Raw genomic sequence first — 72089 nt, 5'->3', positions numbered from 1 at the left:
ACAATAAAATATGGCCAGTTGGGATTTTTGTGGTATTTCCAAGGTTTTTGATTGGTGTAGATCACATTAAACTCTCAGAAAAACTTAACTTCTATGAAACTGATGGTTTTAATAGCAACTAGTTTCAATCATACAGAACGAAAACGTTGTGCTGCACATTTGAAATAAAGTTGGAAGAAGAGAAAATTTTACTGACTGGGGAGAAATCACAGAGGGTGTCCCATAGGGTTCAATTTAGGGTCCACTCTTATTCCTTATACTAGCTGTTACCTGTGGCAGCACTCACATATCACTTGTTTCGCTATGATGAGTGATGGTGAGTAAGTAACATCAGGTACCCCCACGTGTTTGCACGTTGGGGTAAGCATAGCTTGTGACGTACTCCTTGTTCCTTGCACGTCCATGCATCGTGCTACTGAAGTAGCTGTACGTTATACAACGTGTACAATATCCAACAAATAGTGTTGAGTTATGGATTAAGCACAATGAAGATTGTATAAGCCTTGGCTTCATTGCTTTTAATCGTATCGTGTAACAGATAACAACCAATAACGGCATTTTCATAAATATAAAGTTCAAATTCGCGTAATATTCTTTAAATCAGCAAGTATCTTCCACTGCATACTTTCTAAAGCAGCCTATGTTCGTCCTCAGGGTTCAAGCTATCTCCTTAGCAAATTTCATCGAAATCGGTTCGTCGGGTTAGTAACAATAAATCTAAGTGTCATGCATAATGTAGCAGTTTTTCACGCATTTGAATGTTTATGACGTCATATATCGTGAACTATGTGTCATACAGTGAAATAATTTCCAGGTACATTCAGCGGTATATGTGAACACTGTCTCCAAAATGTGTTGTGAATATAGTTAGAAGTAAAAAGTAATAAATTAAAACGCCATACCTGATGCGAAAATGAACAGCGAAAATGTAGTAGGCGATAAACGTTTTTCTTTTCATAATTTTGCGCAGGGTATCAGCGAGAAAATGTTTCGTAAAGGTCTGAAATTATGGATAAAGTTTGTTTCAAACACTAAGTGCTCTCGTTCTTAAATATTGGATGAATAAAATCTGGAATAAGCTGTACTTTTTACAGACGATACTAGAGATACAATAAATCTCATTTGAGAGAAAGCAACAGAAGAAATTGTTAATTGTGCTTTTCAAAGAATTATTAAGTGTTCTCAGAGAATCGATTCTCTCTTAATTCTGAGAAAACGCGCTGTATTCACTCATTTACAACAAATAAAGACACAGTAAAAATTGACGTAACACACGAACAGCAGTCAGTAAACGGGATAAAATGTATTAGGTTTTTGGGTGTAAATACTGATGAAAACGTGAACTGGAAACAAGGGAAGTTTTTTCCACTCAATAATATCTTACGGGATAGTTTTTTGGGGCAACTTATCATTTAGAAACAAAGTACTGTTTGCACAGAAGGGAGCAGTAAGAATAATATGTGGTGGTTGTAGGGTTATCTTTATGTTCATAACCCACAGTTCTGTAAACATTTCTTCTTTGTGGATTCTATTTTTCTTTGAAAACAAATGACATTTTGAAGCGCACAGTGTAAAGGGTCTAGATATTAGTTGTTTTGTTTGAGTGTGTGACTTTTATCTTGTAACAAATGGAAATTGCCAAATAATATTTTCAAATTCAAAATATTGTGTTCTGTGCTTAACTGTACAACAGGACGAACAGTTATGACCTCGACGTGATAAATATGGGGGCAGATAGAGAGAACAGAAATCTCCCAAACAGTGATACGAAAAAGTTAGTGTAAAACTTCCTCCGTTCTGGAACGAAAAGCCTGATACATGGATTTGTCGGCCTGAGGCACAATTGACAATGTCTGGAATACAGAATAAAGCAACAAAATTCAATTACTTGTTAGCACAGTTAGAGCCCTGATTTATCGAAAATGTACGAGATCTCAACAAATATTCATTAGCTAAAGAAAAGCTGCTAATGACTTTCAAGGAAAGTGAAGAATGTGAAATTAAGCACCCAGTCAGTGAATTAGAAACTGGTAATTCGAAACCCAGTGAACTGCATCAGACAAAATTTTAAAGACTCTCTGGCTAGACAACCACCCCCTGTAGTGTCCGAAATATTTCAATAGTTTCCGAAGAAAATGTGGACAAACTAGCGGAAATGACTGACCGGACGATGGTAATACGAAACATTCAGGAGCTTCAGTCAGCTTCAACGGAAATGTCCGCTGTGGCATGTGATTCTTCCGTTTCAGTGAAAGATCTTCTGGTAAAGATCGAAAAAGTTGTAACTGACTTCTGAAAAATCCAGCACTAGCGAGTGTCAGCATCGTTTGCAACGACGTTCTCGTAGGAGAGGCTGCAGCAAGCCGAAATACAGCAGCTGAGGAAAGCACTCCCACTTTCATTTGCATTACGGCTCAAACTGCAGACCTGAGAAGTGTGTCGAACCATGAGAACGGAAAAGTGAGGGAAACTCCAGTCGACAGACACAATAGCGGCGTAGTGTTCTGTCGCAACGATTATGCCAGGCCGCCAATATCGATTGTTTGTTAGAGATAAAACTTCAGGGCTACGTTTCCTGGTTGACAGCGGTGCTGATGTTTCCGTTACACCAGCATGCCCAAGGTTAAAGAGGCAGACTACAAACTTCATGCTGCGAAAGGATCTGAGATTAATACTTACGGATCAAAGCTATTGAATCTCTTTTTAGGTTTAAAACGCAGTTTTGAGTGGTATTTCACTGTAGCCGATACAGCAAAAGGTATAATTGATGCAGACTTTCTTCGTCAGTCTGGCTTATTAATAGACCTGAAAGAAACAGTAATACCCAGTTATATGTGGGTGCTCTACAGTGCAGTGCCTTTATTCCGTTATTCCATTCCGTGCTAACTTCAAATGCTCCGAACTATTTAAAAAAATTCCTGAAATGACAAAACACATGAGTTTAAACGATATATTGCAACCGCCATTGTTCTCAAAAGCCCTCAGGTTAGATCCACATTAACTAAATTTGGCTAAATAAGAATTCCAGTTTCTAGTAAATCATAAAACAACACAGCGGAAAAGTCGAATGGCCAGTGTCTGCATGGTGGAGCCTACCAGCATCTTAAGGACGGGACCCTTCCTGTCCGCTATCCAGTTAATCGCATAAATTGTGTACACTGCATCATTGTGGTTCAAAAAACATTCTCTAAATTCGATCTCCTCAAAGCATATTACCAGATCCCGCTAGCTGAAAGTGATAAGGAAAAGAGTGCTGCGATCACCCCCTTTGGACTTCATGAATTCAATTTCATGCCTCAGGAATGTACCCAGTACCTTTCAGGGTTTTATAATCAAGTAATAAGAGAACCATATTTCTGTTTTGCACATTTATATGATATATTAACAGTTCTAGCTCTCCACAAGAACGCACTCGACATTCAACTATCCTGTTTGAACTGTTGGCCGAAGTGGCCGTGCGGTTCTAGACGCTGCAGTCTGGAACAACGAGACCGCTACGGTCGCAGGTTCGAATCCTGCCTCGGGCATGGATGTGTGTGATGTCCTTAGGTTAGTTAGATTTAACTAGTTCTAAGTTCTAGGGGACTAATGACCTCAGAAATTCCCATAGTGCTCAGAGCCATTTGTTTGAACGATTGAATAATTTTGGTTTAAGAATTAATGTTGTAAAAATCTGTGTTTGGGGTTCAAGAAATTAACTTTTTAAATCATGCAATTACCCCAGAAGGTACCAAACTAGACCCAAAACGAGTACAAGTCATAATGAATTTCAGACCTCCAGGAACTGTACCAAAATTACGTCGTTTCCTTGGCTCACTGAGTATTTACTGACGGCATTTGGAACACGCCGCAGAACATAACCTGTTCTAAATGATGAGGCCTTACTTGAAGAGAGCCGAGAGAAGCAACAAAAGAAGCATTCACTGCACAGAAGATGCAATAAGACAGTTCTAGAAGAGCAAAATAGACCTTGCAAATGCAGCCCTTTTAACATTCTCGAATATAAACAATGAACTTGCATTATTCGTAGATGCTTCCGATTTCTTATCCATTACAATGTTGTAACAGAAAGAAAAACGAATATGGAAATCAGTTGGCTTGTACTCCAAAATTTTCTCTCCATTCCAGAAGAAATATTCAGCATACGATAGTGAACCTCTCAGCATGTATACGGCAATGATTTATTTCAAATACTTCCTTGAAGGACGTTCGTTGGCAGTGTATACTGATCACGCTCCTTTGACGCACGCTTTTAAACAACAAGACGATAAGGCAACCCCTACGTAACTGCGTCACCTACAGTTCCTATCACAACAATTACGACAGATTTAAGATACATAGGTTACAGAACTTTAAGCAGTAAAATCCAGATGTTAAAATGGGTAAAACTGATGAACACACAGACCAATGAAAACTCGTTAAGCCACTGTATCTCTATTTATTGAAGTCCTTGTAGATTCGCACAAGCGAGGATTTTAGCTGTTGTTATCCTTGGTTTAAAATTCTCTGGAAAGATATCAGACACATTTCTGGAAAAGAAAATACAGTGGCTGAGAACCTACCCAGCCTGGAAAATTAGTACCAGTTGATTAACCGAAGATAGCAGATGCTCAAGTGAATGATGAACAACTCGAGAAACTTAGCTCTGGTATTCATACTTTATTGAAGTTTAAACAGCAGGAAACCCCTGGTGGACGATTATTATAATAATATGAACCAACAAGGAACATTCGTCCTTGTATGCCTCAATAATTCAGTTTTTTAGCATTACACACTCTGGAATTAAGTCGTCTTTGAGTGACTAGAAATACTAAATTTCTTACTGCGCAGTTTCCGGGCACAGATGTACGATTTAAGGGACTTAACTGCTAAGGTCATCAGTCCCTAAGCTTACACACTACGTAACCTAAATTATCCTAAGGACAAACTCACACACCCATGCCCGAGGGAGGACTCGAACCTCCGCCGGGACCAACCTCATAGTCTGTGACTGCAGCGTTTGAGACCGCTCGGCTAGTCCCGCGCGGCCAGGAACAAAAAGTTTTGATAATTTGCACCATAACATCAAATGCCTGACAGGTGGCAAAACAAGTTTCAAATCTGGTTTAAAACCGTTTCTCTCGAACAACTCCTCCCATTACTGTTGGCCCGTTAAAAAAATCTAGTTTTTAAGTGTAGTTGCATGAGTAGGGCTAAAGAATATGTTCATTAACGTCAATACTAAAAGATTCATTCAAATGACCTGTGGAACACGTAAGGAACTAAACCTTTCTAAAGTCCTCGCAGTACATCTACACAAGGAATTTCTCTCCTACAGGGCGAACAAAGGCATTACTAGCCACCAAAGATAAGTAGAAGGTGAAACGCCTAAGGGAGTGGTTGAAGTGCAGCCACGTCCGCTCTCGACCTCCGCGTAAGTATTGGCGCCTCTGGAGCAGCCGGCGGGTGGTGGGAGGAGACATTCCAGAGAGGGCTGCGTGCCGGCCTTGTCAGCAGAGTGGTGGGCGCCTGGAGCACGGGGCAGGGGCTCTGGAATCCAGCCCTCTCTGCGCTCCGCCGAGGTCACCTGCCGACACACAGGAATGCCCAGCTGCCGCCTCCAGCCGATCGGTCAGTCACGCACCACAGGAATCAGACGCCTGGAAGCAACAGCGGCAACGCTGAGCTCCAGTAAGTAGAGCGGCCAAGGTTTCACGGCAAATATACGGTACTTTCCTGCTGGTAACGCTCCCATAACGCTAGGAGCACAGTTTCGTCCTACCATAGTCGCAATCACATGGCTAGATCGGCTTCGGTACAGCTACTCCTATCCTGCAATGACGTAAATTTTATATTACTACGAGGAGCGTACCCTGCATGCGCATTGGCCAAAATTCCACGGGAGTAGTGAAACATGTAGCGGCACACTGCAACTTGAAGTGTTCCTTGTCCTCTCTCTCCAATAACTGAGATTATTTATTATTATCGTTAATTCCCCATTAAGGAGAGCGTTAAAACACAATCAGTAATCACAATGACAATATGGTACATAAATAGGTGCATTTCAAATTCATGGCACTTTTTTCTGTCTCTTTCTTTTCTCTTCCCAAAAACCACTCATAAATTCACTGTGTTTCTTCTTCCTCTCTTCTGTCCACTTCTTTCCTGCTTTCTTCTCTTTTGGTGTTCCTTCGAATTTCTGTTTGTTGATTTTTTCTCTGTATTTTCCTCTGTTTGATATTCTTCTGCGGAGAGTTTAGATTTTTAAGGTCTTCCATGGTTTCCTTTACCCAGTTAGTTTTCACCTTATTCGTCACCACTATGTTAAAAATCTTCTTGGTCAGCCTATTTTCATTCATCCTATGAATGTGTCCATAGAATTTTGCCCTTCTTTTTATGATATTGTCTGTAATTGTCTCTGCCTGTTTGTACAATTCCTTTGTTGGTCTCTTTATCCACATCCCCTGTCTCTGAACTGGCCCATAGATCTTTCTCAGAATTTTCCTCTCTTGCTTTTCCATTTCCTTGATTTTAGTTCTTCCTCTGATTACTGTTGTTTCTGAGGCATACAAGCCCTCAGGTAAGGCTACTGTTTTGTAATGTCTTAATTTTGCATTGGTGGAAATATTTCTTTTATTGTAATGGTTCCATGTAAGTCTGTATGCTTTTTGTAGTTTTGTAGCCCTTTCTTCATTGGCTGTTGAATTTAGTCCTGTTTTCTGTATAATCTCTCCCAGGTATTTGAAACTTTCTACTTCTGTTATTTTTCCGTACTTTGTTATCAATGGACTTCTGTCTGCAGATTTTGTGTCCACGTAGTGTGTTTTTTCATATGATATTTGTAGTCCTGTTCTGGCTGCGATTTCATGCAATATCTCTAGGGCTTCTCTGGCTTCTTTTCTGTCATTTGTAATGATGGCTATATCGTCGGCAAAGGCCAGACATTTTATGTTGACGGTTCTATTTTTCTCTCTCCCCATCTTTACCCCATTGACTCCTTTGTCCCACGTTCTGATTATTTTCTCTAAAACAGCGTTAAATAAAATGGGTGACAGGCCATCTCCCTGTCTCACTCCTGTCTTGATTTCGAAAGATGCTGAGATCTCGCCCATGAACTTCACTTTTGACTTTGTATTTGTTAATGTTTCCTGAATTAGTTTTCTGGTCTTATTGTCTACCTTCATTTTTTCTAGTATATTAAAAACTGTTTCTCTGTATATGGAATCGTAAGCCTTCTTGAAATCAACAAATGTTACTGTGGTGTTTCTGTACTTTCTCGTTGTTAATAATGTTCTCAGATATCAGATCTGCTCACTGCATAACTGAGATATTTTATTAAAATTTTTTTCAGGAGGTCGCGATCTAAAAGAGCAATAGCTGCAAAAAAAATTGTGTATGAGTTAAGTATCGCGACTGGAAATAGGAAGCTGCACCGACGACAGACAGAAAAATTAATCTTTCTAAATAGTGCGCTGGACGTTCAGCATAGTTAGAAGGGAGCATGATTTTATTCGATAGTTAATAGTTGTTTATAGTATTTGTAGACTTAGGGAAAGCTTTTGACAAAGTTAAGCAGAATAGCCTCTTTGAAACTCTGAAGATAGCAGAGGTAAAATACAAGAAGTGAAGGTCTATTTATATCTTGTACACAAACCAGACGGCAGTTATAAGTCGAGTGACATAAAAGGAAGACAAAGGTCGAGAAGGGAGTGAGGCAAAATAGTAGCCTCTGCACGACGTTATTCAATCTGTACATTTAGCACACAGTTAAGGAAACCAAAGCAAAGAGTTTGGAGTAGGAATTCAAGTACAAAGAGAAAAATAAAAACGATGAAGCCTGCCGAAGACATTGTAATTCTGTCAGACACACCAAAGGACTTGGAAGAGCAGTTGAACGAACTGGGCAGTATCTTGAAGGGAGGATATAAGGTGAACATCAACAAATGTAAAACAAGAATAATGCAGTGTAGTCGAATCAAATCAGGCTATGATGAGGGCATTAGATGGAAAAACGGGAAAATGGAAATGGTAATATGGGGTCAGTGGCCGGGAGTTTCCAGGCAGAAAGTTCGGCCGCTAAGTGCAAGTCTTATTGAGTGCGACGCCACATTGGGCGCTTTGCGCGTCTAAAGTGGGGATGAAACGATGATGAGAACAGAACAACACCCCGTCCCTGAGCGGAGAAAATCTCCCTCCCCAGCCGGGAATCGAATCCGGTCCCCCGTGCGTGGCACTCCAACGCGCTGATCGTTTTTTTTATTATTTTTATTATTATTTGTATTCGATATAGTTCGTTGCGTTTGGTCTGGGCGGACGTCACAGGACATTTGTTCAAGTTGATCGTTGATTCCTTGACTCAGTGTTTTTATTGCAGAGAACACGCAGCCCTCTGACCGACCGTTCAGCTAATGGGGTGGACATAAGGCATTAGATTAGGAGACAAGACACTTAAATTAGTAGATGAGTTTTGCAGTTTGGGGAGAAAAATAGAGAGGATATAAAATGTAGACTGGGAATCGCCAGAAACGCATTTCTGAAGAAGAGAAATCTGCCAACATCGAATATAGATTTAAGTGTTGGGACGTCTTTTCTGGAAGTGTTTGCATGGAGTATATGTATGGAAGTGAAATATGGACGATAAACAGTTTAGACAAGTTGAGAATAGATGCTTTTGAAATATGGTGCTACAGCAAGAGGATGAAGATTAGTGGTGTTGGTCATATACCTAATAAGGAAGTAGTGAATTGAACTGGGGAGAAAAGAAATTTGTGGAACAACCTCACTAGAAGAAGGGATCGCTTGAGAGGACACATTCTGATATATCAAGGGCTCAACAATTTGGTATTGGAGAGAAGTAGGGGGAGGGGGGGGGGGGAGTTTGGGTAAAAATCGTAGAGGGAGAGCAACAGATGAATACAGTAAGCAGATTCAGAAGGATGTAGGCTCCAGTGGTTATTCAGAAGTGAAGGGGCTTGCACAGGATGGAGACATCAAACTAGTCTTTTGGCATCGGTTTAACAAAACGAACTCAAGAAAGTGGAAATGATGCTTTGTAATGACGAATAAATAACGAAAGAACACGTAACGTGTTCGGTCGCTATATCACTGAACAATCTGATCTCAGTCTTTTTCGCGCGGCCACTGGAGCAATAATAATACATAAAAACGGTATTTACAAGACAGGAATCATGAAAGGTAAACTGCTTTGAAATAAGTACAATAAATTAAGAATAAAATCGTATCTATTTCATCCCAGTAACAGGAATTGCCACTGACGTGGTGTATCGTTCAAGGTCACATCTTGTAGGGGTCTGTCTAAGCAGTTGGACATTCTGGCTACTGCTTCACAACATATTTATTTGCTCATGAAGTTCAAAAGGAACAATGATACATATAATTACAATACCAGAACGAAAAATGAAATTCATTGCTCCACGTTAAGGTTGCCTTTAACACCAAAAGGGGCGCACAACAACACAACAAAAATTTTGGTCAGTTTCCCGGGTATATGCACTGCCTGACAGACAGCAAAGTAAAATTTCATACAGATATCTTTCATTAGGAACGTGGATGCACTCAACGACTATGATATGACCATCAAAATGATGACGCACAGCAATCAGTCATCCTTTCCTTCGAGGTTTTATTAAGCAAATCTAGATTTCTGATAGTGCCTAGCCGTTATCAGTGCACTGTTTCATAGTATTAATGCATGACCTAGTACATCATTCCCCCGTTTCTTCGGGCTTCTGTCACAGTTCGTCCAAGACGACTGTATAATCAAAGACATCGTACAATAGTCTTCAACGAACTGTGACAGAAGCCCAAAGATCTGGGGACTGACGTACTATGACCTGCATTGCTACTATGAAATAGTGCATTGTTAACGACTAGGCACTAGCTGAAATCTAGATTTGCTTAACAAAACATGAAAGGAAAAGATGACTGATTACTGTGCTCCATCATTTTGAAAGTAAAATTTCAAAACAAATTGAAAAAGTTTGTCCTTGACAACTCCTTCTACTGCGTAGAAGAATTTCTATTATTATAATGTGTAAAAGGAAATGGGAGGAATTACTATACACATTTGTATGTAAAAAGAGAGAACTTATAAATGTTCAGCTTGTAACCATATTCACAAATTAATTTGCGATGTGAATATAAAATGACTCGTCCCACATTATTACGATCTATCCTGCAAAATGATCCGTGGAACATGAAACTAATTAACTAAGTAAAAAGTGCAAATAAAAATGAATAGATGCATTTCTCTGGTAAAAAAAATCATTCTATGTCTTTTAGAAGCGTGGCTGAATATATTACGATCTTTGGTTATGATACAATTAATTAATCACTTCGGTTTTACAATTCAGATTGTTTTATAAAAAGAAAATATACACTGTATCGAGATAAAACTACGAATTTCTTGTACAAGGGTGAAAACCTTAAATTTGTAATAACAAATCGAAATTTCGCGCCATTATCCTGTAAGTTGGTAAGCGTGCTACAAACAGCTTGCAGAATGGCCTATATATGCAGATGCACACATACCGTCGCAGTATCAGTATAAAGATGGCTTGCCCCACTTGCTACTTGCACCAGGGAAGAACAGCGTTCTGTTATTCTGTTTTTGCGTAGTGAAGGTGTGAAATCTATTGAAATTCAACGACGAATGAAGGTTCAGTACGGTGATGCACGTTTGTCACAGCAGCAAGTCTACGAATGGAGTTGGAAGTTCGCAAATGGTGTGACTTCAGTGGAAGATGCTCCTCGTCCAGGTCAGGCACAACGAATTGTGACTCCACAGAACATTGCAGCAGTTGAAGCCACAGTGAAGAAAAACCGCCGAGTGACACTGAATGACATTGCAGCACGTTTACAGATTAGTCATGGATCAGCACACCACATTGTGCATGATGTGCTCCAGTTTCACAAAGTGTCTGCAAGATGGATGCCACGGTAGCTGACTCCTGAAATGAGAGAACGACGTGTTGATACTTGTGATGGCTTCCTTGGAAGAATCGTTACTGGGAACGAAACGTGGGTTCACTTCCACCAACCGGGAACGAAGAGAGTGAGCAAGGAATGGCTGCATCCCTCATCACCAAAACCAAAGGACCACTCAAAGACGCAATGGAGGAAAGAAGTTCTGTTCTGATGAAGAGGTATGCCACGCGGTGCATGAGTTTTTGCGCAGACTACCAAAAGAATTTTTTTCTAAAGGAATTTATGCACTTTGTAAGCGCTGCAGGACTTGCATTGAGCGTGGGGGAGGTTATGCTGAAAAGTGATACAACTTTGTACCACTTCTGCACAATAAATAATATTAAAAAAATATTTAAGCTTTTCATTTGACTCACCCTCGTAAATAGGCGAATGGACGATTCCAGGATTCAGACCGATTAAATAGGTAATGTTATAAACTACATCAGCGTACATCATATGTTTCACAGTTACCGGTGTCTCCCTGCGACGTGACTGTTCACAGTTAAGCCCTTTCTCACACAGGTCGTGCTCCTCATCATGAATCAGATTCCGTCATGGTTGCTGCACCCTCTGAAACGATCTCCTACATCTCACGCAACTTGCTCTTCGTCGTGATCTGCGACCTTAGCGCTCTCCAGTGGCAGTTCCCAGTTGCATCTGGATCGTAAATCACACAGTTTCTTTTCGAAAATGCACGCAAGTGAAATAGTTGCGTTAACTCTGTTAACGATTGTCGAAGAACAGCGGAGAAAATCGACAATAAGCTTCTGGACTCGTTGATGACTTTGTAAGGTGTCAGGGAAATCCAACACCTTCCATGAAAACCCTGACATCATAAGCAAATCCAGTAGTATGTCATATTACTCCGAATAAATCGTGACATTAAATTAACCAAAGTAATACGAGTAACGAGTGAGCAAATGGAATACCACAGACTAACACAAGAATGCCTAAATGCATGTCGTACCTTCCCACCGTGAGACCGACGCAGTTTCGAGGGGAGAAACGAGAACAGAAGCCGAGAGCAGAACCGTGTTAAGCTAGAAGGACCTACGATAAGAGACGGACTGGACACCCACGTCGCCAGCTAACCACTAGTGCCACACAACCCGCACATTTTAGCGTGAGACTGTTTCGCATCTCTGTTACGTCAAGGACCACCCCCCAGCCCATGTTAAAAGCAAGAGCCCTCCAGAAAAACAGTATAGATCTTACGATAACACAAAAAAGGGCCACTACCAACCGCAAGTTTTAGCGTGAGCCTTTTCGAGTGTCTGTTACATTAGGACCACTCCCCAGCCCATGTTAAAAGATAGAGCCCTCCAGAAGAACAGTATAGATCTTACGATAACGCTAAAAGGACCACACCAGCTGCAGGTTTTAGCGTGAGACTTTTTAGCGTCTCTGTTACATTACAAACTTTAAAAACATTGCCCCACCACGAAAAGTATAACGTTTCTCATTGGATAGACAGAATTTTTGTAGGCGGAGCTTAAGGTTAACATTGAGACCCTGATTGGTCAGATGAAAACACAGCCAGATAGTTTTTTTAAACCAACTTCGGTAAATCGTAGTAAGGAGAAGTTAGGAGAGAGTTGCTTCCGAGATGCCGAGGTGAGCGGAGCTGTGCTGCCCGCCGCTGCCCAGACGGTGCCTAAACACCGACAAGGTAATGAACGCACGCGTTGCCGCATTTTTGAGCGCATAAGGCGTCACTCAGAACTGCAGAAGTCTCATCTGTTACACCCCCTTTTTGGGTAATATTAGTGTCGATCGTAAATTAAAGCTCATGGTGTTCACATTTGCCACTTGAAGTAAAAATCTGAAACGCGATGATTTCTCTGTTATATAATTATTGAGAAGCCACATCAGCCACTGTAATTTACGACAAGTTAGATAAGTTATTAAAGATAATTGAGGGTCATTGTAGACCATTTTGATAGTTTTCTCTTTTGTGAAACTTAATTTAAACCTAGATTATAGATGTCATACGGCATAGGTCATCCTTCGATCCATTGTAGAACTTGGAAATCCATTCAGGGAATATTCGTTCACATTTTTTTTAATGCAGTTGGTTTTTACCATCCTGTATTAAAACATTTCCTTTTATCAATAGTGCAATTTATAAACGATGTTTTGTGAGTAGAATAAAATTTCCAATGGTAAACTTAACTGCTTTTTCGACGTTATTTTACCAGCTAACTAAAAATAGGAAAGCCTTGAACCCTTTCCACTAAATTTAGTTAGCATTAAGATTCTTTTACAGGGACTGCAGTGGAGCTGACGCTGAGATCATTTAGTATTTGGTTATATCATCGCTACTCTCACTGAACTCTTCTGAATTCTACATGTCATGTGTGGTCTGGCGTCTCCTTATCAGCAACAGGTCCCAGGTTCAGACTAGTCAATTCCCTAAAAAACACGCTCAGAGCGTCGTTGCGCGAAAGTGGTAGGGAGACACGATATGGTACAATCAGACACCACCATGAATGTTTATAATTTGAACAGCGAATGGCTGGTAGAGGAAGACTACACAATGCTGTACAACGATCTGAGATACATATGAGTAGAAGTGAATCGTTAACTCATTTCAATCCTCATCCCATTTTCGCTTTTAAATTGAATATAGTTGCAGTATGGTGTTGTAGTATGGTGTCTAATGTCAGTTTGGGCATGTGTAATATCTATTTTCTCGACTTTGCATTGACTACCAACACTCTGAAGTAACGTACTTCATAACACAGATTTGACAACCGACATTTCTTTCGTAACTTCATCTGAATGGAACAGATTTTTTCGAAGCTACTCATCAGCACTGGGAAACGTATTTCCCCTTCAGATACAAATATAAGGCTGTCCATGAAACCAAGACAAAGGTGTATAATATATTTTACGTAAGGTTTCATAAAAGCAAAAACTTACAGCACGTAACTTGTGTTTACTTTTTGAGGTAGTCTAAAGGGCACATTAAGATTTCCGGCCACTGGAGAAACATTGCAATCGTTGGCCTATGCAACTAGAACTGTAGCAAATACTTTATTAATAATACCATTGACTATTCCAAATAATAATTCTATTAAATGAAGAAGCTAGTCGCAGAATCTTTTACGAAACAAAAGGTAAGGACAAACTCACAACATCAACTACATTACAACTTCAACAATTCACCGAGTCTCCTCATACGATACATAATGTGTAAAGGCTGTACCTACAGATGTCATTATTGGATGTTTAACTACGATAAATTGTACCAAACGAAGCGCTTTTCGGAGACTGTCATTGTGCCGTAACAATGAAACGGTATGTTTTCATAGCACACATTATAACACCAAGAACACCGAACGTAGGAAGTCTTGAACTACCGATATGTAGTTTTCTGTCACTTTATTATAACAAATCGTATCTAAAGCGACGCGTTTTCGAGAGAGCCTCAGTTTGCTGATGTTTTGATGTAGCTTACATTCATACCACGTACTCTGTAATGAAAACAGAAAAGAAAAAAACCGCCGGATGCGAAGTTTAACTTCGTATAATATGGCCGTTCCTAAGTTCTGTTTGTGACGTAAAACAATGTCGCATCTCATTGGCCACGTTCCTCTTCACGAAGCAAAAAGCTGACCTGCCAGATTCTTCATTTAACGATCTGCTGTGCAGCGGAACCTGGAGCTCCATGCTGTGACGTCTACAGTTCCTCGTCCACAGTCATTTACACGTCCTTTGAGAGGACGCCGTTAGGCACGGTCTGGTGTCGTGAATACCAGAGATAAAAGGCGTCCGGTTAGTGGTTTCGTACGTGACACAGCATTGCTACGTCTATGCACTGAAATTAAGCTTATATATTTGACGTTACCAATAGTTTCTTCTTCTCATTTCTGCCTGCTGCGTCCTCTTGTTCAGGGCCGCTGTTGCCTGTGGTTAGTTCCTATTTGATCTGTATAGACGATATTGTCATTGTTTTAGCGTTTCTTTTACCACCATTTTATTCAGTGTTCCGTACATAGCCCTAAATCTCTCAGTTTTTGTACGTCTTTTTCGTTTGTAAAGGAGATAGTATTCGCGAATACGTTGAATTCGTTCACTCTATGTAAGTTCTATTCGTTTATTACAGTTTTTTTTCCTTTTTTTGAGTTTTGTTAAGATATAGTTCGAGGCAGTTATATTTAATTTTCAATTGGCTTTTTGAAGGGTGTCCTCACCGTCAGTTGGAAGAAGTTGGCCGTCAGCAAATAGTGTTGTCCTTAGTTAATTTCTTTAGTAACAGTTATGGGGTTAAAACTGTTTATTTTAGCCGTTGTTCTAATACACCATCCAAATATTTATTAAAAAGCATCGGAGAAAAACTGCGTGCTTTCTTTATTTAAATCTCGATTTCACCTGGCAAAATCTCTTACACCTAGTCGGAGATCCTACAGAGTAGCACTATGGTGTCCATGCTACAAGAGTCACATATTATCTCGTAACAGCTGAACTTTACAAATTTTTCCTCTGAATTTTAGTAACGTAAATATGTGGATACAGACACTGCAAAGTGTGCAAACGAAAAGAGTAAAATTGTAGCGATATATTAACTGTGTCAGAGATACCAGAGCTGTAAACACAAATGTAATCTACAAATGGACAAATATTGAGTGTATAAACCATTGTACAACGGTCCTCGATCTCACTTTTGGAGTTCATTGCCTGCTTATTTTGCTCGCTCGCTCTATTAGCTCTGTCTGTTCTGAATTGCACTAGCTTTGATCTGAGATCTGATGTTAATTTAGCTGGCTGTTCAACTGAAATCCTTATCTGGAAAATAAATGCTTAATGATATTCCGGGAATAATTAAATGTATAGAAATGATATAAAAGTATTATGTTCACACGCAACATTTTTTGCGTTTACGTCATAGCTATCAGTTAGTCGCTGTGTTGACTAAATGCCGCGGTGCGGTCCAGTGTGCGATATACAGGGTACGTTCCGAAAGTAATGCAATTGAATTTTCCGCGCCGCTCCTAGTAGTTGGAGTGGGAGCGGGCCACATGGAGTAGGTGGGGGGGACGCTAAGCTTTGCCGCGAAACCGGTTTCAGTGCTCTCCGAGCTGTGGAAGCGGCAGGACGTCTGTTATTGTAAACCTCTGCGCGCCGACCGTGTCACGGAAAAAATGGGATCGAGCAACGTTACGCGATTAAGTTTTGTGCTAAACTGAACAAATCTTTTGAGGAGACTAACAAAATGATTCGTGAGGCTTACGGGGACTCTGCTCTGTCCTACTCACAAGTTTCGAGGTGGTTAATGGCCTTTAAGCCCAAAAAGGCAAGAATGAGCAAATCAAAAGTGAAAACAATGCTCATTGTCTTTTTCGACAGCAAAGGAGTGGTCCATAAGGAATTTGTTCCTCAAGGACAGACAGTTAACGCTGCCTACTACGTGGATGTGCTGGAAAGACTCTGCAAAAGGGTCGTCTGGACGAGAAAGGACATCTCCGCTACCTGGCAACTCCATCACGACAACGCGCCTTGCCACAACGCGCTACGAGTCCGCGAGTTCCTGGCCAAACACCAGGTGCCAACGCTGCCCCACCCCCCCTATAGTCCTGACCTCGCCCCAGCTGACTTCTTTTTGTTTCCTAGGATTAAGTCAGCCCTGAAAGGAACCCGTTTTTCGTCCATAGACGAGATCCAATCCGCCGTGACGAAGACCTTGCGAGAGGTCCCAGAAGACGCCTTCCAGGGCGCGTACCGGTCATGGCAGAGTCGCTGGAAAAAATGTGTAGAGGCCCAAGGACAGTACTTTGAAGAATTTTAAGTGTTTGTGCAAATCTGTTCAATAAATTACTTTAAAAAAAATAATTGCATTACTTTCGGAACGCACCCTGTATAGTTGCCAGCAGTGTTCCACTAAGGGCGGCGCCACCTCCCTGTCTTGGAGGGCAGCAACGATGATGGGCTGCGCATGCGCCGTGCACTGAACGGTGGCCTACATAGCACGTCGATTTGCAGCCTGGCATCACTTCTCAGCGGGACTTAACAGCATAAGCAGCATTCTCCTGAAGATGTGACCAGTTGAATAGCCGAAATATCGAGTCAAGTTAATTTTAGGATCCGTCAGCAAACCCAAAGAGACTTATTAGGCCGGAAAAGCCTAAGTAATCACATTTTGCGTCAATTACTTTCAATATATTGTTAAATTCATTTTTAATTCATTTAAAATACCACTCCTGTCCGACCAAGATTGGTAATTGTGGAATAATTAAATACATAAGCTTTTCTTTTGATCCGGGTAATTTTCAAACGCAATTCCATGTGCAACTGTCTTTTAATTGCTATAGAACCTGCAATCATTTTTTCATCAGGAAACCAGATTATAAATTTAAATATTCTTTTCCTAAAGGAAACAGCATAAAATTTCGCGGTCGATTTATAGATTACAAAAAGAACTGGCTTGCAAGCTAATTGCGGGCAGTAGCTATTTTAAAGTTTCTACTGGAATTGTTTGACGATTTACGTAACAGCATTAACAACAGAATCAAAGTTTTCTTTAACTTTGCTGTCATTGCTAATAATTATTACCTTCATTTCTCAGTTATTTTACATAACTTCAGTTACTGTAAGTGACGTTAAATTGGCGACCTCATACAAGGACCGACAAAGAATAGAAGGAATATAATTTTGTGTTGTATATTTTGTATGTGAAATTTCAAGTTATATAACTGTATTATATATTCTCTGTTACATGTATCCAAAACTGAGACAGTAACATCAAGTAAAGCATAAAACAGCGAAGGAAAAAAAGAAAAATCAAGACAAAGAATCAAGAAATAACGCGATAATATATCGCAGACTCCAGGTAAGGAAACGTCTGTTACGAGTGAAAAATCTTTGTGCTCTGAAAATACGTATTGCAAAGTAGATGTGTCTGGGTTCCTTTCCTTTGTAGTATTTTGAATAGAAAAGCTCCTGAAGTTTTATATAGAAGAAATCTTTGATGCATCACAAATCTGTGAAGCGGAAAATAATTTTTTTGTGTAGTAGAGTGCTCGCAGGAAAAGTGAATATTATAATTTTAATAATTTATTCGCAAAACTAATGGAGATGGGTAAGATCGGAAAAAAATGGTTCAAATGGCTCAGAGCACTATGGGACTTAACTTCTGAGGTCATCAGTCCCCTAGAACTAAGAACTTCTTAAACCTAACTAACATAAGGACATCACACTTAACTATGCCAGAATGAGGATTCGAACCTGCGACCGCAGCGGTAGCGCGGTTCCAGACTGAAGCGCGTAGAACCGCTCGGTCACTCCTGCAGGCTAAGATTGGAAAGTTCCTATAACTGCGGAAGAGGATGATACGCAAGACTGGAGATCAAATGTCGAAGATCCACCGAATCCTGTTCAAGAAATCGAAGGAACAAGTTCCGCTGTGAGTGATGTAAATCTGAAGAATACAGTGAATTACCATATCCCGCAACAGCTCCATTTGGTGACCTTTACATCGCTCTAGCCACAATGATGCAGAAAAATTTTATTCAGCTTACTAAGGAACAAATGGTACAAATTAGTGCGCGTTTTCTGAATCAGATGGGTGAAAATTTTAAACAGATTGCCAATGAACAAAACGCACCAACAAGTACAACCAGCTCAACAGTAAATGAACGAAAACATCGAACATTTTGCTAAGGAGCTAACTATGCTAATTACTACACTATTGAACAGAAAAGGAGTGAAGATTTTAAGCGTTTAGCAGAAGAGCAATCCCATCAGCGTACTAGACTGAATGCTAGTCCAGAAAGAGTCAATAACGATTTATCAAGTTTCAAACTTCCGTGTAAAGGTTTAGCAGTATCAGTAACGCAACTGAAATCTGATGTAAAAGAACGAAAGATATCCATTCTGAATTGCAGAATGCTGTATAACACATGTCTTCCCAAAGTAGCCAGATGAACAATTAATTTGTAACCTGGTTACAGGACAAAGATGGACAAGTTACCTGGTGTTTGACTACATAAAGAGACAGGGTTAACTACGAATTTGTTAAATGGTTGCATGAAAAAGATGCCCAAGTTAATGAAACAATAAAAAACGAATTGTATAGCAGTACAAACCTCAAGTGCAGAGGCTCTGGTCAACCGTAAAGAAGATAACGATGATGTCAAAATATAATTAGTTGAAATTAAGACTATGCTAACAGGTGAACTTCCGAGATGAAAATAAGGTGTGGAAGGTCACTTAAATAAGTTGCAGAAGAGCTATCAGTTGCACGTAATAATGCAGGTGTAATTCCAACAGCGGTAACCAGCAATAACGATGAATACTTTGCTTCCCCGCAACCTGAAATGTTGTACTGGGAAGTGAATCATGATGAAAGCCCATATACAAACTACTCCCAGTGTGAGATGGGCGAAGCTAATGCTTTATCCACAATATTGATGCAAGAAAGTCTTCTAAGGCATCGCCAAATTCACGTGTATATAGCCGAAAGAAGGAGGACCTCATTCAGCAGTTTTCGTAAAGAGGGTTCGAGGGGTGCTGTCCAGATCACGGACAGACACTCAGAAGATACAGTTTGGGTTTTCTCATATTCAGGATGATGGGATCCTCTGGGCATCGGAAGTAACAGATCGATTTGAAACTTACGAGCAACTTGAAAGAGCTTTTCTTGACAAATATTGGTCTCCATGCATTCAAGAGAGATTACATCACGAGGTTCACTCCTCAGAAGCTTACAATAGTAAGCAGGGAACATGGAGTAAACATTTCGACAATAGACAAACAAAACAAAAAAAGTCAGCAAATAATAATAACAACCATATCCGAAATCACAATTTACATCTTTTGGTTTGCAGATTACAAGTTATCAGTGCAGGACACATTACGGATGGTCCTGCAAAACCGTCTAACTTAAGAGCAAGGTAAGATCAAAAAAGAACAAAAATTATTTTAGGCCTTATTTTGTTAGATGAGCTTCAACCTAAAATATGTTCACTTTTTATAGTTTATCAATAAACAAAACCCACTGATGATGGCACAGTGGTGCTGAAACGTATTTGGGTAACAAAAAAATAAAAAATAAACAGTATTTTGCGTAAAATGCGAAACCTTTATCTAATAATTTTAACTACGAACACGGAAAACGTACAAGAGCCACAAATCAAAAGATAAACAAAAGTATTATGTTCTCAAACACTTTTTTTTTTTGTTTACATCACAACTATCGATTAGTCGCTGTGATGACCAAATGTAAGTGTGTGTGTGTGTGTGTCAGTTAGTCAGTTACGTTTAATATATTGTTAAATCAATTTTTTATTTAATTAAAAATACCACTTCTGTCCTTAGAAGATTGTTAATATTGGAATAATTAACTATCTTTTGTCCCTAAATTCCGATAGAATTTACAATCATTTTTATATTACGAAGTCCGATCATAAATTAACATATTCTTTTGAGAAAGGAAACAGCATTAAATTTCTCGGTTAATTTATAGATTACCAAAAGAACTGCCTTCCAAGCTAACAGTGGGCCGTAGGTATTTTGAAGATGCTGCTGGAATGGTTTAATAATTCATGTAAAAGCATTAACAGTAGAATCAAAGTTTTATTTAACATTGCTTTCATTGCTACTTATTTCAAATAAGAATTTACATAAAGTCATTCTTTTCATTTTGCAGTTATTTTATGTAATTTCAGTACATTTAAAGAGACGCGGTAGCGTTAAAATATAATTATGACAACAATAATTATTGCAATACTGAATAGAGGTTATTACAGTCTTAGTAGCGTTGTGTTAAGATATTTTCTCGAAGCATAACATTCCTGTCGAATGGAGATGATGCAATGCTAACAGCAATGGATGACAGAAAAAAAGAAGCTCACCTCCTTATACAACCGAAATCTTTAGAGAAAATCTCACAGTCCTATAGTGCTCAGAGCCATTTGAACCATTTTTTGTAAAACAACGCGTAATACTAAGAACAGACAGATGCTAAATGAAATGCGCTTTGCTATCAACAGACCAATGCGTGAAACCTTCAATGAGTACAGTAGCAGAGTATTGTCAAATGATCTTTTACAAGCCCCAAAAACATCAGGGGGTATTTAAAGGCTGTGTAAAGGCACCGAAATTTGCGTCCAAAAACTTACAAATGAAACAAGAAATGAAACTGAGGGTAGCAAAGAAAAATCGGAAACGGTTAACTGCGGTTTCAAATGTTCCATTAAAAAGGAAAGCCCACCGTAACAGACCTAGTTTAATCTTCGTACCACTGAAAAGAGGAGTGAAATAACTTTGTGTTAGTCAGTTACTTATTAACTAACTAATAAGTAATGTTAGTTAGCAGCTAACTTACTAACACTCGTTTCACTCAACTTTTCAGTGGTGTGAGGACTAAACAGGGGCTATTGTCGTGGGTTTTCCTTTGTAAAGGAACATGTGAAACCGGAGTTAAGCATTCCTGTTTTTGCTTTGCTATCCTGAATTTCAGCTCAGTCAATGGTGTTGAGAAAGAGCTGAAATAATTAAAATTGAACCAAGCTCTAGGGCCCGATGGAATCCTTATGGAATTCTGTACTGAATTTGCGGCTCAGTTAGCCCCAGTTTTAACTGTAATCTGTCGCAGATCCCTTGAACAAAAACTGTGCCCAGTAGCTGGATGAAAGCATGAGTCACATCCATTTACAAAAAGGGTAGTAGAATTGATCCACAGAGCTGCCTTGAGATCGATTTGTTGTAGAATCTTAGAACAAATTCCGAGCTCACACGTAATGAGGTATCTCGAACAGAATGCCCTTCTCCACGCCAAACAGCATGGATTCCAAAAACACCGATCATGTGAAATCCATTTCGCACGTTTGTCACGTGAAATACTGAGAGCTTCGGGTCCAGGCAGTCAGGTAGATGCATTATTTCTTGATTTTTCGAAAAGTTTTTGAATCAGTGACACATATACCCTTATTATCAAAGGAACTATCATATGGGGCACAATTGAAATTTGTTTCTGGATTGAGGACGTTTTGGTACGGAGGATGCAGCAAGTTACCTTGCATAGAGAGTCATCAGCATATGTAGAGGGAGCTTTGGGTGTGTCCTAGGAAAGTGTGCTGGCGCCTTTGCAATTCATGTTGTATATTAATGCCTTGTGGATAATATTAATAGTAACATCATCAGACTTTGCAGATGATTCAGTTATCTACAAAGAAGAACTGTCTGGAAAAGGCTGTATAAATTTTGAGCCAGATCTTGATAAGATTTGAAAGTGATGCAAATGTTACCAACTTGCTTTAAATGATCAGAAATTTAAAATTGTGCACTTTACAAAACGAAAAAAAGGAAGTATACCGTGACTACAGTATCAACGAGTCACAGGTGGAATCGGTTAACTCAGATACCTGGGTATAACACTTTTTAGAGATATGAAACGGAATAAGGACATGGTTTCATTGGTGGGTAGAGCAGGTGGTAGACTTCAGTTTATTGGTAGACTACTGGGGAAGTGCAGTCAGGCTACAAAGGAGATTGCTTACAAATCAAACGTGAGACCCATCCTAGAACATTGTTGAAGTGTGTGGGGCCGATAGCAAATAGGAAGACAGGTGATACGGAACGTATACACAAACTTCCTTGATCCGTGGGAGGTTGTCACAGAGATCCTGAAGAAACTTAACTGGCGAAATCTTGAAGATAGATTAAATTATCCCAAAAAAGCCTACTGAAAACTTTGAAGAACCAGATTTAAATTATGACTTTAGGAATATGCTACATCACCCTACATATCGTAGGGATTGAGAGGTCAAGATTTGTTACAGCACGCACGAAGGCATTACACAATCATTCTTCCCGAGCTCAATACATGAATGGAACGTGAAGAAACCCTAATAACTGGCACAACGGACGTATTTCACAATGGTTTGCATAATATAGATGTAGATGTAGGTGTGGGAGTAGCAAAGAAGAAATTGACTGCTGGTTGGTCCAAAGAGAAGCGAGAAGAAACAGCATTTTAGTTGGAAGAAAACACTATGCAACCACGTACTCTCGGAATTATTGAATTGACTGTAAATTGCAAGCATTTTTCACAAAACTGCTATTAGGTCAATATAATTTTTCCAACTCGTTTTTGCTATGAGTCGATTTCAGCCCAGACGAGTGATTCTGGTGCATCTGCATCTGTGATGCTGTACTCATCCATTGCACTCGAAATCTTTTCCAGAATGCAATTAATTTTAGGTGTGGAAATAAGTGAAAAAGATGCGGAAAGTGGTCAGTAGCGAGCATGTTGTAAAAGATTCCTAGTTTTTCATATTGCCAAAATACCACTGTGGGCAGCTATATTGTTTTTATGAAAGAGCTTTTTTCTCCTTTTTGCAATCCAAGCCACTTCTCTAATAAAATTCCCTACAATTGCTCTACATCTACATTCTATGAAAACTGTTGGGAGGTTGGGGTTGATTTGGGGGAGGAGACTAAACAGCGAGGTCATCGGTCTCATCGGATTAGGGAAGGATGGGGAAGGAAGTCGGCCGTGGCCTTTCACAGGAACCATCTCGGCCTTTGCCTAAAGAAATTTAGGGAAATCACGGAAAACCCAAATCAGGATGGCCGGTCGCGGGGTTGAATCGTCGTCTTTCCGAATGCGATTCCAGTGTGCTAACCACTGTGCCATTTCGCTCGGTTATGAAAACTGTGAAATGCAAGGGTGACGGTACTTTTTGCTATACCATGCACTGAACTTTCATCGCGTCCCTTTAGCGGATAGAGCGTGGGAGGAAACACAGCTAGGGCAGCTCTGCGCGAACTTCTATGTACCCACTTTTGTCTTCACGATCTCTATGGTACTTGTTGATCTGAAGAAAATTCGTACGAGGGGTGTAATACAACCCCTTTTTACTAGCCAAATTCGGTTGAAAAAATACAGAATTTGTTATGGAGCATCGCCGAATATTTCCAATTCAGCCCCTATAATTTCATGAAGTTTCCATAGGTGGGGGCGCCTTCAAAATGGCGTTTGTAACGGAGGAGCGTTCCAAGCAGAGAGCTGTCATTGAGTTTATTTTGGCTGAAAACCAGAGCATTTCAGATATTCATAGACACTTGCGGAATGTCAGACCTGGCAGTAAACAAAAACACACTAAGTTCTAGAGGTAGGCGTCTGTGATCATCGCAAGAAGGTCGCGCAAACCTGTCGGATCTCGTGGGTGTCGGCCAGCCGCATACAGCTGTGAGTTATGCAATGTTGGAACGTGCGGACACTGTCATTCGAGATCCACGATCAAACACCTCACAGCTCAACTGGACGTCTCTGTTCGTAGTGTTGAAACTCTCGTCCACCAATTAGTGTACTCAAAGGTTTGTGAACGCTGTGTTCCTCGCCGTCTAACAGAAGACCATAAGGAGCAACGAAGAACCATCTGTGCGGAATTGCTTGCGCGTTACGAGGCTGATTGTGACAACTTTTGTGTAACATCGGTTTATTATTTCCAACCGGAAACAAAACGGCAGTCCATGGAATGCCACCACATCACCTCTCCTCCAAACAAAAACTTCAAAGCCGCTCGTCCGCAGCTCGTGGTCGTGCGGTAGCGTTCTCGCTTCCCGCGCCCGGGTTCCCGGGTTCGATTCCCGGCGGGGTCAGGGCTTTTCTCTGCCTCGTGATGACTGGGTGTTGTGTGATGTCCTTAGGTTAGTTAGGCTTAAGTAGTTCTAAGTTCTAGGGGCTTATGGCCATAGATGTTGAGTCCCATAGTGCTCAGAGCCATTTTCACAGCCGCTCACCGCGCGGGAATGCCGCGCTGTTTCAGACTCCTTGTCACGGTTCGCGCGGCTTGCCCCGTCGGAGGTTCGAGTCCTCCCTCGGGAATGAGTGTGTGTTGTCCTTAGTGTAAGTTAGGTTAAGTAGTGTGTGAGCTTAGGGACCGATGGCCTCAGCAGTTTGGTCCCAGAGTACGCCTACTTACCACACTCACAAATTTTCCATTTCAAAGCCGCTTCCTCAGCCGTTATTTTATTTGGTGTCGTTGTCCGTGGTGAGAGATAATGCCTGAAATTTGCTATTTTCGGCACACTCTTGACACTGTTGATCGTGGAATATTGTATTCCCTAATGATTTCCGAAATGGAATGAGCCATGCGTGTAGCTTCAAATACCATTCCGCGGATAAAGTCTGTTAATTCCCACCGTCCGGCCACAATCAAGTCGGAAACCTTTTCACATGAAACAGCTGAATAGAAACGACAGCTCCGCCACTGCACAGCCCTTTCATACCTTGTGTAGGCGATACTGCCGCTATCTGTATATGTGCACATCACTGTCCCAGGACTTTGATACCCCAGTATATTTCACATTGTCTCTATCTCTAGACCTCTCAATCTCGCTGTCAGTGTGGAACACATACGGAGGACGTCGTTTCCTGAATACCTGCAATCCCTTAAATTTCATAGCAGTACTCCACAGTTGAAAAATTCATTGTCTTGAAGTCTTACTTGTAGCGATGAAAACAGAAAAAAATAAGATCACACATGGGAACCAATATAAAGCTTACTCTGAAATTTGCCGAAAACTTTATGATATATTTCCTTGTCTTGTACATTCTGCACATATGCATACTGCTCAAGCCTTCGTACAGTGCGTAACTGAGAGCAGTTCGTACCAATGCTACGTATACCTATCCAGTTCCATTCGCTTGCGGAACGAGGTAAAACGTCTTCTGTATGCCTCTGTGCCAGCAGTAATTCCTTTTATTAGATTTACTAGAGCCATGATACGATTTACATCGAAGACCAGTTCCCTAAATTTATGAAACATGGTTTCACAAGGACAATGTCTCCTTTCTTCCAAATACTCCCATTCTAATTCCTTGAGCGTCTTTTTTTACAGTTTCGTGAATACTGTATTACCTATCAGGTTTCTAACAGTGCGTCTCTCTCTCCTTTGGATGTACACGTATGATGATCACCTGACATTAAAAGCTTTATTGGTGGCGATCTCAGAATCTAAACACGGTTGTCCTTATCACAGAAGTTTGTTCGCCCACTTCGCACAGAAACACACAATGATTAATAGTTTCAGCGAAATTAGATCATCATCTTCAGATTATCTGCATAGAAAGACGTTTTTACAGGGACAATGCATTTCACTGATTGTTCACATTAATTGGTCACAGCTGTAAATATATAACGATAAATTACGAGAACTTCTGATGTCAAACGAACGTAAAAGGCATACAGATTCAAAGAACATATAACTTATAGAGACGATATTCGATAGTACTGTCTCTTGTTATACAATAAGAGAATAGCTGTGCGAACAGTGAACAGCAGTTACATATGAAACACGTAAAACGTGTATAAAATGTTTTCACGTTTTGTCCTGTCGATGTTGGATAGGAAACTGCTATGAGGCAATCAATGAAATACATCGTGTTTTGAGACACCACCAGATGGCAGCAGTCGTATGCATTCTCTACACTGTATTTAGATGACATAATGTATATTGTAAAAGTCTGCTGCCAGCTAGTTACCCCACAAAACACGATGTATTGCACTGATTATCTTGTAGCAGTTTCCTATCCAACATCGGCAGGACAAAACGTGAAAACATTTTCTACACATTTTATTTATTTTATATGTAACTATTGTGCACTGTTCTCTTATTGTATGATGAGAGACGGTACTATAGAATGTCGCCCCTATAAGGTATGTTTACTTTGCGTTTGTCGTTAGGATTTTCCAAACGTGTATCTTTATATTCATTACAGTTGTGTCCAATTAATGTGTACAGTCGACCAAATCGATTGGCCCTACAAAAATGTTTTCTATACAAATGATCTAAAGATGGCGATTTAGTTTCGCTGAAACTAGTAATCTTATGGATTTCTTCCTTTAGTTCTTTCTTTATACGAAAGCCCAACACCCAAACTACACTCTAGAGTCGATCGCACAATTATGTATTTTTCTTGAACAGACTCACTGTAAGTTGGAAAACTGTCAACAAATTTACGTCTTCCAATCGACCTTGCCTATACACGTTAGTCCCATTTTTGACGCAAAAGAAGCGTTACCGCATTTATTCGTAGAATGTGATAAGGTCAAAATTAACTGCTAATGTCGCAAACTAATACTATCAGGTTCATTCCACGATTTCTTGTCTTTACTTGGCCATTTTCCACGTTTAAAAGAGCTAGCACTCAGGATACAAAGAAGAAAGACTGTCGTTCTGCATTTCCTTACGTTCATCGACGACGTTTCTCTGCGGACGATCCTAGACTGCTGATGACCCTACCTGATAAATCGTTTATGTATATTCAGGTATTGTTTGTATTCAAAACAGAAGGCGTGCTAAATATGTGTGGGACTTTGTGAGTCACGGATGCACTTGTGAAGCTCGGTACTGTTCAACATTAGGGTAGCATAAAAACTAACTGCAGTACTCTTCTCATCGGGCACGTTGAAAGCCTGCCTGATTCCATGCCAAAGAATGTAAAGGTATTTATCGCAAAACATGAGGGCTTATTTATAAAAAAATCCATACACTGAAACTACATTCTAGAATCGCCCACACAGGAGATAACTATCTGTTTTTCTTGAACAGACTCATTGTAAATTTTCTGAAAACTATCAACAACGTTAGGTGAGCGTTTAATTGATACACTGACTTTTATTTTATTCGCATCAAAATGAAATACACGGATGAATCTTGTGTTAGGCGTAGCTGGAGGCATTAGAAGCCTGGAAAATGGTAGGAAACACACTAATAATAGTTCATACACATTTACTACACAAGCATTGTAGCTAATACAGGCGATGCATCATGAACCATATGGCAACAACAAAAATCTAGAAAATATGAAGAAAATTGTATGCTAATTATCCACACTGGAGCATTATTAAAAAATAATTATTTCAGATAAACAGGAGCTCAGCTAAGCTCGACACTTAGGCCTAAGGTCCCAGTCATATGTCGGACCCATATGACGATTAATTAAGATAAACGTAATTCTAGAGAGAGAGGGAGAAAGAGGGAGAGAGAGAGAGAGAGAGAGAGAGAACGTGTGTGTGTGAGAGATAGAGAGAGAGAGAGAGAGAGAGAGAGAGAGAGAGAAAGAAAGAGAGAGAGAGAAGTATTTGAAAAAGAAACTACCGAATGTTCTGTGAAATGATTTGCTTAAAAGTGAGAAATAAAACAACAGAGCAGTGAAACATTTTATGCACTTTCGAATGGTACTCGAAATCAAGCACAGCGAAGCAGACACCACAGCTTACACAATTCACCAGACAAATATCCTGTAGTACTCTTTAAAATTCTAAGATTATATGTTAAGCATTTGTCATGTCGATTGATGTACACTCGACAGAAAAAAAACTGCGTCACGCCTGTATTCCAACGTGTAGGCTGCATCTGAATGTATGCAACCAACATAGTATATCTGTGTTTCACATCGTTGCAACCCTCCACAGTACAGTCGTTGTAAGATACACAATGGGTACCGCTAGAGACTACTAGAGAACACCGGTCTTTATGACAGTCCGTCCAGATGTAAGGTAACACCACGATAGTACAGAAGAGGTCAGACAGTCCTTAACGTTTGTAAACTAAACTTAATTACAATAAGTGACATTTCAAATGTTATGGGACAACTAGTTTTGTCACATAAATCGTTCAGTAATCCTTAGGCACAATCAAATATTTGAGACTGTTTATGGATTTATAAATTTGTATGGCAATTGGAAACAAGTTCTTTTGCTGTCTAAAAGGTTTACCCAACACGTGCTGAACGTCGTTCAACGTTCAACGGGGAGTGGTATCGAATCAACTTTATGTAATACTAAGCTGTTAAAAGAAAACGTGATTAACGGCAGCAAGCATTCTACGGAAATCTCAACATTAACAGCGAATCACAAGTGATATCATTGTTCACATTACCCAGTTACTTGTACACAAAGTTGTACTTTAAATGACATGACCAACGTCTTCGTTCTGGATCCGGATGCAAACCCACAACGTAAAGCCATTGTTAACCAAGCAAAGATTTGTGCCCTATCGAGACTCGATCACTAGGCAGAAAGAGACGTCAAATATTGACGTTTGCACCATCAACTTGAAAGTAATATTGTACGAAAGCAGGTACCCTAACATGACAATTACCTTCTTGGTAATTAACCTCGGAATACGTTGTATAGTGTTGCATTGTTAAGAAACAAAGGATGCACATGTTTAAAATTGAAGTGCCATCATGTAATGCTGGGGACAAGGATGAGAACCCAGCACCAAATCGGATTTTGAATAAGTACATAAAATCATAAATAAATATCACAGTTTGTCACCAGTAGTGGGGTTGCAACATTAAATGACGACTGAAGTTGTATTGCCTGACTGGGATTCGAACCCGGCGCGTACCGCCGTCGTTGTCTAACTAGGAGCAAACGAGAAATGTCCACCATCAGCGAGATGTGCACACGTTTAACTAGAAATAAGGTGACGAAAACGTCTATGCTGACTGAGAGTCGAACGCCGCACACATGGTTATGGAGACACGTTAATAATCAACTTCATATTCAGTAGTAGCTAGGAGTAGCATGTTTAGTTGCAAACGTTTCGGATATGTCATTTATTACAGTAAATGTGAGCTTACAAGCCTTAAGGACAGCCTTATCTGTGATGAGGTGTTCCCTGATATTTGTAGTATCGTGGTATTAGTTTACATCTTGAGTTATTGCAATACAGAGCAGTGTTTTCTAGTGGTGACTTGTTGGAACCATTTTCAATAGTGAAACGACTGTACCAAGGAGTGATTAGAGGACGTGCTAGACAGCTGCGTTACGTGGGTTGCATGGGAATCAGGTGAAATGCAATTCAGGCCGTTCAGATACTTTTGAGCATGACTGTACTTCGTTAACAATCCGATTAGGTGCTGGGTTCGCATCCCTGTCACAAACTTTATATGGTGGCATTTCAATTTTAAACATGAGCATACCTTGTTCCTTGTGAATGACACCATATTAAACATCGTTGGGATTAGTTCCCAGGAAGGTAACGTTATGACAGGATTCCCAGTTCAGTAGAAACATTTTCGTCTTTTATTTTCAGGATCTGAATGGATAACTGATACTGGTGCAAACATCTATACTTCACGTCTCTTTATGCCTAGTGATCGGGTCTCAATAAGGCACAAACAAAGCTTAGTTTAGTTAGCAATGGGTATAGGTGCTGGGTTTGAATCCAGGTCCAGAACGACGACGTTGGTCATGTCATTTAAAGTCCAAATTTGCGTACATGTTGAGATTTCCTTAGAGTGCTTGTTGCCGTTAATCGCGTTTTTCTACCGGTTCGTCCAATATCCAGTTTCCAGAGCCACTCGCCGTTGATCGACATCCAGCACGTGGATGGAAAACCTTTTAGAGACCGAAAAACTTTTTTCCAATTGCCGTAAAACTTTGTAATTCTATATATTGTCTCAAATACTTAATTTTGACTAAGGATTACTGCACAATATATGTAAAATAATCCGTTTTCTCAGATTTTTGGAATGTCACTTGATGTAATTAAGGTTAATTTGAGTGTTGTGGGTTGTCTCATCGCTAAGAACGTGTTTTCTAATGTGTTTTGTTTGACGATTTTAGTTGATGCTTAGACTGACTGCCATAAAGACCTTTGGTCTCTAGTAGTCTCTTGCGGTACCCATTGTGTGTAGTCAAACGACTGTACCCCTTGGGGTTTTGGTGATTAGAGGACCTGCAACACACCTGCGTTATGTTGGTTGTACTCGGCAGTGACCCACTTTTTTTGCTGTCAAGTATACTTGATTTAGGGTATCACTCAAAGGTGCACCGTATATTTACCTACTCTTTATGTATGTTTGCGGGTGGGGATATGCAGCCGCCAAATATGTGTTAAAATTCATGGTGAAACCTTCAGCTGTCATTTATTTTGCGCAATTCGCTACTAGTTTCGGTCAATGATTATCAACCTTAGCTGGCATGAACAGCAGGAAAGTTAGCGAACTGTGCAAAATAAATGGCAGCTGCAGGTTTCACCATGAATTTTAACAATTTTGCTTGCCTTTTTTATTGATTACTTTTAGACAAATCATTTCGCAACAAATCTTTTTCCGGTTTTTTATTTCGAAATTTTTATTGACAGTTAAATATCTCACTGAAGTTATTTTTTATGCACAAAATAGTTACGTCTTGAAGAGAAACTCCTTGACACTTCATTTATGTAGTTAGCAACAGTTGATCATGAAAGATTTCAATGTTCCCCCAAATCACTGATTAAGTTTTTCTTAATTACCTTGATTACTTTCAAGCCATTACTTTGTTTTGTGAAACTAGACCTCTCACTGGTCAATTTGATACCCACCACTGTTCGTTTGGCTATGAAAATTCGGACAAATATTCATTATGTAATTTTCCCTCGAAACAATAATTAAGTCTTTCTTCATTACAGTGATTAATTTCAAGCAATTTTTTTTTACAAAACTAGGCCTCATGCATGTCACTTGCATACCCTATTTGTCTACTTTACACTCTTAGTTTTGGCTACGAAAATTCGAACAAAATTTCATTGTCCAATTTCTATGGTGTCTTGTTTCACTCCACTCAAACATTTGACGAAAAAATATCAAACTAAAATTTATATCTGGTGGAAGGACCTGGAATATAATAATAGAAGGATTAGACTCCTTTCATAGCGTTGTTTCACAGAACTTTTCATTTGTTGATTGGGAAAGGCGTTTGACAGCACTGACTTCAATATCCGACGGAAGATCTTGGCAGACAGGAAACTGATAAGGAAACTGCAAGCAAAACAAAAAGTGGCGATAAGGATCGGCGATGAGGAAACAGATGGGAGGTATCAGACAAGTGGGTTGTTTACTACCAGTTATTTCCTCATTCTTCATAAGTCTGCCCACTTGAGTTAATCGCGCTGATATAAGTTGTTTCTTCAATGCGTCTGCACCGCCTGAAACAAAACTTATACTCTCCGCATCCAAATCCAGGTCCCCCTTCCATTCTGTGACAAAATATACTTGTGAGTATTATTGACGCAAGTGTTACTGGACTGGCTATGTGGTAACGTAGTCGAACTCGATCGACAGTATAATGAAATAAAGATGTGCAGCCAGAAGCGGATATTGCTTACCAATACGTCACGAAACGTTTGACCAGTTTCTGTGGAACATCGTGTATAGTTTTAACACGCTCCGACCGCTTCATGGCTTTGTCTTGGTAGAAGCAGCTAGCTCGCGGTTTGCCTTGAATGTGGCGATTGCGCCGCCATTCATTGGCTGAATCACGCTGCGGTTACCGGCACTTTCACATCTTGATTTAGATCCTGTACGTGGGAAGAACGCCTTGGAAAACCGACAATTATTGACTGGGATCAGGTGTTTCTGTAACGGTTGTGAGAAAGCACGTCCGCGACGGAGGAGTTGGTAATCATTTGTGCACGAACAGTGGTTCTCCTGTTTCTCTATTGTACGAATGGCTCCGCAAATGAATGCCAGACTGTAAAAGTAAAAGTGTTTGTTGTTATAGATAAGTTAAAATCTTAATTGGAAAACCCGCACCTCAGAGGTCCGTAAGTGCCTTTGCTCAGCTACGCAGGTTGGACAAAAATATGAGGGCGAAAAAATGCATGCTTTGAAAGACAATGGCAGATGATAGGTAAGCCTACAAGTTGCGCTACCGTATTTGACGACGAACGGCACCTGCGCAATCTCCTCAATACGTTGCAAGCATCATTCATCGTCAAAATTGTGTTTTGTGTAGTTGTGAGAGCATTATGTCGGAGCAAAGTGAATTCGAACGTGCGTAAATTGTTGTTGCTCGTATTCGTATGTTGGGTGCTTCAGTTACCAACGCAGCGGGAGTGTTTTGTGTTTCAAGAAGCACCGTATCCAAGATTTATGTTTCATAGAGGGAAAGTGGAAAAACATCATCCGCTAAATCACAATGAGAAAGAAAGTGTCCGGTGAGTGATGATGTCTGGCGGTCATGAAACAGGTTTGTGACGAAGAATAAGAGATCAATATCTTCGAAACTCACTGCAGAACTGAATGTCGCACTCGCGAGTCCTGTCAGCAACATATCAACAAGAAGAAAGCTCCAGCATTAGGGAATTTCAGGGTGAACTGGAATTCCAAAACCACACATCAGTGGCTTACTACAGGAATGCGCCATGCCACGCGCCTGAGAGGTGTTTCGGGACAGAGAGTGGTATTTCTAACAAGATGGAGCACCTCCACGCTACAATCGTGACGTAAGGGTCTACCTTTACGAACACCTACCGAACAGATGAATAGGACGAAGAGTAAGTACCGAATCTGCTCCATGCTCACCACGCTTGATCCCTATGAATTTTTTTCTATGGCAGCTTGTGAAGCACAATGTTTGCATCACAAGATCAGCTACAGCCAAAGAGTTGAAGCAACCACTGGAAACGAATGAACAAAGATATCAATTGCAACAATTAGGAACGTGTCCTGTTCCTTCGGTCAGCATTATCAGTTGTGTCTGGATCACAATGGCCAACAATTTGAACACTTCCAACAAATGCCTGTTTTCTACATTTGTTCACTTTATTTTCAGTTTTGTTTTTTTTATTCCCGTATCTTAATAAACATTAGTGTTACAGTCATACAAAAAGTGTGTATATTTTCTGGGACACCTAATATATCCGGAATGAGTAAACATGTCGAGGTGTGGCGTTCGCCAAGTTATAGCGGACAGTAGGGCAAATTTCCTGACGTTAGCTAGTAAGTTTATAGTCATCGCATTTCGACACTGACTTTTTCCCCCCTAACTTTTTCTATGGCATTTGAGAGAAGTTGCTAAGAAAACTTCAACGACATAACTTGTATGGGAGTTCATCAAATAGTATCCAGATAACAGCGCCGCAAACAACTGCCCTGCCGTCAGAAGAGGTTCCACATATGTTTGGCCTATTATACCAAAGGCAAGGAAATGCCGATAGCAAAGCAACATAAGGCGTTTTGCGTTCTCCGTTTCAGCGGGAGTAGTTCACTTACGACAGTGCAACGTGAATTTCGTCTGCCTCAACGATAGGTAGCAAGGATATCATACGGCACCAATGGCCGTCATGCCGCATTTCACGGCGTGTAAAATTTTTTAATGGATGGGTTTTGTAAGACACCGTCTGTGTATCTCACCTTCCAATAGCTTTGGTTGAACTGTGATGCCGTTCACCAACAACAATGATTGCAGCAACCCTAGACGCGCACGAAAAAGTTTGGGTCGAATGTGACTACCATCTAGACGTTTTCCGTGCACCTACTGAAAGGCACAGTGAACATTTGTGAGTTAATGAAAACTTTGTTCCTAAACGGAAGGTTCACCGAAGTAGTAAGTACATGCACGTAAGAGATATACCCTCATAATATCTGATGACTCTTTTGAAAATAAAAACCTTGCAGTCCGCTGCATAAGCCCACAGTTACGCCCAGTTTCCATCTTCACTTGCGCTGACGTCTTGTCAAAATGGTTGAATCTTCCTGAAAAAAAATCGGAAGAAATAAAGAAAAGACTAAGAAGGTAGGATTTTACAAGGTTTTTTGAATATTTGGTGATTTTTTATGTTCTGCCTGCTATTTGTTAGTAACCAGTTACATGGCAAAATCAGCTTATACAAAGACTTGAAGAGGATAACATTAGCACAGAAAGCAGGCAAATTTTTTGCAAGAGATAACAACCGGACATTTATTTTCTAACTTTATTTTCGCCAAGACTCGTTTCGGGTTTTCACCGAACTTCATTGGTTTTGCTCCCTGCCGCCGTTGGATAAGCAGCTGCAGCAGCAAGTCGTATAACCCTAGCTTACTTATTTGTTACATAGTTTAATTTCTTTGCGTGTTTTTGGGTACTTGCATTGTTTAATTCGTATATTTCGGGCGTATTATAGTATTTGAGGGTTGTAGCATCGCGCCTTAGTACCTGAATAGTGCAAATTCGCGTAGTCGTCTGTCTTCTGTTTTTGTTGTGAACGGCCAGAGTCGGTTGGCCAGTCAGTGTGCTCCCTGCCGCCGTTGGATAAGCAGCTGCAGCAGCAAGTCGTATAACCCTAGCTTACTTAATTGTTACATAGTTTAATTTCTTTGCGTGTTTTTGGGTACTTGCATTGTTTAATTCGTATATTTCGGGCGTATTATAGTATTTGAGGGTTGTAGCATCGCGCCTTAGTACCTGAATAGTGCAAATTCGCGTAGTCGTCTGTCTTCTGTTTTTGTTGTGAACGGCCAGAGTCGGTTGGCCAGTCAGTGTGCTCCCTGCCGCCGTTGGATAAGCAGCTGCAGCAGCAAGTCGTATAACCCTAGCTTACTTAATTGTTACATAGTTTAATTTCTTTGCGTGTTTTTGGGTACTTGCATTGTTTAATTCGTATATTTCTGGCGTATTATAGTATTTGAGGGTTGTAGCATCGCGCCTTAGTACCTGAATAGTGCAAATTCGCGTAGTCGTCTGTCTTCTGTTTTTGTTGTGAACGGCCAGAGTCGGTTGGCCAGTCAGTGTGCTCCCTGCCGCCGTTGGATAAGCAGCTGCAGCAGCAAGTCGTATAACCCTAGCTTACTTAATTGTTACATAGTTTAATTTCTTTGCGTGTTTTTGGGTACTTGCATTGTTTAATTCGTATATTTCGGGCGTATTATAGTATTTGAGGGTTGTAGCATCGCGCCTTAGTACCTGAATAGTGCAACTTCGCGTAGTCGTCTGTCTTCTGTTTTTGTTGTGAACGGCCAGAGTCGGTTGGCCAGTCAGTGTGCTCCCTGCCGCCGTTGGATAAGCAGCTGCAGCAGCAAGTCGTATAACCCTAGCTTACTTAATTGTTACATAGTTTAATTTCTTTGCGTGTTTTTGGGTACTTGCATTGTTTAATTCGTATATTTCGGGCGTATTATAGTATTTGAGGGTTGTAGCATCGCGCCTTAGTACCTGAATAGTGCAAATTCGCGTAGTCGTCTGTCTTCTGTTTTTGTTGTGAACGGCCAGAGTCGGTTGGCCAGTCAGTGTGCTCCCTGCCGCCGTTGGATAAGCAGCTGCAGCAGCAAGTCGTATAACCCTAGCTTACTTAATTGTTACATAGTTTAATTTCTTTGCGTGTTTTTGGGTACTTGCATTGTTTAATTCGTATATTTCGGGCGTATTATAGTATTTGAGGGTTGTAGCATCGCGCCTTAGTACCTGAATAGTGCAAATTCGCGTAGTCGTCTGTCTTCTGTTTTTGTTGTGAACGGCCAGAGTCGGTTGGCCAGTCAGTGTGCTCCCTGCCGCCGTTGGATAAGCAGCTGCAGCAGCAAGTCGTATAACCCTAGCTTACTTAATTGTTACATAGTTTAATTTCTTTGCGTGTTTTTGGGTACTTGCATTGTTTAATTCGTATATTTCTGGCGTATTATAGTATTTGAGGGTTGTAGCATCGCGCCTTAGTACCTGAATAGTGCAAATTCGCGTAGTCGTCTGTCTTCTGTTTTTGTTGTGAACTGCCAGAGTCGGTTGGCCAGTCAGTGTGCTCCCTGCCGCCGTTGGATAAGCAGCTGCAGCAGCAAGTCGTATAACCCTAGCTTACTTAATTGTTACATAGTTTAATTTCTTTGCGTGTTTTTGGGTACTTGCATTGTTTAATTCGTATATTTCGGGCGTATTATAGTATTTGAGGGTTGTAGCATCGCGCCTTAGTACCTGAATAGTGCAAATTCGCGTAGTCGTCTGTCTTCTGTTTTTGTTGTGAACGGCCAGAGTCGGTTGGCCAGTCAGTGTGCTCCCTGCCGCCGTTGGATAAGCAGCTGCAGCAGCAAGTCGTATAACCCTAGCTTACTTAATTGTTACATAGTTTAATTTCTTTGCGTGTTTTTGGGTACTTGCATTGTTTAATTCGTATATTTCGGGCGTATTATAGTATTTGAGGGTTGTAGCATCGCGCCTTAGTACCTGAATAGTGCAAATTCGCGTAGTCGTCTGTCTTCTGTTTTTGTTGTGAACGGCCAGAGTCGGTTGGCCAGTCAGTGTGCTCCCTGCCGCCGTTGGATAAGCAGCTGCAGCAGCAAGTCGTATAACCCTAGCTTACTTAATTGTTACATAGTTTAATTTCTTTGCGTGTTTTTGGGTACTTGCATTGTTTAATTCGTATATTTCGGGCGTATTATAGTATTTGAGGGTTGTAGCATCGCGCCTTAGTACCTGAATAGTGCAAATTCGCGTAGTCGTCTGTCTTCTGTTTTTGTTGTGAACGGCCAGAGTCGGTTGGCCAGTCAGTGTGCTCCCTGCCGCCGTTGGATAAGCAGCTGCAGCAGCAAGTCGTATAACCCTAGCTTACTTAATTGTTACATAGTTTAATTTCTTTGCGTGTTTTTGGGTACTTGCATTGTTTAATTCGTATATTTCTGGCGTATTATAGTATTTGAGGGTTGTAGCATCGCGCCTTAGTACCTGAATAGTGCAAATTCGCGTAGTCGTCTGTCTTCTGTTTTTGTTGTGAACGGCCAGAGTCGGTTGGCCAGTCAGTGTGCTCCCTGCCGCCGTTGGATAAGCAGCTGCAGCAGCAAGTCGTATAACCCTAGCTTACTTATTTGTTACATAGTTTAATTTCTTTGCGTGTTTTTGGGTACTTGCATTGTTTAATTCGTATATTTCGGGCGTATTATAGTATTTGAGGGTTGTAGCATCGCGCCTTAGTACCTGAATAGTGCAACTTCGCGTAGTCGTCTGTCTTCTGTTTTTGTTGTGAACGGCCAGAGTCGGTTGGCCAGTCAGTGTGCTCCCTGCCGCCGTTGGATAAGCAGCTGCAGCAGCAAGTCGTATAACCCTAGCTTACTTAATTGTTACATAGTTTAATTTCTTTGCGTGTTTTTGGGTACTTGCATTGTTTAATTCGTATATTTCGGGCGTATTATAGTATTTGAGGGTTGTAGCATCGCGCCTTAGTACCTGAATAGTGCAAATTCGCGTAGTCGTCTGTCTTCTGTTTTTGTTGTGAACGGCCAGAGTCGGTTGGCCAGTCAGTGTGCTCCCTGCCGCCGTTGGATAAGCAGCTGCAGCAGCAAGTCGTATAACCCTAGCTTACTTAATTGTTACATAGTTTAATTTCTTTGCGTGTTTTTGGGTACTTGCATTGTTTAATTCGTATATTTCTGGCGTATTATAGTATTTGAGGGTTGTAGCATCGCGCCTTAGTACCTGAATAGTGCAAATTCGCGTAGTCGTCTGTCTTCTGTTTTTGTTGTGAACGGCCAGAGTCGGTTGGCCAGTCAGTGTGCTCCCTGCCGCCGTTGGATAAGCAGCTGCAGCAGCAAGTCGTATAACCCTAGCTTACTTAATTGTTACATAGTTTAATTTCTTTGCGTGTTTTTGGGTACTTGCATTGTTTAATTCGTATATTTCGGGCGTATTATAGTATTTGAGGGTTGTAGCATCGCGCCTTAGTACCTGAATAGTGCAAATTCGCGTAGTCGTCTGTCTTCTGTTTTTGTTGTGAACGGCCAGAGTCGGTTGGCCAGTCAGTGTGCTCCCTGCCGCCGTTGGATAAGCAGCTGCAGCAGCAAGTCGTATAACCCTAGCTTACTTAATTGTTACATAGTTTAATTTCTTTGCGTGTTTTTGGGTACTTGCATTGTTTAATTCGTATATTTCGGGCGTATTATAGTATTTGAGGGTTGTAGCATCGCACCTTAGTACCTGAATAGTGCAAATTCGCGTAGTCGTCTGTCTTCTGTTTTTGTTGTGAACGGCCAGAGTCGGTTGGCCAGTCAGTGTGCTCCCTGCCGCCGTTGGATAAGCAGCTGCAGCAGCAAGTCGTATAACCCTAGCTTACTTAATTGTTACATAGTTTAATTTCTTTGCGTGTTTTTGGGTACTTGCATTGTTTAATTCGTATATTTCGGGCGTATTATAGTATTTGAGGGTTGTAGCATCGCGCCTTAGTACCTGAATAGTGCAACTTCGCGTAGTCGTCTGTCTTCTGTTTTTGTTGTGAACGGCCAGAGTCGGTTGGCCAGTCAGTGTGCTCCCTGCCGCCGTTGGATAAGCAGCTGCAGCAGCAAGTCGTATAACCCTAGCTTACTTAATTGTTACATAGTTTAATTTCTTTGCGTGTTTTTGGGTACTTGCATTGTTTAATTCGTATATTTCGGGCGTATTATAGTATTTGACAGTTGTAGCATCGCGCTTTAGTGTTTACTTCGTAGATTCTTATTTAAATTGCGTGTGAGTTTCGTATAGGAGGTGCAATTTCGAGTTTTAGTTACTGTAATCGTAAATTCAGCAGATTGTAGCGCAGTCGTTAGGCATTTGTACAGGTTAGTTGATACATTCTTTGCGTGTTCCGCTTGCGTTATCTAGGCACCGACTCGTGTTTCAGTAACTGTTGTTAAACATCGATTAGAATGGACAGGGACTGCGATTGCTGTGTTCGGATGAGGGTTGACTTGGCATCCCTTCGCTCACAGCTGCAATCGGCGCTGACTTCGGTCGCGCAGCTTGAGGCTGTTGCCAATGGGCACCACTGTGGGGAGCCGGACTCGGGTATCACGGGGATGTCAACCTCATCCCGTCTGTCCCCAGATCGGTCTGCCGCTGTGGTTGCCCCGGTTGCTGCCCGCAGTGGGGCTGAGCCCTCGCCTGTGGTTGATTGGGAGGTCGTTCCAAGGCGTGGCAGGCAGCGAAAGGCGTCCCCGGAAGCTGACCAGAAAGCCTCCCCGGTGCGTCTGACAAACCGGTTTCAGGCACTCTCTGGCTGAGCCAGATGCAGCTGCCTGCCCTGTTTCAGAGGACCATTCTCAGCCTTCAAGGTCCGGGCAATCGCAGAGGTTGGGGTTACTGGTAGTTGGGAGCTCCAATGTTAGGCGCGTAATGGGGCCCCTTAGGGATATGGCGGCTAAGGAGGGGAAGAAATCCAGTGTGCACTCCGTGTGCATTCCGGGAGGAGTCATTCCTGATGTGGAAAGGGTCCTTCCGGATGCCATGAAGAGCACAGGGTGCAGCCAGCTGCAGGTGGTGGCACATGTCGGCACTAATGACGTGTGTCGCTTTGGATCTGAGGAAATTCTCTCTGGATTCCAGCGGCTATCTGATTTGGTGAAGGCTGCCGGTCTTGCTTACGAGATGAAGGCAGAGCTCACCATCTGCAGCATCGTTGACAGAACCGACTGCGGACCTTTGGTGCAGAGCCGGGTGGAGGGTCTGAATCAGAGGCTCAGACGGTTTTGCGACCGTATTGGCTGCAGATTCCTTGACTTTCGCCATAGGGTGGTGGGGTTTCGGGTTCCGCTGAACAGGTCAGGAGTTCACTACACTCAGCTGGCGGCTACACGGGTAGCGGAGGCTGTGTGGCGTGGACTGGGCGGTTTTTTAGGTTAGAAGGCCTCGGGAAAGTGCGGGATGGGCTGCAATGTCAAAGGGTGCTTGGCAATTACAGGACGTGCTTGGATCAAGGAACAGTCGGAATTATAGTTGTAAACTGTTGTAGTTGCGCTGGAAAAGTCCCTGAGCTTCAAGCGCTAATAGAAAGCACAGAAGCTGATATCGTTATAGGTACAGAAAGCTGGCTAAAGCCTGAAATAAGTTCTGCAGAAATTTTTACCAAGTCTCAGACGGTGTTCAGGAAAGATAGATTAAGCAGAATTGGTGGTGGAGTGTTGGTGTCTGTCAGTAGTGGTTTATCTTGTAGTGAAGTCGAAGTAGATACTCTGTGCGAATTGGTGTGGGTGGAGGTTATACTTAACAGCCGAATTAAGTTAATAATTGGCTCCTTCTACCGACCCCCAGACTCCGATGATACAGTTGCGGAACAGTTCAGAGAAAGTTTGAGTCTCGTAACAAATAAATACCCCACTCATACGGTTATAGTTGGTGGGGACTTCAACCTACCCTCGGTATGTTGGCAAAAATACTTGTTCAAAACCGGTGGTAGGCACAAAACGTCTTCCGAGATTGTCCTAAATGCATTCTCCAAAAATTATTTAGAACAGTTAGTCCACGAACCCACGCGAATTGTAAATGGTTGCGAAAACACACTTGACCTCTTGGCCACAAACAATCCAGAGCTGATAGAGAGCATCATGACTGATACAGGGATTAGTGATCACAAGGTCATTGTAGCTAGGCTCAATACCATTTCTTCCAAATCCATCAGAAACAAACGCAAAATAATTTTATTTAAAAAAGCGGATAAAGTACCACTAGAAGCCTTCCTAAATGACAATTTCCATTCCTTCCGAACTGACTATGCGAATGTAGACGAGATGTGGCTCAAATTCAAAGATATAGTAGCAACAGCAATTGAGATATTCGTACCTCATAAATTGGTAAGAGATGGAACGGATCCCCCGTGGTACACAAAAAAGGTCCGAACGCTGTTGCAGAGGCAACGGAAAAAGCATGCGAAGTTCAGAAGAACGCGAAATCTTGAAGATGGGCTAAAATTAACAGACGCGCGAAATTTGGCACGTACTTCGTTGCGAGATGCCTTTAATAGGTTCCACAACGAAACATTGTCTCGAAATTTGGTAGAAAATCCAAAGAAATTCTGGTCGTATGTAAAGTACACAAGCGGCAAGACGCAGTCAATACCTTCGCTGCGCAGTGCCGATGGTACTGTTATCGACGACTGTGCCGCTAAAGCGGAGTTATTGAACGCAGTTTTCCGAAATTCCTTCACCAGGGAAGACGAATGGAATATTCCAGAGTTTGAAACACGAACATCTGCTAGCATGAGTTTCTTAGAAGTAGATACCTTAGGGGTTGCGAAGCAACTCAAATCGCTTGATACGGGCAAGTCTTCAGGTCCAGATTGTATACCGATTAGGTTCCTTTCAGATTACGCTGATACTATAGCTCCCTACTTAGCACTCATATACAACCGCTCGCTCACCGATAGATCTGTACCTACAGATTGGAAAATTGCGCAGGTCGCACCAGTGTTCAAGAAGGGTAGTAGGAGTAATCCATTTAACTACAGACCTATATCATTGACGTCGGTTTGCAGTAGGGTTTTGGAGCATATACTGTATTCAAACATTATGAATCACCTCGAAGGGAACGATCTATTGACACGTAATCAGCATGGCTTCAGAAAACATCGCTCTTGTGCAACGCAGCTAGCTCTATATTCGCACGAAGTAATGGCCGCTATCGACAGGGGATCTCAAGTTGATTCCGTATTTCTAGATTTCCGGAAAGCTTTTGACACCGTTCCTCACAAGCGACTTCTAATCAAGCTGCGGAGCTATGGGGTATCGTCTCAGTTGTGCGACTGGATTCGTGATTTCCTGTCAGGAAGGTCGCAGTTCGTAGTAATAGACGGCAAATCATCGAGTAAAACTGAAGTGATATCAGGTGTTCCCCAGGGAAGCGTCCTGGGACCTCTGCTGTTCCTGATCTATATAAATGACCTGGGTGACAATCTGAGCAGTTCTCTTAGGTTGTTCGCAGATGATGCTGTAATTTACCGTCTAGTAAGGTCATCCGAAGACCAGTATCAGCTGCAAAGCGATTTAGAAAAGATCGCTGTATGGTGTGTCATGTGGCAGTTGACGCTAAATAACGAAAAGTGTGAGATGATCCACATGAGTTCCAAAAGAAATTCTTTGGAATTCGATTGCGCGATAAATAGTACAATTCTCAAGGCTGTCAATTCAACTAAGTACCTGGGTGTTAAAATTACAAACAACTTCAGTTGGAAGGACCACATAGATAATATTGTCGGGAAGGCGAGCCAAAGGTTGCGTTTCATTGGCAGGACACTTAGAAGATGCAACAAGTCCACTAAAGAGACAGCTTACACTACACTCGTTCGTCCTCTGTTAGAATATTGCTGCGCGGTGTGGGATCCTTACCAGGTGGGATTGACGGAGGACATCGAGAGGGTGCAAAGAAGGGCAGCTCGTTTTGTATTATCGCGTTATAGGGGAGAGAGTGTGGCAGATGATACACGAGTTGGGATGGAAGTCATTACAGCATAGACGTTTTTCGTCGCGGCGAGACCTTTTTACGAAATTTCAGTCACCAACTTTCTCTTCCGAATGCGAAAATATTTTGTTGAGCCCAACCTACATAGGTAGGAATGATCATCAAAATAAAATAAGAGAAATCAGAGCTCGAACAGAAAGGTTTAGGTGTTCGTTTTTCCCGCTCGCTGTTCGGGAGTGGAATAGTAGAGAGATAGTATGATTGTGGTTCGATGAACCCTCTGCCAAGCACTTAAATGTGAATTGCAGAGTAGTCATGCAGATGTAGATGTACCATCATTATGTTTATGTTGACTACATTTTGAATGTTGGAGCAACTTTTTGACCTGCATGCCACTGATCTTTCTTAGGTATTATGTACATATTGAACACTCTATCAAATGCACTAATACACTAGTTTAGAACAGTATTCGCCCTGAGTTTGATCCCTGTGGCGAATATTGAGCTGCAACAGTACGACCATGTGTGTGAAACATTTCCCATAGTCTGGGTGTATATTAAGAACGATTCAGCTAAAATCTTCCATCCTTACTGGTTAATGTCTCCCGTGGGCACCCTGAACTACTAGAAACGAATGCTCAAATGCTATTTCCAAGACGACCATGATATTTCTTGCCCTCCGTCGTTGTCTACCTAAAGTTCCTGTTCTGGTGATTACAATTTCATGCCGTCAATGTGTAACTCCTTTTTCCTTTTCCACATACTTCGGCTACACTCCTTGAGTTCGGAGCTGGTTTCAGCCGATGTGATTCGATACTGTTGCCAGACGGTTTCATGGTGATCGATACAACTATATCAGATATAACGTAAAGCAATACGCTGCTCCGTCTGATTGTAATGTGACACCCAAAGGGATGAGAATTAGACAAGAATTGTTGTTGTTGTGGTCTTCAGTTCTGAGACTGGTTTGACGCAGCTCTCCATGCTACTCAATCCTGTGCAAGCTTTTTCATCTCCCAGTACCTACTGCAGCCTACATCCTTCTGAATCTGCTTAGTGTATTCATCTCTTGGTCTCCTACGATTTTTACTCTCCACGGTGCCCTCCAGTACTAAATTGCAACCGATCCCTTCTTCTAGTCAAGTTGTGCCACAAACTCCTCGTCTCCCCAATTCTATTCAATACCTCCTCATTGGTTATGTGATCTACCCATGTAATCTTCAGCATATTTCTACAGCACCACATTTCGAAACCTTCTATTCTCTTCTTGTCAAAACTATTTATCGTCCATATTTCACTTCCATACATGGCTACACTCCACACAAATACTTTCAGAAACGACTTCCTGGCACTTAAATCTATACTCGATGTTAACAAATTTCTCTTCTTTATAAACGCTTTCCTTGCCATTGCCAGTCTACATTGTATATCCTCTTTACTTCGACCATCATCGGTTATTTTGCTCCCCAAATAGCAAAACTCCTTTACTACTTTAAGTGTCTCATTTCCCAATCTAAATCCTTCAGCATCACCCGACTTAATTCGACTACATTCCATTATCCTCGTTATGCTTTTGTTGATGTTCATCTTATACCCTCCTTTCAAAACACTGTCCATTCCGTTCAATTGCTCTTCCAAGTTCTTTGCTGTCTCTGATAGAATTACAATGTCATCGGCGAACCTCAAAGTTTTTATTTATTCTCCATGGATTTTAATACATTATATGGCCCAAATTCAGGATCACATAATTAAATGAAAGTTTGGTCAGGTGACTACAGGGTTATAAACACAAAATCAAATAGGGGTAATGCAGGAGTAGGTTTAATAATGAATAGGAAAATAGGAATGCGGGTAAGCTACTACAAACAGCATAGTGAACGCATTATTGTGACCAAGATAGATACGAAGCCCACACCTACTACAGTAGTACAAGTTTATATGCCAACTAGCTGTGCAGATGATGAAGAAATTGAATTGAAGAAATGTACGATGAAATAAAAGAAATTATTCAGATAGTGAAGGGAGACGAAAATTTAATAGTAATGGGTGACTGGAATTCGAGTGTAGGAAAAGGGAGAGAAGGAAACATAATAGGTGAATATGGATTGGGGCTAAGAAATGAAAGAGGAAGCCGCCTAGTAGAATTTTGCACAGAGCACAACTTGATCATAGCTAACACTTGGTTTAAGAATCATGAAAGAAGGTTGTATACGTGGAAGAACCCTGGAGATACTAAAAGGTACCAGATAGATTATATAATGGTAAGACAGATTTAGGAACCAGGTTTTAAGTTGTAAGACATTTCCAGGAGCAGATGTGGACTCGGACCACAATCTATTGGTTATGACCTGTAGATTAAAACTGAAGAAACTGGAAAAATGTGGGAAATTAAGGAGATGGGACCTGGATAAACTGAAAGAACCACAGGTTGTACAGAGTTTCAGGGAGAGCATAAGGGAACAATTGACAGGAATAGGGGAAAGAAATACAGTAGAAGAAGAATGGGTAGCTCTGAGGGATGAAGTAGTGAAGGCAGCAGAGGATAAAGTAGGTACAAAGACGAGGGCTGCTAGAAATCCTTGGGCAACAGAAGAAATATTGAATTTAATTGATGAAAGAAGAAAATATAAAAATGCAGTAAATGAAGCAGGCAAAAAGGAATACAAACGTCTCAAAAATGAGATCGACAGGAAGTGCAAAATGGCTAAACAGGGATGGCTAGAGGACAAATGTAAGGATGTAGAAGCTTATCTCACTAGGGGTAAGATAGATACTGCCTACAGGAAAATTAGAGACCTTTGGAGAGAAGAGAACCACGTGTATGAATATCAAGAGCTCAGATGGCAGCCCAGTTCTAAGCAAAGAAGGGAAGGCAGAAAGGTGGAAGGAGTATATAGAAGGTTTATACAAGGGCGATGTACTTGAGGACAATATTATGGAAATGGAAGAGGATGTAGATGAAGACGAAATGGGAGATACGATACTGCGTGAAGAGTTTGACAGAGCACTGAAAGACCTGAGTCGAAAGAAGGCCCCCGGAGTAGACAACATTCCATTAGAACTACTGACGGCCTTGGGACAACCAGTCCTGACAAAACTCTACCAGCTGGTGAGCAAGATGTATGAGACAGGCGAAATACCCTCAGACTTCAAGAAGAATATAATAATTCCAATCCCAAAGAAAGCAGGTGCTGACAGATGTGAAAATTACCGAACTATCAGTTTAATAAGCCACGGCTGCAAAATACTAACGCGAATTCTTTACAGACGAATGGAAAAACTGGTAGATGTAGACCTCGGGGAGGATCAGTTTGGATTCCTTCGAAATGTTGGAACACGTGAGGCAATACTGACCTTACGACTTATCTTAGAAGAAAGATTAAGAAAAGGCAAACCTACGTTTCTAGCATTTGTAGACTTAGAGAAAGCTTTTGACAATGTTGACTGGAATACTCTTTTTCAAATTCTAAAGGTGGCAGGGGTAAAATACAGGGAGCGAAAGGCTATTTATAATTTGTACAGAAACCAGATGGCAGTCATAAGAGTCGAGGGGCATGAAAGGGAAGCAGTGGTTGGGAAAGGAGTGAGACAGGGTTGTAGCCTCTCCCCGATGTTATTCAATCTGTATATTGAGCAAGCAGTAAAGGAAACAAAAGAAAAATTTGGAGTAGGTATTAAAATTCATGGAGACGAAGTAAAAACTTTGAGGTTAGCCGATGACATTGTAATTCTGTCAGAGACAACAAAGGACTTGGAAGAGCAGTTGAACGGAATGGACAGTGTCTTGAAAGGAGGATATAAGATGAACATTAACAAAAGCAAAACGAGGATAATGGAATGTAGTCAAATTAAATCGGGTGATGCTGAGGGAATTAGATTAGGAAATGAGACACTTAAAGTAGTAAAGGAGTTTTGCTATTTAGGAAGTAAAATAACTGATGATGGTCGAAGTAGAGAGGATATAAAATATAGACTGGCAATGGCAAGGAAAGCGTTTCTCAAGAAGAGAAATTTGTTAACATCGAATATAGATTTATGTATCAGGAAGTCGTTTATGAAAGTATTTGTTTGGAGTGTAGCCATGTATGGAAGTGAAACATGGACGATAACTAGTTTGGACAAGAAGAGAATAGAAGCTTTCGAAATGTGGTGTTACAGAAGAATGTTGAAGATTAGGTGGGTAGATCACATAACTAATGAGAAGGTATTGAATAGGATTGGGGAGAAGAGAAGTTTGTGGCACAACTTGACTAGAAGAAGGGATCGGTTGGTAGGACATGTTTTGAGGCATCAAGGGATCACAAATTTAGCATTGGAGGGCAGCGTGGAGGGTAAAAATCGTAGAGGGAGACCGAGAGATGAGTACACTAAGCAGATTCAGAAGGATGTAGGTTGCAGTAGGTACTGGGAGATGAAGCAGCTTGCACAGGATAGAGTAGCATGGAGAGCTGCATCAAACCAGTCTCAGGACTGAAGACAACAACAACAACAACAGGTAAAAGGCTCATCACACGCATGATGCAGGGAATGGGAATTGAATTTCAATTTAGACAAGTGTAATGTGCTGCGAATACATAGAAAGAAAGATTCTTTATCATTTAGCTACAAAATAGCAGGTCAGCAACTGGAAGCAGTTAATTCTATAAATTACCTGGGAGTAGGCATTAGGAGTGATCTAAAATGGAATGAATTAATCGTCGGTAAAGCAGATGCCAGACTGAGTCATTGGAAGAATCCTAAGTAAATGCAGTCCGAAAACAAAGGAAGTAGGTTACAGTACACTTGTTCGCCCACTGCTTGAATACTGCTCACCGGTGTGGGATCCGAACCAGATAGGGTTGATGGAAGAGACAGAGAAGATCCAGAGGAGAACAGCGCGGTTCGTTACAGGATCATTTAGTAATCGCGAAAGCGTTACGGAGGTGATAGATAAACTCCTAAACTCCAGTGGAAGAGTCTGCAAGAGACATTCAGTAGCTCGGTACGGGCTTTTGTTGAAGTTTCGAGAACATACCTTCACCGAGAAGTCAAGCAGTATATTTCTCCCTCCCACGTATATCTCGTGAAGACACCATGAGGATAAAATCAGAGAGATTAGGGCCCACACAGAGGCATACCGACTATCTTTCTTTCCACGAACAATACGAGACTAGAAGGGAGAACCAATAGAGATACTCAGGGTACCCTCCGCCACACACCGTCAGGCGGCTGCTGAGTATGGATGTAGATGGAGATACAAAAAATTTAGTCATCCCGAGGGGGCAGTATACTAATACTGTGTCACATGAGTTTTAGCCTTTAAAATGGCCTCAGTTCGGCGAGGAAGTGAAGTCCACAGGTTCCTCCTGATAGGTCATGTCCGGCTGAAGCCACTCTTTGAGGAATAAACCCTAGAGCAAGCCAAAGGCGTGGCTATTAGTAAAAAGAATCGTTAAAGAGCTCGATGATTAAGTTATCGTAAAGTTTTGTTTCTTTCTGACACAGTCATAAAGGTTACGGTCCACGTGGCATCTTCAGATACTGTGGGCCATGGGTGGCATCTGGTGAACAAATGTTCTTGTGTTTTCAGACTACTTGGATGTGGATTGCTACGTTTGACCAGCTGTTTCAGACAGTATCAGAAGTTTTCAATGAGAAATTTGACGGGTTTTATGATCGAGGTACTCCTCTTCGTGTAAATATATTCCCCATGATATATATTAATTAATTATTGTACGATGGGCGTTCAGTAAGTGATGCAAACATTTTTCGTTTCATCTCCACAGGTTTCATGAAGTTCCAACAGGCGTCGGCGCTATACGAGACCTTCAAGATGGTGTATTCCAAGCAGAGTTTCTTTTGATGGGAAACCAGAGAATTGCAGATATTCATATGTGCTTGCAGAATGTCTACAGAGACCTGACAGTGAACAAACGCATGGTGAGTCGTTGGGCGAGACGTCTGTCATCACTGCAACAAGGTCTCTGATGCCCCGGCCCGCTGCACGCAGCCGTGACTCCTGCAATACTGGAACGTGGGGACACTCTCATTCGAGGTGATTGGCGGATCACAGACAGTCAGACACCTCGCTGCTCAACTGAACGTCTCTGTAGGTACTGACACACTCGTCCACCAATTAGTGTTCTTATAGGTGTGTTCCCACTGGGTTCCTCGCTGCCTGACAGAAGACCATAAAGAGCGACGAAGAATCATCTGTGCGCAAATGCTTGCACGCTACAAGGGTAACCGTGAGAATTTTTTTAGAACGTCTTCACAGTTAATGAAACATCGATACATCACTTAGAACCGGAAACAAAACGGCAACCCATAGAGTAGAGCCACACCACGTTTCCTCAGTCAAAATCAGCACTCTCTGTCGGTAAAGTTATGGCTGCCATCGTCTGGGACTATGAAGGGGACATTCTACTTGATGTCTTCCCTCGTGGTGGAACGATCAGCTTTAAATTGTGGTCTGCTAGCCTCAGGAAGTTGAAGAAACGGCTTCTGCGTGTTCGTCGACAGAAGACTGCCAAAGAAATTCTTTTCCGTTGCAACGCCAACCCTCAAAAGGCAAGGCCTCCCAAGAGGAGCTGGACTGTTCTTCCTCATCGACCCTACATCCCAGATCTCGCACCTTCCGACATCCATACGTTTGACCCAATGAAGAATGCACTCCGCAGAAAGCAGTATGTGGATGACGGGGACGTTATTGGTGCAGCAAGACGTTGGCTCCAGTGTGGAGTGGTACAAGGCGGGCGTACAGGAGTTCCGAGTCAGGCGGCATAAGGCCGTCGCACTGAAGGGAGATATGCTTAAAAATAGGGTTTTGGAGCCAAAAGAGTGTGAAAAAATGGTGTATTGTAGTCTTGAATAAAATCAACTTGTTTTCAGAAAAATGTTACATTACTTTAAACATTCGCTGTTGCAAATATGATCATCCTTTAGCTGTATAATGGAATGACAATAACGAACGTTTTGCCGGACCAGGAGTCGAACCCGGATTTCCCGTTTATTGTGAGCAATTGCTTTACCATTAGGGTATCCGAGCGCGACTCACGACCACACCCAAACTTCCTTACATCTTCACCCATGCGTCTACAACCTGTACTCGCGCATCCACTACATTCCTATAGAGGGGAGACATTTTAATTGACAGTCACCTGCCCCGTATCGGCAAATAAATACGATGCTGCAGTGGCCCTGTGTTGTTCAGTAGTACAGTCTAATAGTAAATGCACGCATGCGCCGTTTCCGAGTTAATTAGCAGGGAAGTGAAACTTCCTGGCAGATCAAAACCTTTGCCCAAGTTCGAGTCTCAGTCCGGCACACAGTTATGATCTGCCTGGAAGTTTCACATCAGCGCACATTCCGCTACAAAGTGAAAAATCTCATTCTGGAATTAGCAGGGAAGTTTACCAATCAGGCCGTTGCGCGCCAAGTTCAGTCGAATTGCCAAATACAATTAATATCAGTTGTTCCCATAGCGTAGATGACAGCGCACGAGAGTGATGAGCCATTGTCTCGGGTTCGAACCTTACTAGAGTCCCATGTCCAATTTTTATACCGCTCTTTTGTTCAGTTTTATGAAACAGAAGATAGAACACGTTTGGTCATACCATCTCTGGCAGGTCGCTTCAATTGGCAAGCACAAGGGCCTGACTGGCTATCTTCAACGCTAATTGTAAGATGGGAAGAGCTATGCCCCTTACGTGAAGTCATTAAAGATCACCGAACTCACGTTGAGCGAACAGTAGGGCTGAACAAAAATGACTGATAATGCACAATGCATCTTGTAGAGGGTATAGATGGACATATTGGAATAAGTAATGTTGGGTAATGGTTTTAAAGTAATTCATGTGACGTTAAAACTTTGTGGAAACACGTCGATTCACTGGAGGCTAGTTTATCCCAGGGAAGTATTCAGATTTTACCGCGGCCGGGTGGCGGCTCGCAGCTGGGGAGTGGCGAAGGGTAGCGACAATAGGCAGCTTAGGGCGTCTCAAACTCTGAGAAAGCGGTAACGGGGCGCGCCCTCCAGCTGCCTTAAGATTAGTGACAGTGAAGGGGTGGTTGCCCCATGCTGGTGCACCGGGAAGCAGACGGAGAACTTGTACACCTGTTGATAAATATCTGTTGTCCTGTTTTCAGTGAAAGATGCGGGAAAGCCATTCAAAGCCACGGCGTGTTCATGACTATAGCAACTTCATACTGAATTCGCGGTCCACAGAGTCTAAAGAAAATCAGGTGAAGAGTGACAGAATGATATACGCCGGCCTCCGATGCGAACGTAGGTCCAAGGAATTTGAAGTACTCTCCTGGGAGTCAGAATTTAGGAAAAATTGGTGTTTTATGCAGATGCTAACCTTGATGGGTGGCCTGGGAGAAGCTAAATAGCAGAAGCTGAGAGGAAGGGAATTTTTGCGGGAATTTGTTCACTTCCCAGAGCTGGCATTGGTCAGCACTGGGAAGCAATGCGTAACTAACGTGACTTGCACTGCAATTGGCGTAAGTGATTTTGCTGGAGGGGAAACCGAGGCAAAGAGTGGACTAGCATAAGTCTCCGTAGAGGTTTCCGCTCGCAGCTTGCCTAGAGTGTGGACGTGGCGTTTTTTACTCAGCTTGCCTGAGAGAGAGTGAGCATCTCTGCAGTTTAGGACTTAGCAAACAGAACGATTGAGCTTGGAGATAGAAATTTTTTGTTCAGCTATGTACTGAGCAAGATAGCTAGGAGTGAATAGACGAGCGCAGCCTTGCAGCACCACGAGGCCTGGCCGATGTCCACACAACAATGCTACACCATCACGCTGAATTCGGTGATATTGCGCCCGCTCCGGCTTCAGTTAGGCCACTGATTAATTTGTTGGATCATGTCGGCAAAGTTTCCACGAGGGTTTCATGGGCTGTGTATTGTAGAATTCTTCTTGCACTTCGCATTACGCCTGGGTCAGTCGAAAGGAATTAATTTTGATTTATCGCGCTTTACTCCACGTAAACACAATTTATTCCCACTGCCTGTTAGGAGAGTCATGTAATGTCATGACTGAAGCTCGTGAGTTAAAATAAATTTGTGCTAATCGACTGCACCTGTTTTCAATCAAGTAGTTGAAATCCCAAGTCACTTTCTTAATTAATTTTATGTTCAACATTTGCATCTGGTGTTCAATATATGAATATAACATCAATGTGCACCCCTTTTTAATTTGAACGGATAAATTCTGAATCAGTTAATGTCAACACTGCCACCGCAGTTCAATCAGGAGTCACAGGGCCTTGTTACTTTCTTTGTGTTATCCTATATTGCGACAGTTTGCACTCTCTGTTGATCTGTTAGTCAATTAGCTGGGTGAACACACGCAAAAACCAGATAAGTGACGGGTGGGGTGTTACATAATCAATTCTGAAACACCCTTACAAGCATTTTGTACTGTTTCCGACCACCCTGTGTATCTTTATCTTAAACGTGTTATGACGAATTAGGCAATAAATCATTTTGCCGTAGCCAGTTTTGGATCCTGTTACTCACAATTGACTCGACGAAAGTAGGCAACAGAACTGCTCATCTGTTGTGTCCTATTCCTCATTCTATTTATTAAACTATCTTCAGGCAAAAAAAAAAAGTTTTACACGCTGAATAACCTACCTTTGGTCTGCCTGTAGCTGAGTGGTCAATGCAACTGACCATCATACGGAGGATGTGGGTTTAGCTCCCGATCCTGTCATGTATTTTTCAGTGGTGGGAGGACTGCAGCGGGGTCCTCTCAGCCCCGTGAAGAATCAGAAGTTTCGGTGAGAAGTAGCGGCTCCAAAGTGTAGGAGGCAAACAACGGGCTGGAGAGTGGTGTGCTGACATGATGCCTCTGCATAGCGTACCCAAATGACACCATACAGCAGAGGATGACATGGCGACCGGACAGTACTGCATGCCCCTCTGGACGTGATCGAGGAATTTCCCTTTTTATAGTTCAGTTGACAGTTTGCAGATAAGAACTTTCGGAAAGGAGGGGGTTGTCACCAAATTTTCTTTCTGTAATTTTTTGATATTTTCATTGCAATACATAAATATTTCAGAAATGTCTCACACAATGGTATATTTAATCAACTTGCTTGCTTGATCTTCTGTTCTAAATGTTTGGGAAAAATTAATAAACTTGGTATATCATCTCTTTTCAGCAGCTGAACATTGGTTTGTATGAACTCAGACTGCTCTTCTTGTTGTAAACAACCAACTCAGTTTCTTCTGCCTGATGACCAGTAAGATCAATTTACAGCTATTTACAGCTGAAATCTGGATACACAAGAATAATAAAAAATAATGAGATTTAAACTGATTTTTCTGTGTTCTTATCCTTCCTAAAAATAAATTATTATTGAGATGTTCAAGGTCGGAGCCAAACTCGGGATTGACAAACTACAAGCCATGAATGAAAGAGCAAAAGTATAGCCAACGATTTGAAAACTGCATTGACTTACCGTCTACAGAAAAAATGTAACAAGATCTACTCCTAATATATTTACTAAAGGTGCCCTCTCGTGCTCCTCTTACATGATTAGAGCAGCAGACGGAATGGATGATTGGTAAATACCAGGTGACCTTTCAACAAAGCCGACCTTTTGAGTAAGAGACATGCCTCGGATGTTATTACGGCAGCGCCAGCTAATTCACACAGTAGTCACAATCGTAGATTTATTAAAAACGAAACCTAGGACTCAACTGACAACACTCGGTTTAATGTACTGCACGAATGTGGTATGGGTGATGATGATTATGATCAGGCCCCATACTCCGAGGAGCATAAGAGACGATGCGGGAGACCCACACCGCCATACTAGGCAAAGTCCTAGCGGAGATGGTTTGCCATTACCTTCCTCCGACCGTAATGGGGATGAATGATGATGATGAAGATGACACAAAAAGAGCCAGTCATCTCGATGCAGGGAAAATCCATGACCCTGTCGGGAATTGAACCCGGGACCCCGTGCGCGGGAAGCGAGAACGCTACGACAAGACTACGAGCAGTGGAAACGAAACTTCCTCCAACGACGTTTAACAGACACAGCTTATAAAGAAAAATCCAATGGCGAAATCTCCAAATCGTTTGATAAGAAACGGGAATAAAGCGAGGTATGGGTTACCTTCACTCAATTTGAATCTGATACCGGATAAGATTATCATATACAGCAGAATGAAAAATCTTTAATAAATATGAGAACAAAAAGGTATCAATGTCAAATCTCTTGGCTTGGCAGATGACCTTGCAATATTTATGACTACCACTGGATTCTAATATGCCGCAGGGAAGCTTCACTAGATCACTGTGAAGACTGGCTTTCAAATCTTTTGTGAGCAGACACAACACACGGACTTCAAAGACGCACCAGGAACTCCTCACAACGAAATAAGGCGAGAACGTTAAGGCTCAGCCCTTCCAGTGCTTAGGTCACATTCTCTGGAACACTGTCAATAACATAATGACCACTAAAACTCATACAGAAAAATTAGGCAAACCCTACACAATTATCTATAATAATAATAAGAAATCACTAGTCTCAAAACAAAACTACGCCACTATAGTAGTTCTTCCAGATACAGTCTACGCAGTCGAGACACCATCATTAACCATTGATGTCAATGTCATTGAAAAAATGTAACAGTTACTGTGGAAAATATTCGGACTCAAGCTACAAGACAGCATCTGACTGTGCGTAAATTCAGAAGAGTTTATTCCCTGAATCAATGGTTTAGTTGGTTTCACAGAGAAGACGTCTGTAATTTTGCGGACGTATAGGACGAATGAATAAATCACAGTTGACCAAGGAAAGCTACACCATAAACGGGACACGAAAAACCAAAGAACGAAAGGACCTCGAGGAAGTTGACCCAGAGAAGCTAACTAAACGAACGACGTACAGACAAAAGATCGACTCAAATTAGTACATATCCTAACAGCTAACAAAGGAGTCTAACACTGAAAGTAGCATGATGGACACTAGAACGACACAGCAGTGGCAATGTCAACATGAGGCAGTTTTTGGAAGATAGGGTGATCGAGATGACTAAAGCACACTAGTAGTTCTACAATCTCTTTAAGGGTGTAAAATAAATAAATAAATAATAATAATAACAATAATAATAACACAAGCAAAACTCAGAGAACAGTAAAGAAAATTCGAAACCAGACCTGATATTAGATAAAGAAATACCCTGTCATCAAATCCCTTCAACAACTTTTTGGAGACAGTTATTTGTGACTGGGTAAAGACACAAATGACTCGACTGAGAAGCCAAGACAGGTTAGTAATCAGTTTCCAGCCTTCACAGATAATCTTGCAGTTTTAGTATCCAATGTAGGAGAGCCTCTTACCACCTGTCCTGCTTCAACTGCCCAGCAGCCAAAGTAGGATTGAAAATTGCTGTCAACAACACAGAAGTTAATTAGTGGGACAAAGACAGCATGGCCCCACACTGCATTGTTGCCAAGAATATTCAAGATGGTGGATTCAAGATGGCGGCCACAGACGTGGCAATGTCGCAGAGACGTCATGGCAGGAAGTTCAATTTTGGTGGCAAAATAGGTCAATTGGGCTACCTCCACTAACCTAACTCCAGCCCCCTGCCAACATACCCTCGCACCACCCTGCTCTCCACCATCTGGATACTGCTGCGAAAAGGATCTGTGCTGGGCTGCTGGATAGAATGGATGTAAGTCTTTATTTTCTATGCATTGTTTATTTAAACAATTTGAGATGTCATAGGCAGTAGCTCCATCCAGTGTGTTCACCATGAGGTCAGGAGTCCAATTGACCTAGTTCACAAGACACCACCAAAGAGCGCTCCCCACCCATGTTGTAATCCAAGATTATGGGAAAAATGGCGGGAAAAGGATTCAGTCTATGTCTAGCTGCTGGGCTGGGAGGACAGACGTAATTGTTAACAGTTTACTACGTGCTCAATAGATGAGATGTCTGTGTTGGAGAAGGAGGAGTTTAACAGGTATATTAGCTGTAATCATGCAGCTGTGGACTGTGTAGGTAGCTACCTGCACAATGCTTGTAAAGCAATGATATTTGGTAAAGACGAATATACTTCATAAAATAATGGAGATGCAGCAGGTTGGGGCTAAGCTACACTTCGTATCTCATGCTGATAAATGTGTGTGCTGTAATTTTAGATCATTTGATAAAAGTCCACTCAGTCTTCAAAAGAGCAAGAGACAAGATGTTCACCTCAGAGTCTCCACGTCTGCTGGAAGAGAGGCCACGTGCCAGGCTTAAGGCACTGCTATGTGGTAGCTGCAGGGGCGGCCACATACTTCCTGTCGTGTTGGAAATACCCGCAGCCTTCCTCCTTCCCGTTCCCAGCGCATGGATACCCATTGATATACATGAAGATGCACAGGAACTAAATGCACCACTGCAGAAAGAGTGTAAGGCCGGAAATGCATATCCTTCTATTTCCATCTATTGTACTATAGATTTTCCTTATTTTGTTACCTGAAGATATGACATTTCTGTGACTTTATATATCGTAATTGTTTTACTATTTGTATGTAGTGCGAACTCTGCCGCGTGGAGCGCGGGCAGTGGAGAATCTGGCTGAAGTAGGGTGGTGGATCAGGTGTGTTGTGTGACGCTCCCGCGAGTTGCCGCGCTTTCGGGGTTTGGCAGCATGTAATTGCCCTCGACTTGCTATGATAGTTTCTCACACGGTGTCGCGGACGGGAAGCATTAGCTGGCGCACATCAAGAGCCTGTGTCGAGAAGAAGGCGCCCCAACGTACAGCTTCTGCAACAGCGACGGCCGACAATGAGTGACTGTCGCCACCTCCTCGATCAACGACTTCAAACCTTCGATCAACCAACAAGGAAGACTGAAAGCACGTAAAGTTTTAGAACTGTATTGCAGACCTCAGCTTTTCAAACTGGTCAATTTTCATAACTAAAATACAGCAACTTAGCATGAACCATTGTTGCTATTGTCCCAATTGCATTACCAAGCAGGGCTCCTTCCTTTTCCGGAATGATCCCGAATGTCGTTGAAATTCAAACGCCAGCATTAAAGTAATATCATTCCATTTCACTGCTTTAATTTCAAAGTTCAGTTAAGGTATTCATAGCTGGCTACAATATTTACGTTACACAAGCACAAATTAACAGTGCGTGTTTTGTTACCATATTTTAGCTTACCTGTGACTGCAGCTCATATTGGTACATACTAAATTTTACTATTGTTAATTGTTCAGAATCATTTAATTCAGGTTCAAAGTTAAATCTCTTATTTCTAAATTGCGTAGATTCAAGTAGCTTTTGAAATTATTGTTGAGGTAGAACAAGACTAACCTTATTTTATTGAACTTCGTAGTGCTTCAGAAACAAAGTTCTCCATTAAATTCAATCACTAAATTAACTTTCAATGTTCCAGTTTTATTAATTCTTTTGCTAAATTAAGTCAGAGTGTGGCGAAATTTATTACTTCTGACAAAAATTCAGCTTTAACACAACACATGTCAACCTTCAGTTGCCACGCTTTTAGTGCTAATTATATGTGCATTAACCTTTCTTTTTCAGTTACTATAGTAATTGTCCATAGGACTGGCGACCGTGATTTCCCCCAAATCTCAAATATCTAATTAACGCCAATTAATTGTTAACATAACGACCGCACATTTACTTTCTTTATTAACTTTACCCCTTTTCAAAATTAATTTCCACCTATTTCATTTGCATTTTTCCTTTCATTTAGATGTAACCCTTTCCTCCCTCTTTACCGACAGATTAACTTCGGTGACGATTGCTTTTCCCAAATTTCCATTCGGTGCATGCGGTTTAATTTTTCACTGTCATTAAGGTCGATAAGTGAGGGGGAGGTTACAAGAGGAAGAGAGAGAGAATTGCAGATGACGCATTGAATATTTAAACAATTTGCAATGTAATTACGCGTTTTATTCCGAGAATTACTACCACTACCGCACTAGCTCATGGACACTAAAAATAGATCGTGACACAATTGCGAAACCATCCCTGGGACACTACTAGCGCTTTTGTGGGAAATACTCTTGTCTTTGAGCACAGGCTGCTCAGGAGTTACTAAATCTAACTGAATACGTTTCTAAATACACTTTATTAAAAAACGCTATACAGTAGTTCGCATCAGTTTTGCGATGTATATCGCCACACTCGAACATGGACTCTAAAAAGATCGCTGCTTACTTGCGAAGCCTCTCTGAGACACTTTACACGCTTTTGTGGGAAACCGATCCCGACACCGATATCAGCTGCAAAATCTGATTTCACACGCCAAAACCCGATGTTTGGAAGTCGAAATAAGTGTCTCTCTAACTCTAAACAGCACGCTCACCACTCTTCGAATTTTGGCCGCTTGTTTGAAGGCACTGCCAGAGAGAGAAAAATTTCTGAGTCCTAGAGCTGCTGTGGTGTTCATCACTTCTCTGAAACTTTGAGTGGAGTTAGTTTATTTTTGCTGGTGCTGCTGGAGTCAGTTCTCAAAGCACTCACTGGTGTCTAAGCACTGACGAGAGAATCAGAACAACTACAAAAACAGAATTCCAAGCACTGTCCTACAGACTAGAGAAATGGCTGGAATTTTTGGTGAATTTCGATGTCCTATAGCTGCTGATCTGGATATGCTCTAAAGCCACAATGGTGGATGAGGGACAGTATCCCACCCGACCAAACCAGAAGAGGATGGTCTGCTTGAACTTGTCTCTGAACACTCGGAAAAGAAGACATGTGTGACTCTCAGACATTACAGAACTTCCTGCAGATACCTTTTCCAAATCGTGTTTGAACCAGTCTTCAGAGGCTTCTATGCCACACACAAAGAATGTCTTGTGACTCTCTGATGTCATGGAACTTCTTGTGAATGGATCATTCTGATGGTTCTTACTCAATTTACCCACCAGACCACTACCGCTGCCAGTGTGGGAGCACTGTCCGCCGTTTCCTGCAGACAGACAAATTACGAGACTTTCAGCGGCAAAACTATTTTGCACACATCGAAAAAAGAAACTAACAGTAGTCATAAAGCTCTGAAGTTAAACCCTGAAAAAGTGGTTTAAAAATACGGAAACCTATCATCAAAGACTCTTCCTCAATTACACTGATCTGCTATTGTCGAGGAAAGCTTTAGATTTTCAGCGTGAGACCGATTTCTAACAGGGCTGTGTATCACCACATACTACGTATATCGATGTAGAAAAATGTAATTCGTATTCTGCACCATACAAAATCATCACTTCTGCATCGTGCATATAGCTGCTGTCAGCCACCAGGCACTTGAACATATACCCTGAAAGACAAATCACAAAAGAATAAGCACATGCACCGTACATAGTCATCACAGCACTAGTTATTTCCTGCAAGGTCAGTGGATCATCCACCGCGGCCAACTGTCACGAGTCAACTGTGCACACACATGCTGCCCTGATGTGCGATCAGAGCGCCTTCAGCGAACCATGGTAACTCTCCAAATTGTCGTTCAAAGACTGGGCTGATTCCCTTGGAGCGAAGGTGTTACTGTTTCCGGCCTCAACCTGCTTGCTTGTTTGCCGCCGTGCTTTCGACGGCCATTTCCAGACTCTGAGATTACAAGAATAAATGTATTGTCACATTGTTTCCCAGAATATCATACCATTTACGCGATAGTTCTCGGTATCAAGCATATAGCAGTATGCTACCAATTGCTTGCAGAGCGTAATCCCGTAGACAAAGAGTGGAAATTATATCTCTAGAAACCCAAAACTTAAGCGAAGTGGAACATGCCACAAACCACTGAATAAATAAAAACTTATCTCATCTGTGAAGATCTTTATGATACAAATCAAAAACAGAGGAAACTGATAGTTCCACTCGCATTTTCTAACGAATACCGATGTCAATGATATAACATATTCCAAGTCATCCTTCTATTTTACAAAGTCAACTAAGATGTTTCTCAGGTCTAGAGAACCAGCACTCTCCCATCCATCTTTCACCATCTAGATGCACACAACACACACTACAATCGATGCTCTCTCTTCAGCGCCAGCTCCACTGCACTCCTTGTAAAAGAATCTTAATACTAACTAAATTTAGTGGAAGGGGTTCAAGGCTTTCCTATTTTTAGTTAGCTGGTAAAATAACGTCGAAAAAGCAGTTAAGTTTACCATTGGGAATTTTATTCTACTCACAAAACATTGTTTATAAATTGAACTATTGATAAAATGAAGCGTTTTAATACAGGATGGTAAAAACCAACTGCGTTCAACAAAAATGTGAACGAATATTCCCTGAATGGGTTTCCAAGTTCTACAATGGATCGAAGGGTGACCTATGCCATATCACATCTATAATCTAAATTTAAATTAAGTTTCACAAAAGAGAAAACTATCAAAATGGTCTACAGTGACCCTCAACTATCTTTAATTACTTATCTAACTAGTCGTAAATTACAGTGGTTGATGTGGCTTCTCAATAATTATATAACAGAGAAGTCATCGCATTTCAGATTTTTGCTTCAAGTGGCAAATGTGAACACCACGAGTTTTAATTTACGATCGACACTAGTATTACGCAAAAAAAGGTGTAACAGACGAGACTTATGGAATTCTGAGTGACGCCTTATGCGCTCAAAAATGTGGCATCGCGTGCGTTCATTACCTTGTCGGTGTTTAAGCAGCGTCAGGGCGGCAGCGGGCAGCACAGCTCCGCTCACCCCGCCATCTCGGAAGCAACTCCCCTCTCCTCGCTTCTCCTTACTACCATTTACCGAAGCGACACAGGTAAGTCAGCTACATTCCAATACCCCAACCAACCTCTCCATTTGGACGGCTCCCGCCATAAGCCAGAAATGTCTGTCTTTTACACCACAAGCACCACCGCCACGTACTCCCCACACACCTGGTAGAATCGTTCTAGGAAACCAGCCATATATATTTTATTTTCTCTCTGTACTTACAGTTAAATATTACGATTGCGCGGCGCGGAGTGGCCACGCGGTTAGAGGCGCCATGTCACGGACTGCGCAGCCCCTCCCGCCAGAGGTTCGAGTCCCCCCTCTGGCATAGGTGTGTGTGTTGTTCTTAGTGTAAGTTAGTTTAAGTAGTGTGTAAGTCTAGGGACCGATGACGTCAGTAGTTTGGTCCCTTAGAAGTTCACACACATTGCAGTCTCAATCTGATGACATTCGGCAATGAGTAAAGTGTTGGAAATACCCCCGCCTGACCACTGTGGCTCTGGAAATATTAAAATCTATATCCTTCCTATGACTGGACATAATTTTCCATACATAAATAAGTCTTTCATTCCCCTTAAATGTATCGCAATTTTTCATATTAAATACATATCTTTCTTACAACAGGAGAAAGCCATTTTTTTGCACATGCTGGAACACTGACCGCAGTACACATACTTTATAAGCCTGCTGATCACAGTGAATCCATCACACATCTCCTACTAAGTATAATACTTCACCAATAACCGAATGCTGGAGACACCAAAGAATACTGAACGAAAATCCACGATGGATGGACATGGCTCATTTGTTTTTCTTACGAGTGATCCAGTGTGTCCTAGGAAGAGAGATGTAATCGTCTTATAATCGGCCAGGTATTAAAAAACACGATCGCCCTGGCTGTCTTACTGTCCCCGTGCATATAAAGCAGACTTGGTTCTATTAGTGCACGCTTTATAAATCGAGGTGTGGTATTGCCTCTAAATGAAGTGGTCTTCCACACAAATACCATGGCATTGAATATCGATTGTGGTCACTGGACTTTTATTAGCAGATCGAAATTGCGGGTTTAGATTGCCAGCGTTGTAGGCTCGTAATAAAATTACTGAATTTAGAAAGTGATTCAGCTAAGGATCATGGTATAAAGCCGGTATTTGCAACTCCCTCATGTCGCTGCTAGATATTTCTCCAGTATTTGCAATGCATTCTATCTTGATGCCATGTCACAGGTTCTGGGTATATCCAATAGGTTATGGGCCAGGGAGGATGATGGTTGATTGAGAATGATCACATACAGCAGCTGGTGTGCTATGTGATAAATCACTTTAAAAAAAATGTAACACTAGAGCGAGGTCATAAGAAATGTACAAATTCCACTGTCTTTTTAGATTTATAGAGTTACGCTTTTTGATATAATTGCAGTCTTTGCATTCAACCCCATACATGCAGTGGATCCTATTGAGCTGTCTTTTAATGATTACAGCCACTAGTGAGTGAATTATATTCATGGCACTCTCTCATATCTCGAAATAAGTCACCTTCTAGGAACCCGTCTGCTACTGTAAAACTTCTACATGGTTTGTTAGGTAGCCCCTCTGCGTCTTATAACTGTTCTTCAGTCTCTGCTGCTTTGTCCATGTGATCATCCTAATTTAAGTTGGACTGAACAGACGTGGGAGAGTGCTATGTCTACCACATGCTGCAACCCAGCTGAGTTAATGTGACAGGGTCATGCTTTGATCACTCAATGCAAAGTGGGAACATGTTGTAGCTCCATCTACCATGTACAATCTGTAAGGTCAATACCAAATGAGTCTTTCTCCTTTAACACAAGGTAGTAGAAAAGAAAGTAGATACTGTTATGGGAACTGGGAGAAGGATGAGGATTTTGCTACTACAGTGAAGTGCATCTCCAAATTCGATACAGTACTGCAATCCGAAGGAAATCTGCATCCCTCAGGGTGCATTCATGTCTGTCGTCCAAACAATATCTCTATCATCGTTATTTTGTACCACCCAACAGAGAAAAAAGCAACGAACTATAAAAGCTCTGCTAACTTCATCTGACAGAGGAATCAATATATAAACATATAAAGAACAAGTACTGTCTGTGTAGTGGCATCGAGCATATGTCAGGATCCTATTAAATACTTAGATACTGATCCATTGGAACAGGTGACAAGTGATCAAAGTCACCTGCACAGATCATTGTAAAGTTTCATCGCCTGCACTGTAGGATGATCATATCTCACAGACTATCAATCACAAGAGAGAGTCCCTGTATTGTTGTTTTATTCAATATTTTTTCTGCTGTCACACATCCATGCAGTGTATGACTACAGCTTTGTACACTGCCATACAATTTTTTTCCCACAATGTCTACGAGGTTCAAATGGCTCTCAGCACTACGCGACTTAAATTCTGAGGTCATCAGTCGCCTAGAACATAGAACTAATTAAACCTAACTAACCTAAGGACATCACACACATCCATGCCCGAGACAGGATTCGAACCTGCGACCGGAGCGGTCGCTCGGCTCCAGACTGTAGCGCCTAGAACCGCACGGCCACTCCGGCCGTCAACTACGAGATCTGTGTCAGGTTCTAAACTGACAGTAACATAAGAACATTAATAACTAAGCCATGTCTCCACAATATCCTTTCTTTCAGAAGTGCTATTCTGCAAGGTTCGCAGGAGAGCTTTGGAAGGTAGGAGACGAGGTATTGGCAGAAGTAAAGCTTTGAGGACGGGACGTGAGTCGTGCTTCGGTAGCTCAGTTGGTAGAGCACTTGCCCGCGAAAGGCAAAGGTCCCGAGTTCGAGTCTCGGTCCGGCACACAGTTTTAATCTACCAGGAAGTTTGACATTAACATGTTTCAGTCCATTGGCTCTCACAGAAAAGTGAATATCGTACAGTGTAAATATGCTCCTGCTCCCACAACACACATAGGGTGATTGAAATAAAAGACAGTGGCAGTGTTTCTTGTTGACAAAAAGCAGAAGACATCTCAACATATGGAAATTGGGAGAGTTTTTCAGCATTCTTGTGCGCTTGCAAACAGCAGCCAAAGATGATTCATGACCTCTACATTTAAAATCATCTTTCACAGTGACAGGGTAGCAGATGGTTCAGTGTTCCATTTCAACTGACTCTTCATATTGAGGTCATGTATGCACTCACTGTTTCAGTGCTAGCCATCCCTGGAAGGTGTTGTTCCTCCACCAAGACTTGGCCACAAAACAAGTTTCCAATGCGCATCACATATTTTGACTCACAGCAAATGAAAAAAAATACAGAGTTAACACATACATGAACTTCAAACATCCTGCGATACAATGACACAGAGATATGACATTTTAGGAAATAAATCGTAAATTATGTGAATGCAGGCTTTCTCGGTGTGTATTGCTGATGAAATCTTCTCGGGCTTCCTTCCGGATAGCTGTGTCGAAAATGCACAACGTTTCGATGAGTGTCTTTCTCATCATCCTCTGGCGAAAATGATGAGAATGACACTCATCGAAACGTCGCGGGTTTTCGACACAGCTACCGGGATAGAAGCCCGAGAAGATTTCATCAGAAGCGTAAATTAGCGTAAATTATTATTGTGCTACATTGAAAAAGTATTTTAGATACAAGTAGCGTATTAAATACAGATAGATAAATCGGATTTCGTGAATTACAGTTTTACAATCTTGTTTTACGAGCGACAGAGAAACAAATGTAGATAAGAAAGGCATGTGAAATCGTTGTGTACTATTTGAATAATGGTGAAGATAGTACATTAAAATTTCTTATTTAGTGCCATGAATAATACTGACTATTGTGGATACATACCATAGTTACTTGATCTGCAGACGAGTGTAGAAACAACAATAACTTGTGCTACTTCTCCCAAAATGCCAAATCTCTGTTTCATTGTACCACAGCTCTTCAACACTCATGTATTTTGTATACTCTTTATTTTTTTCATTTGTTGTGAATCAAAACATATGGTGCACACTGTGAATTCGTTTTGTGACCAAACGAAAGTGTTTAATAATGCAAACTGACGTACATGATGACGAAAATACAAACAACATTGCGAATGTGAGTCACTGGATCAATGCTATTAAAACAACTGCTCCAGACAGATATTTCAACTAAGTTACATTCTAATGCCAGTCTATAGCGCAACCATCTTTATTACACTCTGAAATCGTGAATTATTTTTTTCTTCCAGGGCAGCTCACAAGTAAACCAATGAATTATATGTTTTGACGAAGCTATAAAGACTGTCTGATGATGATTTGTGTAAATTCAAAACCAGTAATAGTACTTTTTGTATAAAGGAACCTACAACCAATTTGTTACTGGTTGCTGTTCACCATCAACAAATTTATTCCTGTACTATCTGAGTACTCGGCGTTGCCAGGTGTGTATTTATTCCACTAGCCCATATCCTCCTTCCCCTCTCTTTATCCAGCTTCCTCTAGGTCTCTCTCTTTATCCCTGCTATCTCTGTCCACCGCTTCCACCCTATGCTCTCTGCCTATCGCTTCCTGTCCTCATCTCTGTTCATCTGCCACTTCCCCCCCTCTCTGTCCAACTGCTCCATCTGACTCTCTCTGTCCCCTCTGTCCACGTGCTCCTTCCTCATCTGTACATATCCTCCTCGACCCTCTGAATCCATCTTCTCCTGTCACTCTATCTTCTCCTCACTCCCTGTATCTCTGTCCATCTCCTCTTCCACTCTCTCTCTCTGTCCCCTCCTCATTCTCTGTCTGCACATACCATCTTCACCTTCTCTATTTCCTCCTTCCCATCTCTCAATCCATCTTCTCCTCTCCCTCTCTCAGTCCACCTCCTCCTCTACCCTCTCCATATGCACTGCCTCCTCTGCTTCATCTCTGCCCATCTCTTCCTCTTTCCTTCCTCTGTCCATTTCCTCCTCTCCACTCTCCCCATCCATCTTCTCCTCGTCCTGTCTCTGTCCATCTCATCTGCCCCTCTGCCCATCTCCTATTTCTCTGTTATTTCCTCTTCCCCATCTTCCTGTCCACTCTCTCACAGTTCATCTTCTCCTACACCCTCCTTCACATCTCCTTTTCCCTTCTCTCTCCATTCAACTCCTCCTCTTTCCTTTGTCCATCTCTTCTCCCCTTTCTCTATCTCCTCTTCTTCCTTTTCAATATCCATTTTCCCTCCTGCTCATTGTGGCTATTTCCTCCTCTCTCATATCTGTGCTCATCCCCTTCTTGCCCCTCACTGTTAGTCCATGTCTTCCTCCTCCCTTCTGTCTCCATGATATCACTCTCACCACAATTGGAGGTTGCTGGTTCTTACTCCCACAGTATTTCTTCCCAGATCCAAGTTTGGTTGAGATCGATCCAGGTGTTTAAGAGGAGCTTTGTACGCTTGGCTGGCCGGGGCACACACATGTCACATATATTTAACATATTTTACACGTATTTGAAACATATTTCAACTGCATCTGTAGTGTCATCCTGCAGTTTCGTTTCCATACAGCTCAATCTCTGTGATGTCAGCAACATAATTTTGCAGGCACATTCAGTTTTGTATGTGAGTATTGTCCGCTAAATGTGTCGTCAATACAGTTAGTACTAAATAAATAATAAATTAAAACAGCAAAAATGTTGTAAGTGATTAACTTTTTCGTGATTTTTGTGTTTTGTCAGTGAGAAAAAGTTTCAAGAAGATTTGAAACGAAGTGTAAATATTTTTGGAAGTCGTTAACTGCTCTTATTCTTAAATAATGGATGATTGAAGTCGGATTCGCGCGACACAGGCTACACCACTTTTTTACCCCTGCCCCTTTGATGGGTAGGTGCTTCTTAGCCCCACAGTGATTTTCTCTGTACAGTAATACGTGTACCAAATTTGGTTGAAATTGGTGCAGTAGTTTAGGAGGTGACGTGGTACATACATGCATGCATACCTACATTTATACATATATCCATTTTTATATTATGCATGGACTTCTAGAAAAAGAAGTAGACAATAGAATCACTCACAGAAATAAGAAAAAAATCTGGAAAGATTAGAATGGAATATACTTGGGGAGAAGATGCAGTGCTGTAAAAATAGAAACAAGAAAAAAAGAAGAGGAACTGTATTTGTTACGTGATCGTAGTCGGTGAGTATGGAGGTAAATGAGAGAGAGAGAGAGAGAGAGAGAGAGAGAGAGAGAGAGAGAGAGAGAGAGAGAGAGAGAGAGAGAGAGAGAGAGAGAGGGGGGGGGGGGGGGGAGGGAGAGAGACTGGAAGGTCACTAGCGAAAGCACCAACTCGGAAGGCCCGTCGCCAGTGTGGTGATTTCACAAGACGTACACAAAGGCACCACTGAGTGGTCTCTCCAGTTTAGCCTGGAGCCGCTCCTGCTGCCAGCCCGCCCACGCGCCTCTGGACTGCCGGGCTGCCCCGCCCGCTGAGCCGGTGGGCGAGTCCACCCACCAGCCCCCCCTCCACTTCAAACCCCCCTACCCCTCCCCCCGCTTCTCATTGACCCACGTGGCCGCCGGACCGACGACCTTGCCAGGTACGAGCGCTGCGGCCTGCCGCTTCCTGCCCGCTGCCCCGGTACACCTGCACCGAAGCCACGCTTCTGCGCGGCGCTTCCTAAAGCCGTCGGCACACGGGACGAGGCAGCTAACACTGCCCTGCGCGCAGGCGGGGGTATCCAACGTCACGAGACACAGCGTCGTCGCCACACGGGACGATCTGGTCAACTTGATTTTGCGATATCAGCTCTCTCCAACGGCAGCTGTAGGCTTCCTTTGGCTCGCAAACAATAAAGTTTGTTCACAAAAATGGAGTCCCAAAAATTTCTAAGTTAGGTCTTCTAAAACGCACACTTGCTGCCTCGTCCATATGCTAGTCATATTGTTCTGCCTGTGGTATGTATAAGCAAAACCTTCAAAATCTGTGAACATGTTACCATCAAAAAGGAGAAATACATGTCTAGTCAGTAAGGATGTCAGCTTATTAATGTTCACCAAATCGAATTAACTCACTCCTGACCGAGATCGCACTGATATATAGATAACATCAAGTATTTCGGAAATTAATTTCGTAAGAAAAATCCCACAATCTTTTGGAAAACGAGAAGTTGCAGGAAAAAGAGACTCGAACCCTATAACGATATAAACTCTGTTCTGTAACATGGTGCTTTTACTCACATCACCAGGCTACGGTATAAGCGACTTTGAATATTTTACCTTAATCGCTGAAATGTCCCTATTTTTCATTTAAGCATTACAAATCCAAACAAAAACGCCACGTATTTCGTGAGTGTACGAAGTGGCGTTGCATTAAAACGACTTACTTTGATAACACGATAGTCACAACTCGAGAATAACTAAATACAAAAAATTTTTAACCACGAATATGACTTTTCCCGACGTTTAATCATGGCTAATCGTACAAATAACGTTTCGTTCTCGAGACATTCAAAATGCTGGTCCTTAGAAACGCGTATATTCATGGGGTAGAAGGTATAACATAAAACCGACTGATTACGACAAGTATAAAATCTTTCTTGCTTCCTGGGGCCTCACGCTTTCTGCTTGCGTGACAAAATGGCTCCTCAACGTGAAACAGCAGGAAAGACGTCACACAAATAAACTGAAGAGGCAAACAAACTGATAAACCTGCCTAATATCGTGTAGGGCCCCCGAGAACACGCGGAAGTGCCGCAACACGACGTGGCATAGACTCGACTAACGTCTGAAGTAGTCGTGGAGGGAATTGACACCACGAATCCTGCACGGTTGTCCATAAATCCGTGAGAGTACGAAGGGGTGGAGATCTCTTCTGGACAGCACGTTGCAAGGCATCCCAGATATGCACAATAATGTTCATGTCTGCGGAGTTTGGTGGCCAGCGAAAGTGTTTAAACTCAGAAGAGTGTTCCTGGAGCCACCCTGTAGCAATTGTGGACATGTGGGGTGTCGTATTGTCCTGCTGGAATTTCCCAAGTCCGTCGGAATGCACAATGGACATGAATGGATGCAGGTGATCAGAAAGGATACTTACGTACCTGTCACTTGTCAGAGTCGTATCAAGACGTATCAGGGGTCCTATATCACTCCAACTGCAGACGCCCCACACTATTGCAAAGCCTCTATCAGCTTGAGCAGTCCCCTGTTGACATGCAGGATCCATGGATTCATGAGGTTGTCCCCCTACCCGTATACGTCCATCTGATCGATACAACTGGATACGAGACTCGTCGGGCCAGGCAACATGTTTCCACTGATCAACAGTCCAATGTCGGTGCTGAAGGGCCGAGGCGAGCTGTAAAGCTTTGTGTCGTGCAGTCATCAAGGGCACACGAGTGGGCCTTCGGCTCCGGGAGACCATATGGTCAATGTTTCAAAATGGTTCAAATTGCTCTGAAAACTATGGGACTTAACATCTGAGGTCATCAGTCCCCTAGGACTTAGAACTACTTTAACTTAACTAGCCTAAGGACAGAACACACATCCCTGCAATTTGAGCAAGGATTGCACTTGTGTCAAATTGTTCTCTTGAGTTGTCTTTGGTTCCACTTTTGCAGGATCTTTTGCCGGCCACAGCGATGTTGCACTTGTGTCAAATTGTTCTCTTCAGTCGTCTTTGGTTCCATTCTTGCAGGATCTTTTGCCGGCCACAGCGATGTCGGAGATTTGCCAGATTCCTGATAATCACGGTACAATGGTGAAATGGTCGTACGGGAAAATCCCCACTTCAGCGCTACCTCGGAGATGCTGTGTCCCATCGCCCGTGCGCCGACTATAACACCACATTCAAACTCACTTAAATCTTGATAACCTGTCTTTCTAGCAGCAGTAACCGATCCAACATGTGCGACGTACACTTGTTGTCTCATATAGGCGTTGCCGAACGCAGCTCCGTATTCTGCCTGTTAACATACACTATGAATCAAAAGTATCCGGACAGTCTCAAAAACATACTTTTTCATATTAGGTGCACTGTGCTGCCACCTACTGCCAGGTACTTATCAGCGACCTCGGTAGTCATTAGACAACGTGAGAGAGCGGAATGGGGTGCTCTGCGGAACTCACGGACTTCGAACGTGGTGCTTGGGTGTCACTTGTGCCATACGTCTGTACACGAGATTTCCACACTCGTACATATCTCTAGGTCCACTGTTTCCGATGTGATAGTGAAGTGGATACGTGAAGGGACACGTACAGCATAAAAGCGTGCAGGTCGACTGTTGTGGTTGGCAGGAGAGCCAACACCGTGTTACTAAAGGAGGCCGAAATGCACGCGTGCTAGCTCACGCAGGCTGGCGTGAGGCCTGGAACATGGCAAGGGAATTAGAATTGAGAAAACGGACGTAGCTGGTGGAATACTTAACTTCAATCCATTAATGATGCAAGTCGCTCGTGACAGTACATGATTCACAATATCAATGATAACTGATAATGGCGCCTTGCTAGGTCGTAGCAAATAACGTAGCTGAAGGCTATGCTACCTATCGTCTCGGCAAATGAGAGCGTAGAAGTCAGTGAACCATCGCTAGCCAAGTCGGCTGTACAACTGGGGCGAGTGCTAGGAAGTCTCTCTAGACCTGCTGTGTGGCGGCGCTCGGTCTGCATTCACTGATAGTGGTGACACGCGGGTCCGACGTATACAACGGGCCGCGGCCGATTTAAAGGCTACCACCTAGCAAGTGTGGTGTCTGGCGGTGACACCACACCCACCTCGTTTGTTGGCTCACAGAGACCGCCGACAGTTGAAGAGGGTCGTAATGTGTAAGAGGCAGACATCTGTCCAGACCATCACACAGGAATTTCAAAGTGCATCAGGATCCGCTGCAAGTATAATGACAGTTGGGCGGGAGGTGAGAAAACTTAGATTTCATGGTCGAGCGGCTGCTCATACGCCACCCATCACGCTGGTAAATGCCAAACGACGCCTAGCTTGGTGCAAGGAGCGTAAACATTGGACGATTGAACAGTGGAAAAACGTTGTGGGGAGTGACCAATCACGGCGCGCAATGTGGCGATCAGATGGCAGGGTATGGGTACGGCGAACGCCCGGTGAACGTCATCTGCCAGCATGTGTAGTGCCAACAGTAAAATTCGGAGGCGGTGGTATTATGGTGTGGTCGTGGTTTTCATGGAGGGGCCTTGCACCCCTTGATGTTTTACGTGGCACTATCACAGTGCAGGCCTACATTGATGTTTTAAGCATCTTATTGCTTCCCACTGTTGAAGAACAATTTGGGGATGGCGATTGCATCTTTCAACACGATCGAACATCTGTTCATAATGCACGGCCTGTGGCGGAGTGGTTACACGACATTAACACGACAATGGACTGGTCTGCACAGAGTCCTGACCTGAATCCTATAGAACATCTCTGGGACGTTTTGGAAGGCCCACTTCGTGCCGGGCGTCACAGACCGACGTCGATAACTCACCTCAGTGCAGCATTCTGTGAAGAATAGGCTGCCATTCCCCAAGAAACTTCCAGCCTGCAAGAGTGAATGCTGTCATCAAGGCTAAGGGTGGGCCAACACCACAATGAATTCCAACGTTACCGATGGAGGGCGCCTCAAACTTGTAAGTAATTTTCAGCCAGGTGTCCGGATGCTTTTGATCACATAGTGTATCTCTGTACTTGAACACGATTGCCGACGGCTTAAGATCGAAGCTCTCACACAGTGTTATAGCCATACGTCGTCTATAGCTACGTAACTCACGTAGCTTACAGGAAATGAGAAATGGTTCTTTACACCAGTCGATAGCTTATACTAATTGCGTAAAAGCGCAGATCATTCCCGTTTTCAAGAATGGTCGTCGAACAGACGCACAAAGCTCTAGACCAATATTTCTGACTTCCGTCTATTGGACAATTTTCGACCATGTTTCATGCTCGCGGAGACCTAAAATCTCCTCTGTCCGAATTAATATGGTTTCCGTAAATAACGATCTTGTGAAAGAAACCCAGCTCACTGTGTTTGTCCACAAGACCAAGGAAACAGTAGCTACGCGGAGCCTAAGTTGATACCCTGTTTCTTGACTTCCGGACGTCGTCTAATACAGCTCTGCACTGCTGCCTAATGGATAACATACGAGGGTACGGAAACTCAGACCATTTGTGTGATTCGATTAAAGAGTTTCTAACAAACAGAACACCGCACATTATGCTCAACGGAGAGAGCTATACAGACGTGAAAGTAAGTTTGGGGCACTAGGGGATACCCAAAAGAGACGGAACTCATGTTTTGATGGGCAGAGCTTTTGTAGTACCGGGCATACAGCGAACAGTGCAAAGTCAGTAAGGCGAGTGCCGTCGCTGAAGAAGGTCAAGACTAGATCAACAGAATTTATAGTGACTACTTTTTAGTATGTTTGTTGTTTTTGCAATAGTTGGTTTTCGTGAACAGCTTGAGGCGGTGAGATTAAGCCTTTTACTCGGAAAAAAACTCATGACATGTTAAAAATGACGTACAAGAACGATGCTATCGAGAAAACTTAGAAGTTTGAGTCATTTTCCTGTTTTAAAAATTGTGAAATGTC

At 42.0% G+C, this 72089-nt stretch overlaps 1 long non-coding RNA gene across 1 annotated transcript; it reads left to right on the top strand.

The window, feature by feature from the left end:
• The first annotated feature begins 17688 nt into the window (after positions 1–17688).
• Positions 17689–49664, top strand: LOC126354913 (uncharacterized). Its single transcript, XR_007565394.1, has 3 exons — positions 17689–17794; positions 48420–48510; positions 48616–49664. It is a non-coding gene; the product is annotated as an uncharacterized LOC126354913 (long non-coding RNA).
• The last annotated feature ends 22425 nt before the right edge of the window (positions 49665–72089 follow it).

This window comes from Schistocerca gregaria, chromosome 3 (genome assembly GCF_023897955.1).
Source record: "Schistocerca gregaria isolate iqSchGreg1 chromosome 3, iqSchGreg1.2, whole genome shotgun sequence".
Classification (NCBI taxonomy): domain Eukaryota; kingdom Metazoa; phylum Arthropoda; class Insecta; order Orthoptera; family Acrididae; genus Schistocerca; species Schistocerca gregaria.
This window is presented reverse-complemented; position numbering and strand designations above follow the sequence as displayed.